Below are 72,089 nucleotides of genomic sequence, written 5' to 3'. Positions count from 1 at the left end.
AACTGATGTGAAAATGATGGGGAAAAAATCAGAACAGGAGAAAATGATAAAATTGGAATAGGAAGAGGATTAGAGAGGATAAGTTCAATTTTAAAATTTAGTTTTGGTAAAAGAAGCCTTTAAAGTTGAAAAACTTGAAGGAAAGACAATTTTGAACTTGGTAAATAATTGCTTGTTCAAACTTCTTGATACAGCTGATGTTGTTTCACTCTTTTCCTTCTCTTTTTTGCTTTCCAAATTGTCATTTTAGCTCTCCCTTGACTGTCATATTCCATCAGTCACCGAGTTTTAATGATGCCCCCACATGGGTGCCTTCCATTTCAGCCCTTACTCTTGCCATCACAGCCCAGGATCTCAGCATCACTTTAATCATCCTACATAACATGTGTGAGTTTCATTTCACCAGTCACTTCCATAAAATCAAGGACTTTGCTGTTATTTTATCAACTGTAGACCCACATGGTCTATGCACATAGCAAGCGCTGAGTAACTATTTATTGCATTGGAGAGAGAAGAGGTTCTGAAATTAATCAAACTAAATCTGAAAATAAAAATACTTAAACTGTAGACAATACTCTGTATGGTCACTAAGAGGACTACTCAGGTCTACATTTTACAACCTATGTTTCCATCACTTAATGCCTGAGATATGTTAAATTTCTAGGTATATCAGAAACTTGGTTAATTAAAGGAGACTCATAAATATTTGCAGTAGGCCAAGTTATTGAAGGTATCAGGCTATTAAAAATGTCATCTGGAAAATGAATAACATGGAAATTTTAGTCTTCATTGATCCAAACTGCCTTTCCCCAAACAATAAAACAATCATGTCATTAAAAATTAAGTACTTAAAAAAAATTAAGTACTTATGTTTCATCCAATTAATAACTGAGTAAATATTAATTACAATATTGACATAACAGAGTTCAAGAGCTAACTAAAACTAATATAAACAATTAGGTAGGCATTTGTTTATTTCAACTGCTTAAGTGACGGTTATTTATGAGCCCACCTCATTGGTTTTAGAGAAAATCTTTGATTCTAATGCCTGCCTCATCACTCAGTAGTTGTGCGATCTTTAAAAAGTATTCTTTTTTCAACCCCACAAAACTTCATTTGTTTCATCTAAGGACCAGTGATAAAACTGCATATAGCTGTTGAAAAGGTTTAAAAGTACTATGAATATAAATACTTAGCAGAGTGCTAGGACCAAAGAAGCTTTCAGTAAATGCTAAGAAATGATATTGAAACCTGTTTTTATTTATTTGGATGACTTTTTCACTTTAAATTTTACTTCTTCCTTTGGCTGCCATTTAGCCTTTTCTCAAATTGCCATTCTTAGAAATAAACTTCAAGATAACACACTGATCCTCATACTGCATCCTGACTCCTAACTACCCTTTTTCCACTCCTGAGACTTACTACTGCTTAGAGAAACTGACGCATTAACACAAAATTAAAATACAGAGTACTGTGAGGAAGAAAAAACAGTAGGTAGGGATCTGCTGCTTAGCAGGTAAGAGAAGTAGCTTGAGAAAGAAAAACCTTGAGGGAAAATTGTGTCAAATGAAGACACTTTATAGCATGAAAGGAGCTAATGGAGCAAGTAGGAGGGAAACAAGGGGCTGTCATGCAAGAGGAGACAGAATTTAAAATGGAAAAAATGACTGATAGAGTAAGTTCCCAGAAAAAATAGGAGTGAATGGAATCAAGAGTATAGATAAATGGATCAGTTCAACAAAACTCTTTTACATCTTCCAAGTAATCAGAATAAAGGAGCTAATGGATTAAGATATGGAAAGAAATTTAGTTGGAGAAAGCAGTTGGAACTAGAGGTTGTCGGATAAAATATGAGACACCTGGTTAATTATAAATTTCAGATGAACAACGAATATATTTTTACTATAAGTATCTTCCAAATGTTGCATGGGAAATACTTACATTAAAATATATTTCGTTTATTTGAAATTCAAATTTAACTGGGTTGCTATATTTTTACTTGCTTAATCTGACAATTCTATGTGTTAATACAATTTCTCTCTATTTTGACTATCATATTCAGTCACTTTTTTATATGTTTATATAAACTTTTTTATAGAGGTCATTTTTATGACCTATTTATACTCAGTAAAGCTATATAAGAACTTATTTAGAATAAAGATTTGGGGAAGGAATGCAGACACGATGAGACAGTCATAGTAAGAAAAGGTATAGTATGTACTCAGAATAGAACTGTAAACAGGTGAGAAATTCTGAGTGTCTAGGCCAAATGTTCGTCTTCTTGATTTTAGGAAATTAATCTAAATCTTAGAGGTTATTTGCATTTTATCTTCCAGTAGGTCAACGTCTAGCACTGCTCTTCATTCTCATTTTCCACAGTTAACTGTCCCCATTGTTGAAACAAGAATAAGTTTCCTCAGCATCCTTGGTCCCTAAGAAAATGCAGTTCTTTTGGTCCTAACCCCAGGTCCAAGCAGTTCTACTTAACCACTCTCCATAGTATCTCCAGTCCTGATTTTAAGGCCTCGGAAGATTCTTCTAAGAACCACTTTCTTCATTGCCTCTTAACGCATTGTTTTTCTCTGCCTGGAAAGGTTCCTTTTTAGCTGCTGGTCACTTTAAAATCTTTCTTAGCCACCTACTGTATTCCAGTCAATTAACAATTTCTAGTCTAGCAACTCCAAGGCAACTCTATAATCATGAGTATTACATCCCACATCCTCATCCATTGCATCATGTATTCTGAAGACCCCAAGCTTCTAAAACCATATCCCTTCACATCTCCACCCCCAGAATCACCACCTGGATATCTGGCACATAGAATAAATATATTCAACATTCACTGGTGACTGACTACACTGTCACCATAGTCAATGATGTCAAACCACATTATTATTCACCAGTTTTGCCATATTTTAAAGCTGTGTTTAACCTTAAAGCAGAAATACTCAAAAGACAGATTTCAGCAACTATAAGGCAGAATTAAAAGACACACTGAAACTTTCAAAACGCCTCATGGATTGTCACCCTATTGTATGTACTTGTCATATAACATCCCAATTGTAAGTGAAATATCTGGTAAATAGCCCTTGAGGGGTTAAATAAGATTTTTTTACTGTCCAATTTGATCTAAGACCACCTGATTGAGCTTACTGAAGAGTTCATTTTTATCTTCATGCTTCTGATAATTTTCTATTAATGTTTATGACACTCAACTTCACAACATATAATTGAACTATTTGTGATGCATTCATCTTCTTTTTAGATTAGCACAAAGTGCTGATTTATCAAAAAGAAAAATTAGACTTGTATTAGCACAGGCTTAAAAAATCATAAGACATTTTCAGATCACTTGAATACTGTTATCTGAATCTTTACACTTTTCCATTGAAGACCAAACTCAGAGACACTAAAGAACACATTTTTAGAATGCATTTTAGATCTCTTACCAGAGATCAGAATTTAATTTCCTCAAGTTTTCTGAGAGAGTAAGAAAATTGTTTTTCAATTACATGAAATAAATGCCAATTTTAAATATATAAAACATTAGCTATAATTTTGTTTAATCACAGCCTTAGAAGTTATGGGTAGAAAATGGCATAAAATGGGATAAGGTTCTCAAATTCTGCATCTGCCTTCAGAGAATAGTGGTATTTCTCCAGTTACACTTAGGTACTCTGCCACTAACAGCATTTTCCCAACTTGCAGGAAACAAGCATGTGGGAAAAAAAATTGATGTTTTAAATTTCAAATCATTTTTTCTGTGTGTGTATGTGTGTTTCTGACATCAGCTTAAGTTCATATATTCTAGCATGTAACGTAGATTATTTGACTGACATGAAATTTTATTTGCATTTAAGCAAAGCAAGTTATCAGGGCATTTTATGTTTCTTTTTAAATAACTTCAAGAGTTCTTTGATCTCTACAGTCTGAGCACTTGCAAGAAAACTGCAAAGGCCATAGTCAGGATGCAGGGACCTAGGTGTTATTCCCAGATTAATCATTATTTTATTATGTAATCTTAAGCAAGTTCATTTATTTTTCTGGACCATAATCTCCTCAAATATAAAGTAAGGACTTGCATTAGATCAGTGTATTTTAAACATTTTTTAAACTTTAAAACAGGCATTGCAAAACAAAGTATTACCAAGAAATATAAACAAATAAGATAAAAACAAATCATCTTTAGTTTTGGTTAAATAGTAGGGGTAGAAGGGGAGAATCCCAAATCACCCCCTAACTTTGTCTAACAATGCTCAACATCTACCCCCAGAAAACGCCATATAACATTTATTATTAATATTTTTATTCTTATTTTAACCACAGGGGTAAATAAGCTCTAAAATCTTCTCCAGATTTACCAGGAAATTATTTCACTAACTGCAAATATACTACAATAAAGTTACTACATGACAGTCTATTAAGTTCATGCAAACTTAATAATATTGGCTTCAAGACTCAAAGTTAGAGGTAACATAAAGCCCTGGAGATCATCTACAAGCACAAAACTTGATCACCACTATAGGAAAGGAAAATATCTGAGTTGGTCAAATATGATCCTTAGGGGATACAGAGTAAATGAATCAAAGTTTCCACAAAGGAAAGGCTCTGTCAAGGAAACATCATAACAAAAGCCAGGCTCGCCCCTAGTACTTACAGGGACCAGGCAAGAATAGAAATGCAAGCCCATATATTACATGTCTGAATATTTAAGAGTTAGAAATTAACATTTTATGTCAAAATTATTAAATATAGCTATTTTTTTCCTTACTAGTGGGAATTTTCTCTGCAAGTGCTGAAAACGGTAGTCATTTTTAATATCACCCATATCAACGGTGGTCAGTGACTATGATCTTCTACCTACAGCCTCTCCAACCCTCATTCCTCCAAATTCTTCTACATTTATGAAGGCCCTACTCATATTAAACCCTTTCATTCCCATATTCCTGATGAAACAAACTGATATGCTTCTTGGTATGGAAAGTTTCTAGGGATAATAGTCTCAACAATAAGAATCTGGAATTGGTTCTCTGATTGATTAAATTTAAAGACAGTAATGACTAGCCGGGCATGGTGACTCATGCCTGTAATCACAGCACTTTGGGAGGCCAAAGCAGGTGGATCACCTGAGGTTAGGTGTTCAAGACTAGTCTGACCAACACAGTGAAACCCCATCTCTATGAAAATTCAAAATAATTAGTCGGGCATGATGGCAGGTTCCTGTAATGCCAGATACTCAGGAGGCTGAGGCCAGAGAATCACTTGAACCTGGGAGGCGGAAGTTGCAGTGAGCCAAGATGGCACAATGCACTCCAGCCTGGGCAACAGAGTGAGGCTCCATCTCAAAAATAAAAAATAAAAGAGAGAGAGAGAGTGATGACCTTACAGTGATTACATAAGGTCAAAAAATTAAAAGGCCTCACAAAATCCCTCAGAATACATTCACATAAATGCATATAAAAGTAAAGTAAATGGCAGATGAGAAGAAAGTCAGTACAGGACAATTCAGAGGTCCCAGAGACTTCCAGGCACACAGCTCCCCAGGTTCCTTCCTCAATTACACAGGAGGGGCTTATAAGGCATCAAGATGTTGTGTGAGGATTCTTAGCTTCAGGAGAGCTCAGGCAAAGGCTTCCAGTGAGGTCTTCTGTGCTCCACTCACCACATAGCCAAAACCAGCCTGTGTAACTGGTTAAATCAGGAGTAACTAATATACACACCCTTAACAATGTAACAAAGTTGGCTCTCGCTTCCATCAAGGAAATTTTGAACTTTTAACAGCACTTTCAACATTACTACCCTGGCTATCATTATCTTGCTTAGGTATCAATACAAGACTTCCAGATTTCCCAGAGATAAGAATAGATGTGTCCCAGTACAGCTTAAAATAACTCTATCCTATAAAGACCACACTCGCACTCACAGTCCATGACAAGGAGTGGCAAAACCAAAAGGAAAACTGCATTGCCAGAGGGACCATAGAGATTATGGCCACCCACAAGGATTTGCAAGACAGGGCAATGATTTCTTTCACATACCCATTCAACTCACCTATTCAGACAATGCAGAAGCCAGATGAATCTTGGAGAATTACAGGAAAATGCCATAAATTGAAGGGTGACTCCAATAACAGCTGCTACTTCAGAAAATCAACAAAACCTCCAGTACCTGATATGCAGCTGCTGATCTGTGAATTATCTTCCTCCGTCTTCTCCCTCTTGCTTTCCATCTCTATCTCTATATTTCTCTTTTTCTTTTTTTAACAAAAGAAGGGGCAGCAATACACCTCTTCTCCCTTCTTTCAGGAATATATTAACTTTCCAGACTACTGTTTTAATCTAGGGTATAAGGATAGTAATAATCTGGCCACTCCACTGACCATGACAACAGCCCACTACATTAAACGTTGATTGCCTTGGTGAGCAGAAAGCAACAAATACTCTAGATCAGTATTAGGCATATCTGCATACTGGTGGGAATTTAAAAGTTATCTGTGACTAATTTACAATGAATTAACTACTGAAATTCAGACCAAGCATTTAGAAATTTTTTAGCAATTTGACAGCATAATTTTATGTCTGTTAAATTTTTGTTAATATTTTAAAATTTAAACATATTTTGTATATCTTCATAATTTTATTTTTTACTCATTTTTACTGTTTTACAAAAGTGGCAGTCGGAATGGATTGAAAATGTTTAGTTTTGAAAAACTACCACAGATAATTTGAAAAATATTGCCCCAAAGTAAAGCTCTACAAACTACCCCAATTTTGCAGAGCTCATTAGCTAAGAATGATTTTTACATTTTTTAAGAGTTGGAAGAAGGAGGGGAGGAAAAGGAAAAGGAGAAAAAGGGGGAACAAGAAGAGGAGAAAGGTGAAAAAGAGGAGATGAAGGTTGTTATGTGATCTATAAAGCCTAAAATATTTACTAACTGGCCCTTTACAGAAAAATTTATCCAATCCCTTCCCTAGACAATTTGATTATACGCATGGATGACAAAGCATGTAAAAGAAACCCCTCAATAATTCAGGATACTGTAGAGCTTCGGTAAAGTTTCCATACTTTTAGTGGTCTAGGCATGACAACGTATCAGCTCAGAGGTGAAGAGACAGCTAGTACATCTGCTACCCACCACCACCAAGAGGGAAACACAATGCCTATGGGACCTCTTTCAATTTTGAAGCCAACATATGTCAGAGTTGGGCATGAAGGCTTCTGGGATACATTTATCAAGTCACTTGTAAGATTTCTAGTCTTTTTATGCAGAGTAAGGAAAGAAAAGACTCTGTGACAGGTCCACATTGCTCTGCAAGCTGCTCGGCCATTTGTGCCATATGACACAGTGCTCCAGTACAAGAGGTATCTGATAGAGATGTGTATGAGCCTTTGGCAAGACCCTAAAGATAAATCACCATGCAGACCCCTGGGTTTCTAGAGTAAATCATACGCTTTTCTGCAGAAACCCATTCTCCTTTTGAATTATAGCTTCTGCTATACACTGGGCCCTGAACACATGGCATAAGCCTCAGAGTTACTGTGTAACCTGAACTTCTCATCATAAGTTGAGCACTCTCTGAACTACCTAGCCATAAAGATTGATGTGGGTGACAGCAATCAATTAGCAAGCAGAAGTGCTGTATTTGAGACTGCATCCTGAAGATACCTCAGTTGCATGAGCAAGTGATTTAAACTCCTGTGTTGCCTACTCCTACTGCAATATCTCTTCTTCCTCAACTCACATGATGGCCTCAGGGAATCTTCCCTTCACTGGAAGGAAAAAAAACAGTTGTGCATAGTTTATAAGAGGTTCTAGAAGGTAATGTAAAACCACTCAAATTGATGGTGGCGAGAGTCCTGAACGGGAACTGTTTAAGGGATATCCTTCTTGTAGGTAGACCTTTGAGCAGTTATCTGCTTTGTCAGAAAGAAGAGGGAAGATGAGTGATGAATCTACACTTATTTGTGAGCAGTTGCTAACAACTTAGCTGAATGGCTAGGGATTTTTGAAAAGCGACATTCAAAAATTGGAAAAAATGGTCAAGAGAAAAGATGTGGATGAATCAGAATGAGCACAAAATGTGAGAGACATTTGTGTCTTATGTAACTATAGCAGGGTAAACACAGCAGAGCAGGCTCTCCTCAATGAAGGGACAAAATATTCTATTCTATGTGTATCAACCATGGCCAGAGTGTGGTGAGTAACTGTAGACTCAGAAACCTGCATTTTCATTCACCATGGCTGATAGGGCTACAACCACTGCTGAGAGTGCAACTTGTTAGCAACATAGGTACCAATTCTGAGTTCCCAGTAGGCAAACTATGACTACCTGATATACTCGAAAAGGGCAGGGTCCCCATTTCCCAACCACAGACCAGTATTGGGTCACTGGTCTGCATAGCAGGAGGTAAGTGACAACTGGGCAATTTTTACCACCTGAGCTCTGCCTGCTGTCAAATCAGCTACAGCATTAGATTCTCACAGAAGCAGGAACTGTATTGTGAACTGCGCATGTGAGGGAACTAGACTGTGTGCTTCTAATGAGAATCTTATGTCTGAGCAGTTCCATCCAGAAACCATCCCTTACCTTGCCCCACAAGTCCAAGGAAAAACTGTTTTCCACAAAACCCATCCTTGGTGTCAAAGAGGTTGAGGACCACTGGCTTAGGGCAAAAAGATTATGCACTGGTAATGGAAGAGGGCATCCATAATCTTTTGGCTCTAAGCCTGTGGTCCCCAACCTTTCTGGTACCAAGGACCAGTTTCATGGAAGACAATTTGGTATTTTAATACTATAAATACCAACTATGGCCATGTGACAAATTGCTAGTTAAAAAAAAAAAGCCAGTAATTTTCTTTATTCTTTGATATGTGCATATTTGCATAAATTAATCTGCACCTCCATCCTCATACCACCAAGTACAAAATATGCTCAAAATAGTCAAACTCTGTGTTTTCATATTTAAATCATGAACTGAGCTGAATAAAGTGACATATGAGCTTTGGCACCTTCCCTTTTGGGAAAAAGAATGTGTATACTTTAATTAAGGTTAATTGCATAATATTAGTTGGAAACAAGGTGTTGTCTTTGTCTTTATTCCGAAATTAAATATAGGGAGAAGTGCTTGCATGGCTGCTGAGTTGACAAAGGGGTGCACTGTGTTCAGTTCTCTGCTGTCAACTCACCATCACCCCTTCTCTCTTCCTCCTCTTGCAGAGTAGTCAGGAACTACATTTTTCAGGATCCCCAATTTTGAATGGTTCTGAGTTAGAGTTTTTCAATTAGAAAAATTCCTGCAGTACTTTGCAGGCAGAATGGAGGAGAGATCATTATTCTTAGGAGTTCATGGTGTCCAGATTTATGGGCAGATGAGGATGCACTGTGGCTTCTCAGGCAATTCAGATGCACTCACGTTTCTGTGGTAGCCTGATAACTGGTAGAAGTTTCCCAGAGATACTGAAGTTTCCTAACAACCTTTTAGAAATCACCTGCTTTAATGCTTCAGGGTAACTATTAGTGACCATTTCCCGGACCCTCCAGTTGAAGATTTTCCAATGTTCACTCTCTTAGTTCTTCTCCATATTGTGTTAACCCTAATTCCTTTAATAAATGTCCTTTATTCGTAATGCCCAAAGTGGTCCTAACCTAACCTAGATACAAATTATCTGCCTTTTTTTTTAAAGTCTATGTGCTTTTGCCACTCAGATCCTCTCTCATTTTAAAGCACTATCCATTTGTGACATTGGCAACAGCACACCTCACAAACTTTTATGGCATTTGGATATTATTGCCTTTTGTTTTGATAATATAGGGCAAGATGTAGAGAAGTGCTTTCTCTGAGGTCTGAGTAGTGTTAGTCATGAGAATTAACGTTCGTGGTTTCAGATTATACTGTGCCAGTGCTAAGTTCTGGATCCCAAGTGACAGAAGTAAACATATGTTCTTTAAAAACATGAGAAATAAAAGTTGCATATATGTATCATGTCCAACACGTTTTGAAACTTACATAGTGGAATAGTGAAGTAAAGCTAATTAATGGACGAATTACTTCGCATACTTATCTTTTGTAGTGAGAACACAAAATCTACTCTTAGTCATTCTCAGGAATACAACACGTTGTTATTAGGTATAGTCACCATGCTGTATAATAGATATCTTGAAATTCTTCCTCCTATCTAACTGAAATTTTTGTATCTTTTGACAAATATCTCTTCAAGCTTCCCAGCCCACAGTTCCTGGTAACCACCATTCTATTCTCTACTTCTATGAGATCAACCTTTTTAGACTTCAAGATAAGTGAGATCATACAGTAGTTGTCTTTCTGTGCCTGGCTTATTTCACTTAACGTGATGTTTTTCCAGGTTTATCCACACTGTTGAAAATAACAGGATTTCCTTCTTTTTTAAGGCTGGATAGTATTCCATTGTGTATGTATATCATGTTTTCTTTATCCATTCATTCATTAATGGGCTCTTAGACTGAGTCCATATCTTGGTGATTGTGAATAATGCTGCAATGAACACAGGAGTACACATATACCTTTGACATACTTATGTCATATTGTTTGGATATATATACCCAATAGTGGAATTCCCAGATCACATGGTAGTTCTATTTTTAATATTTTTAGGAATCTCAATACCATTTTCCATAATGACTCTACTAATTTGCATTTCTACCAACAGTATCCAAGTGTTCTCTTCTCCACATTCTCTCCAACAGTTTATCTTTCATCATTATTGCAATAGTCAGTCTAACAGGCACAAGGTAATATAATATCACATTGTTTAACAAATGTAATCTCTGTGCTTTTGTGTGATACATGAGGCCCCATAAAGTGCAGGACCTAGAACAGGGGTCTGTCTTGCCCTAGTCTAAAGGCAATTCTAAAAGTAAGAATCACCTGGCCAGGAAGACTATGAAGGGAACTTTTAGAGTTGCTCTATCTTCCAGTCTGTATGTTATCATCATTTTAGAAGCTGTCACAGTCAGAAACTGAAATGTATTGTTTACATAGTTATGTAAAGCCATGAAATGGATGTGGTGATTCATTTACGTTGTACCATAAACAAAAGTAACCAACGTGAAATTAGTCACAAGAGCAGTAAGTCACAATCTCCCTATGTTACTCACATCAAAGGTTCCAGAGGAAACAGCCATGGGCCCTCAGGATGATTCACTGGAGGTAAAAAGGCCCACAAATTGTTTTAAGCCTTTTAGAACTGCACATCAAAAATGCTTCAATAAATATAATTAAAGTAGCCAATGAGAAACCAACCAAACTACTCATATGTGGCACTGTATTTGTTGGACACTTTCTACTGTACCAGTATTATCTAAACCCATACAGAAGATATCAATGTCTATCCCAGCAGTAAAGAAGATTTTGGATTCCTTTTAATCCTAAAATTAAAGGGATAGAAAAAAACATGTTGAGAGATTTTCAAGTGCATCAAGATTAGTCTTAAATTGCTCCAAGGAGAACAGAATCCAAACTCTTTAGATTCTAGAGAAGGGATATCCCTTCCTTCTCTGCTACCATTCTACTGTTGAGTACCATTTGAATTCTTAGATGTGACTCTAACCTAAATCATTTCTGTTGCTATTTTCTGTCCTTTGTGCCACAGTAGACAAGGACAGTTTGCATCCTCTTTGTCAATGAATACTTTGAAATTGACTTATTTATATATACAGTTGTCCCTTTGTATCCCCTGGGAATTGATTCCAGGACCCCTAAGGATACCAAAACTCACAGATGCTAGATCCCTGTATAAAATGGCATAGCATTTGCATAGAACCTACATACATTTTCCTGTACTCTTTAAATCACCTCTAAATTACTTATAACACCTAATACAATATAAATGTTATATAAGTAGTCATTATACTTTATTGTTCTATCATTATATTTTACCGTTCATTTTTTTTCCAAGTATTTTCAATCTTGATCAAATCTACAGATGCAGAATCCACAGAGACAGAAGGGCAGACTGCATGTATAACATATATGTGACCTTGAAGCCTAGATTCTCTCATTCAATAATTTATAAGTTCTTCCTGTGGCATTGTTACGGAGATAGGTATTGTAAAAATAAACAAAAGAGCTCAAATCTAAATTTTAAGCCTAAATAATGTCATTTTTTACTTCGTTAGTCTTTGAGTATAGAGAAATTGCAAAGTAACATTGTGCCCTGGCTTTCTACTTTCTGACTGAATTCCTTATGGAAATAAAGTGCCAATGTTATCTTTTACCTCTTGGACAATAAGAGGTAATGAGGAAATAAAATATGAGGTAATAATGAAATAATGTCATCTTTTACCTCTTTAGTCTTTTACAGTTTACAAACTGGTTTCATATTTTTAAAATAATATTCAGACTTTATAAAAACCTTCTAATATTCTTTAGGATTACTCTATCAGTAACATAACCTGAGATGCAACAAAGAGGTGATGGATCATGGATGTTAGCCCACATCTTTTAATTCCTCATCAAAGGTTCTTTCTATACTGGTTTTATGAAAAAAATATTATCAGCGAAACCCTTTTGTTAAATGAAAACTGAACCAATAGCCTAAGATATTTGAAACCGAACTCCAGGCCCCATTGCTACATTTAGTCAAATAAGGCATCAACCTCACCACCCAACTTATTTGTCCTGCACGTTATTTTTAAAATATAAGATATTCCAAAATGTAGTAAGTATTGTAAGTTTTCCAAATATTTAATGGGAAAAGGAAAGCGAGGGTACAGATTGTATATCATGACTGAGTAAAATGTTATTAGACAATTACTCCAAGTGTTTTGATGGCAACTCAGCCAATCAGTGGTCCTTTCTCTCACGGGTCTACCATTCCAACTCACTTTCCATCAGTTTCCTCTGTGTAGATGCAGTAGTATGCATATGGCATGCTCTAAAATCTACACTGCCCACAGGTGTTCCTTGCTATTCCATGCAACTCTCTTGACAGGTATAGTCCAGTTCCAATTTTGACCCAGGTGCCTTAATTTGATTATTTGGTTGTGACAAAAAATAGTTTCAAATTCCCTTAAACAAAAATAGGAGTTACGACCACTGTATTCCCATAAGAGACTCTATCAAAAGTAGAAAGCCAGGTCATAATGTTACTTTGCAATTTCTCCACACTTAACATTCAGTAACTGCTGCATTGCTATCACCCTCTGCAGAACAGTTTTCTCTGCTTTTCCCAGCAGAATTCAGATGTCCTGTGGGAGCTAAAGTACAACTTTCATTTTAAGCACCCACCAGAGACTAACAACAATTTCTATATCCTGTGAGAGAAAATGTGGTTGACTCAGCATGTGCCAGCCAGGTCAGATGTCCAGTATATCATGGCCAAAGCCACGTAACCCATTTCCTACCTAGCAGAGGTGATATGAATACAATATCAAGACAGGGCTTTGAATGCAGTGGCAAATTGGCTGAACATACACATGTCTCCACTTAAAGCCTATACTTCTGAATTCAATGAAAGATCAGTATTTATCTGTTAAGTTATTTAGCCCTCCAGTCCTCAATATAACATTCCACTCTGCATAGGAATCCATGGAGAAGAAACAGAGACCCCAAAATGTAATCTTTCCAAAGACAATCTGTCTTGTAGAGAATAAAGCACATAAGCAAGTATGATAGACTATAGTGTTTCTGTAATAAGGATCTGTTACTATATTCCTGTGACTACATAAAGTTGTTTATGACAGTTTTTAAATATTGTCTCTGTGTTTTGTTGAGAATCTAAAAATAAAATTCTATTCTGGATTATCTAGGTAAATACTTCACAACCTTGTTTTGCCACCAAGTTTTATTGCTTAAGTCTGATTAGTGTTTATGGTTGTAACATATGAAATGATCATCTACAGTAACCACTTTTACCTTGAGCTATTTAATGAAGTACTTCTTACACTGGAATCCACAGATACCTTTTAGGTGTGAGTACGTTGAGGGTTTTCAAGTTTGAGAAGCACTGATATGAGGAGAAAATTGATAACATGCTGTTATTTATTGAACTGCTTCAATCAGCTATATGTTTTTATAAAGCTTTTTTAAAGTCTCACACTTAATTCTAAAAACAATCATGTGAAGTTGGTATTATTATCCTCACTGTGTAGATGAAGAAACTGAAGGCTAAACTAAATCATTTGTTCTAAAGTCACAAAGCTGGCCAAGTTGGAGCCATGACAATAATCCAAGTACATCTCATGCTATCTCATCTATATCCTTTTCTCTATGTTACGTCAACTTTGCAAAAAAAGGTATTAATGCACTATGCCCTATACTTTTATTTATGTCATCGAGGTAGTTAGGGGGTAATTCCAGCCAAATCAGAACAGCTGAAAAGCATAAGATGCATATAGAGAACAGGAAAACAAAGTTTTGTTTTGTTTTTTGTTTTGTTTTGTTTTGTTTTTTTTGAGGTTGAAGTCTTGCTCTGTCATCCAGGCTGGAAGGCAATGGCATGATCTCTGCTCACTGCACCCTCCGCCTCCCAGGCTCAAGCAATTCTTCTGCCTCAGCCTCCTGAATAGCTAGGATTACAGATGTGCACCACCATGCCAAGATAATTTTTTGTATTTTTAGTAGAGAAGAGGTTTCACCTTGTTGGCCAGGCTGGTCTTGAACTCCTGACCTCAAGTGATTCACCTGCCTCAGCCTCCCAAAGTGTTAGGATTATAGATGTGAGCCAAAGTGCCCAGCTGAGAACAAAGATTATTTTAAATCTGGTAAACATAGTGGACATGAAAGTAGGGTTGTCAGATTTAGCAAATAAATATACAGGACACCCAGTTAAATTTAAATTTCAGATAAATAATGAATACTTTTTTCCTCTGAATATTTCCCACATAATATTTGAGATACATTTATACTAAAAAGTTACCCATTTATTATATAAAATTCAAATTAACTGGATTTTCTATATTTTACCTGGCAACCTTCCATGAAAGGAAGTGCAGGAACATTTCCTTTTATTGTGCTTTACTTTACTGCACTTTTAATACTGGTTTTTTGTTTTGTTTTACAAATTAAGGGTTTGTGCCAACCTTGTATTGAGAAAGTCTTTCTGCACCATTTTTCCAGCAGCATATGTTCACTTTGCATCTCTGCATCACATTTTGCTCATTCTTGAAATATTTTTAACTTTTTCATTGTTTTATATCCTTTATGCCACTCTGTGATCAATGATTTTTAATGTTGCTATTATAATTGGTTTGGGGTGATACAAACCATGCCCAAATAAGATGGTAAACGTAATAAATGTTGTGTGTATTCTGACTGCTCCACCAACCAGCTACTCTACCACTTCTCCTTCTCTCCTTGGAACTCCCTATTCCCTGAGTCATAAAAATATTTAAATTAGGCCAATTAATAAATCTACAATGGTCCCTAAGTTCTAAAGCAAAAAGAAGACTCACATGTCTCTCACTTTAAATCAAAAGCTAGAAATAATTAATCTTAGTGAGGAAGGCATTTCCAAATCTCAGAAGGCCCAAAGGTTGGCCTTTTGTGCCAAACAGCCAAGTTGTGAATGTAAAGGAAAAGTTCTTGAAGGAAATTAAAAGTGCTATTCCAATGAATATACAAATGATAAGAAAGTAAAACAGACTTATTGCTGATATGAAAGAAGTTTTAGTGGTCTGTGAGGATTAAAGTCTGATGTTTTTATAGTGCCCAAATTCCTTTCTGAGGTTTTATTTAACCTTATATATCATGACTTACTTTCCAACCTGACTCCGGCATAACATCACAAGACAGGGATGAAAATCAAAATATTTCACCCCAATACATGTTTATTTGCCTTAATTTGAAATGGCCCTGCAAAGCTGTTTTTTGTGGGGTAAAATTTGCATCTGTAAAGAATCTCTATTAATATAGCTAGATCTTTTTCTTCCAGACTCTCCCAATCCTAAAGAGAGTAAAACCTGAATAGGAAACATTTATCATCTATTGTCTCTAAGGGCAGCCATTATAAGACTTCAAAAGAACTTTGGTCTCTAAATCTTTTATCTTAACCTGAGCATTCCCTTTCTATGGATCCCAGGTCTTTAGACAAACTCAACCAACTGTCAACGAGAAAATGTTTAAATTTACCTATAACCTGGAAGCCATTCCCCACCCCGCCCCACTTTAAGTTGTCCTGCCTTTCTGGACCAAACCAATGTTTTTCTTAAATGTATTTGATTGCTGTATCATGTCTCTCTAAAATTTAGAAAACCAAGCTGCACCCTGATCACCTTGGGCACATGTTCTCAGGACCTCCTGAGGTCTGTGTCATAGGCCATGGTCACTCACCATCTGGATAGAAGTTCAAACCATCCACAACATTCCCTTAAGCCAAAGCCTAATCAATAGCAAAATCCTAACTCTTCAGTTCTCTGAAGACTAAGAGAGGTGAGAAAGCTGCAAAAGAAAAGTCTGACAGTAGCAGAGGTTGGTTTGTGAGGTTTATGAAAAGAAGCCCTGTTCATAGCATAAAAATGCAAGATGAGGCAGGCAGGTGCAGATGTAGAAGCTACGGCAAGTTAGCCAACTCTAGCTAAGATCACTGGGGAAGAAGGCTACACTAAACAACCGATTTTTCATGCAGCGTAAACCACCTTAAAATGGAAGAATGTGCCATCTATGACTTTGATAGCTAGAGAGGAAAACTCAATGCCTGGCTTCAAACTTCAAAGGGCAGGCTGACTCTATCTTCTTAGCAAGGATTAATGCAGCTAGCAACTTTAAGTTGAAGCAGCAGGGTTTGAGAGAATTGACTCCAATTATCAAAGAAGTTCTTCTGTGGGTAAAATGCTATCACACAGTGTCATATACTACAGTGAAATCTTTTGTGAAAGGAAAAGCCAATTGATGTGGGAAATTTAATTGTTTTATTTTAAGAAATTGCCACAGCCACTCCAACCCTCAGCAACCATTTTCTCTGACTAGATCAGCAGCCATCAAAGTTTACACTTTGCTGAAGTTTCAAATGATTGTTAGCACTTTTTAGTAATATACTATTTTTTATTGAATTGAGGTATATAGATTTTTTTAGACATAAATCAATTGTACCCTAATAAGCTACAATGTACACCTAACTTTTATATGCACTGAGAAACCAAAACAATTGTGTGACTTGCATTATTGAGATATTCACTTTATTGTGGTGGTCAGGAACTGAACCCGTCATGTCTCTGAGGTATGCCAGTAATTGGTTATAAGCAGGAGAGGTAATGAATGGTGGAGATAAATGGAGCCTGAGCTGAGTCAACTGGCTAAGATTATACTTTATTCTCCAGGCAAAGGGATATTATTTCGTTTCTGAGAAAAATATTGATATGATTGGATTTGTGCTTCAGGAAGATTAATCTAGCTGAGAAAGGTAAAACAAATTAGAGACATGAAGAGTTGAAGGTAACAGTTTGGGGGAAAGGGTCTGAATTATACTAGTAGCAGTAGGACAGAGGTGCGGGGGCAGATTTGAGACAAAACAGAGGTAACATCATCAAGTTAGTGATCTGAAGTTTGCTAATGAAATTCACCTATCTGGATTTATGGAACTAACAAACATCTTTGGAAAAAATAAAAAACAAACATGTACCACCATCAATATTTCTATTTGAAAACAAATACTTGAAGTGCCTCTTGGATTGTTTCCCCCGCATTTGGGTGACATTTTCCCCAGAAGCTATGTAAACAGCTCAGACCCAATCCCGAGTTCCTCCACTAAGTTCATGAAGCAGTTTTTCATCATGACACTAAACCCACAGCACATACTCAAGAGGCATATGATGGATTAAGGACATCTTTGAACTGCCAGTGGGAATGGAAAACAGAAGAAGACTAAAGACTGCAGCACACCAGAAGAAAACCTTACCTTTTGGTTGTTTTTTATCAAGCCATGAAGTTTATCTTCTGCCCCAGGACTGCAATGTTTTCCACATGGGTACAGTGGTTTATGATCACAAAGTAGCTACCCTCCAGAGGTTTCCTAAGTCATTCATCATGCCCAGTCTCCAGTTGTCACATGCATCTCATCTAGATACCACAAACACTGAAAAAAGAAGAAAATGAGCAGGTAATTTTAAAATCTAAAAACAATCCATTTGTTCCACTTGTTCAGCAAATATTTATTACATACCTACTCTGCTCTAAATCTAGCCTGCAGCCAGTTTTTGTAAATAAAGTTTTATTGAAACACATCCATGCCCATTTGTTTAGCTTCTTCAATTGCAAAGAGGGAAAAGAGGGAGATCTGATGTTCTCCAGGGTTGGAAACTTCACTCAAGAAACCAAGAGTAAATATTTGAGACTTTGGGGGTAATGCGGTCCCTGTCGCAACTACTCTATTCTACACTGTGAAGCAAAAGCAGGTATAAACAATATGTAAATTGTCTTTAGAGTGCTATTTACAAAACAGGAGGTCAACCTGTTGCCATAATTTCTGACCTCTGGTCTACATCATAGAATGTCCCTGGGCTATGTCTCTAGAAAAAACAATAATAATTTCTCCAACAACTAACCAATATTTTTATTTCTCTTCACTAGAGTAGACATAGAAGATTGACAAAACATATTTTATTTTTGTTTGATTTCTTCATTTGGTGATTTACCTATCTTACATCACATAATTTCAGAAAATCACAGTTGAATCTCAAGTTCATTTTATTCTATCTGGCTCTTATTCAAATATTTATTTCTTTAATATGCTTGTTGTAAAAGAGAACAAGATTTTATACATTTTTTTAATTCATTTCACTAGAGGAGTTTTATGGTGTTTTGTTTTTATTTCAGCATATACTTGGGTAACTTGGGTTCTTGGACTAAGTTTAGATATAGATTATGATGCATGATGATCAATTGCTAATGCTTAGAAAAGAAAACATACCAATATGTAGAAGGCACACTCTGAATTTACCCAATGCTACATCTGTGTGATATCTATTATATGTAGAACAACAATATGTCGGTGAGACAGAGACAGAAACCACACCAGTAATTTAATCAGGGAAACTTTAATAGAAGAAATTACTAACTAGTACAAAAGGAAGTAGCATTTTAGTAGTTAAAAAGGAAAAGAACAGAAAAGGAGAACAGAAAAGTGTCTCTAACACCTCTCTGATGCTGCCACATACAATCAGTTGCCAAGACCCACATGTATTTGGTCTATTATGAGTATTTCCTAACTGAGCTCTATACTTTTGGTCTCTTTGTGAGGCAATATTAATGTTTCTCAACTAGTCACAACTTTCCTCAAAATCCTTTAAAATAATACTTCAATCCAGTATCTTCTTTAAATGTCTTTTAAATTAAATACTTTCTTAGTATTTAAGAACTCCTTGGTCTTTTACTTTAAAACCTCCATAAAACTCTAATTTCTTTTTCTTGATTACTTTTGTACTTTCTTACATATGTAATTTTAGCTGATTCCTTCCTTTCTTCTAGAATGCCCTCCAGCCCATCTCTACCTGTTAACATTCTCTCATTTCTTGAGAACTGATCTCAAACACTATTTTTCCCATGAAGGCATTCCTGTTGCTCCATTAAATAAATACACTCATTTCCTACCCTGTTCTCCTCCAACACTATTTTATATTTCCTGAATGTTAATTACCACACCCACAAATGTTAATTTTTCTACAATCATGAGAAAACACCAGCAGATAAGACTATATTTTAGAGAGTCAGACTAGGACTATATCTTAGACTAGGAATATATTTTAGAGAGTCAGTATATAACAAGAGATGATGTATTAAATCTGATTGTTGAGTTTGAGGCCCGGCTGCTATACTTGCCAGGCCTTAACCCATTTATGCCTGCAGTTGCAATTTTTTGAATTTTTGCAATCAGATCTTCCTGATGACTTTTGAGCAGTAGGATATAAATAGCTCCCTAGTGCTTAGTGTTCCTATAATGGAACACTAGGCATAAAGGGGTTTCAGTGTCTGATTTAGTGAAATACAGATAATATGATAAGCTTTACACACAAAGTGACTAACACAGTGTTAAGTTCAGGGTAGGTGCAAAATAAGTCAGTTTTTCTTTTTCATCTTTAGATTCCTCCTGGCCCCTAACACAAAGAATGTTCAATTTCTTAAATACATTTTTATGAAGATGTAGGCCAATATGAAGTTTGCCATTTTAGAAACTCAGCATTATCAGCTGAGCAATCCTATCTGAATCCCTAGTGTAGCAAAACCTTCGAAGAACTTAAAATTTCCATATCTCAGTTTTTCCCATGTAGGAAACAAAATATAAATGAACCTATTGCTCCCAATTGTAAATGTGTGGTGCGCAGGAGAGAGAAAACGAGGGCCACAATGAGCAAGGGGATGCCTTTTTTAATCCTTAAATTCCAAAATCAGGCCACTATTTTGACTTTGTATTAATTTTTTCTTGGTCTATTCAGCTTCCAAGTTTTAGATGGAAACAGTAGTTCTTTTCTTGCTTCATATTAACCTTTCTAATTTTTTAACTTTTATTTGTCCCCTCATTTTATATTATTTCCAAGTTGAATGCAATTACAACTCTCAACTATATATATATTTAAGACAAGGTTTTGCTCTGTCACCTATGCTGGAGTACAGCACAGCCATAGCTCACTGCAACCTTGATCTCCTGGGCTGAAGCAATTCTCTCACCTCATCAAAAGGAAATTTTACTTGTAGTTTCATTTAAAAAATCAAAAGTTGCTTAACTAAGCTGAGTTTAAGAAATAAATAAAATCCCAAAAATTGTGTATAAATTGAATTTCTTTTCAATATAAATGAATGAATATTGGGTTAAATGGTCTATAATAATATGATTCTTGAGGAATAAATTCATATTTATAAATAAGTATTTGGGCAAAAATGAATAATTTAGGTTTTCATACATCAGATTTGTTTCATGTGGGCTAAATCTATAATCTCATTCCTTATTCCTATTTGAAACTCATTTCTATGATGACAAAATATATATTGTTTTCTGAGAAAATAAAAACCATGCTTAATGAAACAAATGAAGGGAATAAGTCATGAGCTACATTTTAATAGTTTTAGCCCTCAGTTGAAAAGATACTGCCAAATCAAGTGCCCCATATCTTATATTCATTTAGAAAATCTCTGAACACAGAAAAGAAATGTAACTCTATAAAAACCCCAGGCACAAGCTGCTAACCAGTTGAATATAATTTTATAGATTTTTTTATACTTGAATATAGAAAGTCTTTTGATTGTTATGTATCTTGCAAGATTTGTATAAATAAGGGATGACTGGTTGCATCATGATGTACACAGGTATTGCTCAATCTGCTACTTCACATTTTTTGCTATGATGATGAAAAATTCACAATGACATTTCCCTTGACATAAATGTAGATCTATAAAACAGAGATTTTTATCTTCAGAATCACAGAATGTTTGAACTCTCAAGACCCCAGAGATGACTTAGTTTAGCCTTTTCCTTTTATATTTCAAGTTGTTGAAACTCAGAAAGATAATGGCATGCCCAAGATCATCCAGGTTATTGGTGGCCACACCATGAAAATTTAGGACCCTGTTTCTTTCCCTATTGCACAGTTTCAAACAGAAAATGGAAATTACAGTGTTTCAAATCCAAAATTTAAGCCATTTTCCCCCATGCTAGTTAGCCAAGCTACTTTGAGGTCATTTTTGTTTGCTCACTTTTGTTTGTTAAGTAAAGCATCCTATTCTCTACAAAAAATAAAAAGCTAAGGTATTGACTCTGGGAAAGTTTTTAAAGCAAATTAAAATAAATGATGAAAAACAAAGTTAATATTAGAAATAATTAAACACATCATTTATTCCTGGGAAGTAAACTTCCTAGAGCTCTCATAAGTACTTTTGATTATGACAGTTGAAGAGGCACTAATTGCCAATATTCTCCAGTCACTTGCCAACACCTAAAACTGAAGGATAAATATCCAGGACTAAAATCTGTCAATTATGTTTTCTTATATCCCAACAACTTTAGTTACAACCTATCTGAGTTCTACACAAAGGAGGCAGAGCAAGATAGCTGAATAGAAGCCTCCACTGACTGCCTTCCCGGCAGGAATGCCAACTGAACAACTATCCACACATAAAAGCACCTTCCTAAGAGGCAAAAACCAGGTGAGTGATCACAGTACCTGGTTTTAGTTTCATGTCAAGGAAAGAGGCACTAAAAAGGTAAGAAAGACAGTCTTGAATTTTTGATGCCACCCTTCTGCCATCCCCCACCCTCTGCTGTCATGCAGCAGTGGCTGCATGGTGCCGAGACAGAATCTGTGCCCTTGGGGCAGGAAGACTGCCATGACTGTGAGACTTTGCACTGGAATTCAGTGTTGCCCTGTCACAGTCGAAAGCAATGCAGGGCAGAACTCAGCCAGTACACACAGAGAAAGCATTTAGACAGGCCCTAGTCAGAGAGAAACTGTGCATCCCAGTGGTTGAAATCTGAGTTCCAGCAAGCCTTGCCACTGTGGACCAAAGTGCTCTGGGGTCCTAAATAAACTTGAAAATCAGTCTAGGCCACAAGGACTGAAATTCCTGGGCAAGTCTTGGTGTTATGCTTGGCTCAGAGCAGTGGACTTGGGGAGCACGTGACCTAGGAAGATACCAGCTAGGGTGGCCAAGGGAGTGCTAAGGCCACCACTCCCCCAACCTCAAGCAGGAAAGCTCACAGCTCTAGGAAAGACTCCTTCCCTCTGCTTAAAGAGAGGAGGGGAAGTCCTCATTAAGCAGACTCCTTTCCTCTGCTTAAAGAGGACTTTGTCTTGCAATTTGGATATCAGCTCATTTCCAGTAGGATAGGGCACCAAGCAGACTTTCGAGGCTCCCATTCCAGATCCTTGTTTCCAGATGAAATTTCTAGATACAACCTCGGCCAGAAGGGAACCACTGCCTTGAGGAGAAGGACCAAATTCCAGCAGGATTCATCACTTGCTAACTGAAGAGCCCTTGGGCCTGGAATAATCAGCCGTAGTACCCAGGCAATACTTGCTGAGGACCTTGGGTGAGATTCACAGACATGCTTGCATCAGCAGTGACCCCACCATTCTGAGCTGTGTTGGCTAAGATCAGGGACTTTTTCTGCTTGAGAAAAAGAGAGGGAAGAGTAAGGGGACTTTGTCTTGCAGTTTAGGTACCAACTCAGCCATAGTAAAGAAGAGCATCAAGCAGGCTCTTGAGTTCCCAGTTCCAGGCCTTGGCTCTTAGATGGCATTTCTTGACATATTCTAGGCTGGAGGGGAGCCCACTACCCTGAAGCGTGAGTCCCAGGCCTGGCAGCGTTTACCACAAGCTAACTGAAGAGCCCTTGGGCCATAAATAAATATCATTGGTAGCCAGGCAGTACTTATGTCAGGCCTGGGCTAATTGTGGGCACAGGGAAAGATTTTGTTTGAGGAAGGAAGAGGGAAGAGTGGAAAGGACTTTGTCTTCTGCCTGGGATGCCAAAGCACCTGCAGTAGAATAGAGCACCAGGTAGATTCCCAAGGGTTCTGACTCCAGGCCCTTCCTATGGATGGCAACTTTAGACACTCCAGGACTGTGGAGATCTTACCACCCTAAAGGGAAGGATATAAGCCTCGATGGCTTCACCACCTGATTAAAGAGCCCAAGGGCCTTGAGCAAACATAAGCAGTAGCCAGGCAGTGGTTACCACAGGCCATGGGTAAGACCACAGTGCTGTGCTGGCTTCAGGTCTGATCTAGCACAGTCCTAAGGGTGGTAGTCACAGGGGTGCTTGTGTCACTCCTCCCCAAGCTCCAGGCAGCTCAGCACAGACAGAGACTCTGGTTCATTGGGGAAAAGTAAGAGAAGAGAACAAGAGTCTCTGACTGGTAATCCAGGGAATTCTTCCGAATCTTTCTCAAGACCACCAAGGTGGTACCTTCATGATTCTGCAAAAGCCACAGCATTACTGAGCTTGAGGTACCTCCTAATACAGATAAGGCTATAGTGACCAAAGACAGATCACAACACCTGAGTCTCTTCTAAAAGCTGGAAATCCCACCCAAGAAGGATGTGTACAAACAAACTCAACTGTGAAGACTACAATAAGTACCTTGCGCTTCAGTGCCCAGAAACCAACAAACATCCTCAAGCATCAAGAGAATCCAGGAAAACATGGTCTTGCCATGCAAACTAAATAAGTCACCTTGAACCAATCCTGCAGAAACTAAGACATGTGACCTTTCAGACAAAGAATTCAAAATAGCTGTTTTGAGGAAGCACAACAAAATCCAAGATAGCACAGGGAAAAAATTCAGATAAATTTTAAAAATTGATTGAAGTAGTTAAAAACAATCAAGCAGAAATTCTGGAGTTGAAAAACACAAGTGACATACTGAAAAATGCTTTGGAGTCTCTCTCTTTTTTTTTTTTTTTTTTGAGATGGAGTTTTACTCTTGTTACCCAGGCTAGAGTGCAATGGCGCGATCTCGGCCCACCGCAACCTCCGCCTCCTGGGTTCAGGCAATTCTCCTGCCTCAGCCTCCTGAGTAGCTGGGATTACAGGCACGCACCACCATGCCCAGCTAATTTTTTGTATTTTTAGTAGAGACGGGGTTTCACCATGTTGACCAGGATGGTCTCGATCTCTTGACCTCGTGATCCACCCGCCTCAGCCTCCCAAAATGCTGGGATTACAGGCTTGAGCCACCGCGCCTGGCCTGGAGTCTCTTAATAGCAGAACTGATTAAACAGAAGAAAGAATTAGTGAGCTTGAAGAGAGGTATTTGAAAACACACAGTCCGAGGGGACAAAAGAAAAAAGAATTAAAAATAATTAAAGCATACCTACAAGACCTAGAAAATAGCCTCAAATAGGCAAATCTAAGGAGGCTCTAAAGAGGAAGTAGAGAGAGAGAGATCTGTGAGAAAAATGTTAATTCAAAGAATAATGACAGATAGCTTCTCAAGCCTAGAGAAAGATGTCAATATTCAAGTACAAGGTTGTAGAACGGCAAGCAGATTTAACCCAAATAAGTCTACTTCAATCTATTTAATAATCAAACTCTCAAATGTTAAGGATGAAGAAAGAATCCTAAAAGAAGCAAAAGAAGGACCAGGCGCAGTGGCTGACGCATGTAATCCCAACACTTTGGGAGGCCAAGGCAGGCAGATCACAAGGTCAGGAGTTTGAAACCAGCCTGGCCAACATAGTGAAACCTCGTCTCTACTAAAAATACAAAAATAAGCCAGGCATGGTGGTGCATGCCTGTAGTCCCAGCTACTTGGGAGGCTGTGGCATGAGAATTGCTTGAACCTGGGAGGCAGAGGTTGCAGTGAGCCGAAATCATACTACTGCGCTTCCGCTTGGACAACAGAGTAAGATTTTTGTCTCACACAAAAAGAAAAAAAAAAAAAGAAGAGGCAAGAGAAAAGAAACAAATAACAACATATAAAGGAGCTCCAATATGTCTGGCAGCAGACTTTTCAGTGGAAACCTTACAAGTCAGGAGACAGTGGCGTGACATATTTAAAGGCTGAAGGAAAAAAAAATGTACCCTAGTTTATTTGGCAAAAAAAATCCTTTAAATATGGAGGAGAAATAAAGACTTTCTCAGACAAACAAAATCTGAGGAATTTCATCAACACCAGACCTGTCCTACATGAAACACTAAAGGGATTTCTTCAATCTGAAAGGAAAGGATGTTAATGACCAATAAAAAATTATCTAACGACACAAAACTCACTGGTAGTAGTAAATACACAGAAAAACACGGAATGTTGTAATTGTGGTGTGTAAACTATTCATAACTTGAGTAGAAAGATTAAATAATGGCCCAATCCAAAATAATGACATAATAATGACAACTTTTCAAGTGATAGACAGTACAATAAAATATAATTGAAAAAAACAAAATGAGGAAAAGGTAAAAGTGTAGAGTTTGTATTCATTTTATCTTTGCTTGTTTGTTTATGCAATCACTGTTAAGTTGTCATCAGTTTATAATGTGGGCTATAACACAATATTTACAAGACTAATGGTAACCTCAAATCAAAAATCATACAATGGATACACACAAAAATATAAAAAGCAAAAAATTAAAACAGACTACCAGAGAAAATCACCTTCACTAAAAAGAAGACAAGGAAGACAAGGAAGACAGGAAGGAAGGGAGGAAGGGAGGGAAGGGGGAAGGAAGGGAGGGAGGGAGGACCAAAAGACAACAAGGAAATAAATAACAAAACAGCAAAACTAAGTCCTTGCTTATCAATAATAATATTGAATACAAATAGACTACACTCTCTGATCAAAATACACAGAGTATGGCTGAATACATTAAAAAACAAGACCCAGTGAACTACTACCTACAAGAAACACACTTCCCCTATACAGACAACAGATTTGCAGACAAAACTACTGAAAAAAGACAAAGAAGGTCATTATATAATGATAAAGGGGTCAACTCAGCAAGAGGACATAACAAATGTAAATATATATTCACCTCAAACTGGAGCACCCAGATATATAAAACAAATATTATTAAAGAGAGACACAGACACCAATACAATAATAGATGGAGACTTCAACACCCCACTTTCATCACTGGATAGATCTTCCAGGCAGAAAACAAGGAAACATTGAACTTTGCACCATATACTAAATGTACATAGTAGATATTTACAGAACATTTCATCCAGTAACTGAAAAATGCATTTTACTACTCAGCAATGGATTATTCTCAAGGATAGACTGTATGTTAGGCCACAAAATAAGTATTAAAATATTCAAAAACTTGAAATAATATCAAGCATTTTTTCTGACCATAATGGAATAAAACTAAAATTCAATAACAAGAAATTTAGAAACTATACAAACACATGGAAATCAAAAAATATGCTCCCGTATTATCTGTGGATCAATGAAGAAATTAAGAAGGAAATTGAAAAATTCCTTGAAACAGATAGAAACACAAAATACCCAAGCCTGTAGGATACAGTGAAAGCAATACAAAGAGGAAAGTTTATAGCTATAAGTGCCTACATCAAAAAAGTTAAAAAGAACTTCAAATAAACAACATAGAGATGCATCTTAAGGAACTAGAAAAGCAAGAGCAAACCAAACCCAAAATTAGTAGAGGAAAAAAATAGTAAAGATCAGAGCAAAAATAAATGAAATTGAAACAAGGCAAACAATACAAAAGATAAATGAAAATAAAAGATGATTTTTTGAAAAGATTAAAAAAGCTGACAAACGTCTAGCCAGACTAAGAAAAAGAAGGGGGTTCTATACAAGACATTGAGACTCTACCCATTCATCACAACTTGAATTCAGTCATGAAGCCTGAGCATCGCTTTTTTAATGCTTCCCTCTTTATACCTATATCCATTTTATCTCTGGAATCATTAAATTCTTTTATTTTATTGTCTTAGTAAAATATATACACATGAATATACATAATTTATTCTTTATTCATCTTCCATGAAAATTGTATAACTATCTTTTCCTGCTCTGTCCATCAGGCACAATTTCCCTTTACCATCAGTCTACCATTCAACTTGTGCCCATTAATTACCTGCCCAACACAGGATTAAAGGCTAACAGTGTAGGAGGATGGACCAAAGATATAAAAAATATGTGGAATCTATATTTGCTAAGGGAAAAATTGATATTCAATGAATTCTCCTGTAAACAAAAATAATATTAAACTCTTACTATATCCTTTATATTATTATAACTATTATGTGGTGGCAGTTCTTAACCAGAGGCAATTTTGCCACCTGTGGTACATTTGGCAATGTATGAAGACATTTTTGATTGTCACAACTTGGGGAGTTGGCAGCTGCTACTGGCATCTAGTAGGCAGATGCCATGGGTCCTAGGACAGCCCCCTAAAACAAAGAATTAACTAGCTGAAAATGTCAGCATGTCAAAGTTGAAAAACCCTCTTCAAAGGCATTATTATAAACATTCTATGTACATTAGATAATTTAATCCTAGGTTACTCTCATTTAACTGGGAATTTATAAGAGTCACAGAGAAGTTAAGTAACTTGCAAAGAGGTCAAGAAACAGCTAGCAAGAGATAGATATAAGATTCAAAATTGAGACATCTGGGTCCTAACAGCTCTGTGTCTCTGACTGCTGAAATTATATTCTTTTTTTTAAGGCCAAAATCACTAAAATTTTTCTAGTCCAGTTGACCCTTCAACAATGTGGAGGTTAAGGACTCTGGCCCTCTGTGCAGTTTAAACTTTATGTATAACTTTTGACTCTCCCAAAACTTAACAACAAATAGACTACTGTTGACCAGAAGCCTTACCAGTAAATAAACAGTCTATTAACACATATTTTACATGATGTATGTATTATATACTGTATTATTTAAAATAAGCTTGAGAAAAGAAAATATTAACAAAATCACATAGAAGACAAAATATATTTACTATTCATTAAGTGAAAGTGGATCATGATAAAAATCTTCATCCTTGTTGTCTTCATGTTGGGTAGGCTGAAGAGGAGGGGTAGGGGAGTTGGTCTTGCTCTCTGAAGGGTGGCAGAGGTGAAAGAAAATTGGCATATAAATGGACCTATGCAGTTCAAATTCATGCTGTTCAAAGATCAGCTATACTTTGTAGGGCCCTCTCATATAATTACTATAGCAGCTCTATGCTCTGAGATTCACAGTATTTTCATATTTCATTAGCTGTCACCATGACATGAAGATTTTTTTGATTCCCTTCCCACCTACACAGTTAAAAATAATTGTTCTGGCCTTCAAACTCCCAGAGCTGTTGTATCTTACCGAGAGCATGACACCGGGATTTCCCAAAGCACTTCCTAAGGGACACTGGCTCTGCCAAGGATTAAAAGGTATTGTGTGGGCTGAGACAGGAGAATCACTTGAACCAGGGAGTCAAAGGTTGCAGTGAGCCAAGATCATGCTACTGCACTCCAGCCTGGTGACAGAGTAAGACTCCATCTCAAAAAGAAAAGGGATTGTGTGATAAGAATAATTCTGTACTCAAATAATACATGAAAACATAAGATAAACAAAATGAAACTTTCCATTTAAACTTCCCAGAGACTGATATGCAGTGTGAATGTCAGAGAGGGAGATATACTTTATTTTGCACACCTCAAATTAATTTGAGCAAAAAAGCTCTTCTTTATCTATCAGTTTGAGAAATATTAGTATCATATGACCAAAAATAATAAAAGAATAATAATCATGTTGTTAGGTTATAATGATCTTTTCTTACCTCTTGACCTTTTAAGTGACCCACTCAATACCCTTCTTTCAAGCAAAAGGGATAACATTTATAAAGCATTATAATATAATAAACACTATGCAAAGACACTGCAGAAAATATACACAAACAAATCATTATTTTAATGACTCTTCTTATGGGGCTTAAAAAGAAATGGCCGGGCTTGGTGGCTCACGCCTATAATCCTAGCACTTTGGGAGGCTGAGGCAGACAGATCACAAGTTCAGGAGATGGAGACACCTGGAATGTTCTTGACAAACTAGAAAACCCTGGCAGGTCAGCATACTCTGAGAAGCATCACACTAGAAAGCACTAGTCTGGCAGAAGGATACTGAGCTTTCGGGTCAGAGAAATTAGGATCTAGTGTTAGCTTTGCTATGATTTGGGGGTAAGTTAACATTTCCAAGCCCCAGTTTTCTCATCTGTTAAACAGACATAATATGCACCTTGCATGTACTTGAGAAAAAGAGGTGAAACATTATATGTACATTGCTTTATATGTAGCCTATAGCTTTTTTTGAGTTGTGACTCACAAATGTTATTTCCATTTTATTCCCTTGAAACCAGATCCAGAGCTTTGCTACTCAAAGGGTGGCCCATGGACCAGCATCATCTGCATCGCCCATGTTTTTGTACAAAATACAGAACTTTCACCCCAACCCCAAACCTAATGAATCAAAATCTGATTTTTTTCAAGGCCTTGAAGGTATTTGTATACCTATTTTTATGCATATTAAAGTCTGAGAAACTCTGATATAGAAGCCCATGTTTATTAACTGATAGTTGTTGGCATGGGATGGAATTGGAAGTGACAGGGATGTCTATTAATGAGACTCCAGAACATCCTGGGGAAGATTCAAAGGGCCTGGTCGGAAAATTGTAGAAAGTCTCTTTATCATGTAAAAGCATAATCTCCTTCCAGTTTTTGCTCTCTCCCATTAATAAGTATATTTAGAGATGGTAGAGCATGCTGTGGCATCTTGGGACAGATGTTGAATAGATACAGCTCCCACACTTCGCTGCCATGTAGATGATGGAGATCACTCCATGTTAGGTGAGTGACCAGCCTAATATTGTCTCTCAAGAAGAACTTTCCATTGGTACCTTTATAATGAATTTTTAGACCTGCAAGCAGACCATGAGTGTAACACTTCATGCCTGAGTCCAATATACAGATACAGAAGCCCTGGTTTCCTCTGTCTCCTGATGGTATTTAGAAAATGCATCATTCAGCCTCTGTGTTACAGCCAGAAATTATCTCTAAAGCTGCTCCTTCAATTTCTGGGTCTTGTATTGATATATTCCTACTAGCTCAAGCATGTTGAAGACCATTAGAAATATCCCATGTGGTTCAGTCAAGAAATAACATTAGAGAAAATAACCATAAACTGTGTGTAAGAGAGGGTCCCACAACTCACCTTGTAAGAAATTCCTCAAGTTTAAGTACTTAAGCCTGTTTATTCCATTTTTTAAATGAACTAGAGAAACAATTAATAGGTATCTTATGGTACACTTAATTTATACCAACAGATTTTCATTTAATGTTTAGAGTCTGTGAATTCATTACTAGAAATATTTATGAAATGTCAGTGCCATCCTTTCTCCAACTATCCTTTAACCCAACCCCAAACAGGATAGTATCTTAAGGACAGACTTAGGTAGCAAGAAAAAAAAAATCAGGAAATGGATTGTTATCTTTTAAGCTAGACAGAGCTTTATAATTGCAAAACTACTTTAGATGAATTCTTTTCTTTAAATCACTTCACTCAGGAACTCAATAAATGTCTATTAGAGGACTGAATAAACCAGCATTTGGTGACAGTGTTCCACCAGCATGTCCAGAAAAGCCTCTACTGTTAGAACTTTGTTTGGCTAACCACCCATCTAGTAGACCTTTCCAGATCTCATCAGTAATTGCAAATGTTATCTCTTGGATAAAAGGAAAAGTGTGTTAGTTGTATGTTGACAAGCATATCCATAGAGATGTTTTGCTGCCAAGAAAAGAGGCTGAATGTGAGGAAATTTCATTATGCACACATATCCATTAAAAAAAATTAAATGATCGGAAACATCTCTCTGATGCACAGTCTTCAGCATCAACCTGGAATTGATTCAGTTGTTGTTGTTTTATGGAATTGCTTTTTTTCCTCCAACAAAGCCTCAGTGAAATTTGTTAGCAGAAATTTTAGTTAATGGCATTCAGCCAAAGTATTTGTCAATGGGGTTTTACTTCTTAGATGTGTCTGGTAGCTTTGAAAAAGTTTTTTATTTTTTATTTTTATTTAGAAGTCATCAGAGAATGTCTGGAATCATAAGTACTAGACAGTCTCTATTCCAAAACTTATTTTATATTAAACTTGAAATTCCCAGGATTCCTTTGGGTACTAGAATATGCAAATGTATGAGTATGACACTGCACGAATACACAGTTGAAGATTTCATGACTGAAAGAAAACACCAGTTTAAATAAAAGAAAGATTGTTATTTTTCTTAGGGAAAGAATAAAGAATATCAGAAACATGAAAGTTTATTGAGTCTGACTATGATAATAAATAGTATAATTTATTGAATTAAAATTCCAATCTTGGCCTATTTCTTTTGTTAACTCACTACCTCAACTGCTGCAGTGTAGAAGAGCATCCAGTTCTTTTTAGTGAGAGAGTGAATACATTTGGCCTGACAGAGAAGTCAAATTTTCCTCAAGGAAGAAGTCTATGGTCCACAGCAATGCATTGACACAAATTGCTACTCTCTGGCTGCATAATCTTGGTTATTTAAACTTGCAAAGCATCACATTCCTCATTTTGAAAATGCAGAAAATGGTCAACACTGTCACAGAATTGCTGCACTGACAAGTAAACCCCTGTACAGCATATGTACCAAACAGACAATAAGTGTTCATTGCATTTCTTTGCCTTCCCTCTACGACCTCAAGTTATGAATAGATTATGCTTATATTGCACAGAGACTTTCTGAGCTTCGCTGAACCTTTTACCTTTTCTTTTTTCTTTTTTTCTTTTGAGATGGAGTCTCACTTTGTCACCCAGACTGGAGCGTAGTGGTGCGATCTCAGCTGACTGCAACCTCTGCCTCCCAGGTTCAAGTGATTCTCCTGCCTCAGCCTCTCGAGTAGCTGTGACTGCAGGTGCGTGCCACCACACCCAGCTAATTTTTTTTATTTTTAGTAGAGACGAGGTTTCATCATGTTGGCCAGGATGGTCTCGATCTCTTGACCTCGTGATTTGTCTGCCTCGGCCTCCCAAAGTGCTGGGATTACAAGCATGAGCCACTGCACCCGGCCTCTACTTTTTCAGTGGCAATCACTATCAGCTTTACCAGCAGAAACATTCACAGGTCAGGTAGATCAGGTTCATATCATGTATTGACTTGGTTTATAGGCTCAGGACTCTGGCTACTTATGTGGAAACAAACTTTGAATTTACAGATAAGAAAATATGAAAAACTGTGATACTTTAGGGAAATGTTCTAAAACAAAAATTAGATCCTTTCTCCAGTCTTGCTTTTATTACCAACTGGCTTCATCACTTTTTCTGTCACTTTATCTTTTGAGATTCAATTTCCTACCTAAACAATGTGATTGAAACTCTTAATTCACAGAGTGTTATAAAAATCCAATGAAATATGGAAATCTGGAACTGTTTACAACTATAAGGTAGTGAGAGTAGCAGGACCAGGGAAATCTGCTACTCTGTGCAATTGTTTTTATCAGCAAACACGTAAAAAAAAAAAAAAAGAGAGAGAAAGAGAGAAGATTTTCCAGGCATATCATTTGTGACTCTGAGGTTTTTCTCATGAGAATGAAGATGTCAAAAGTGGAAAAGCAGATAAATTCTGAGTGAGACCAATGAAGAAGTCAGAGGGCAGGAGTTATACCTCAGTACAACAGGTACAAGAGAGTGTTTAAGAAAAAGGGTGAAGGTCAGTATACTAGTACACATTTTATGATATAGCAGGTCATGCCATGAAATTATATAAACAGCTAGCATATTTGTGAATATACAGAAGGAGCTTAGAGAACAAGGAAATTCATTGAGGTTGAACTTTTTCCTGATTGAGATCAGGGATTTATTAGCTCATATAAACCAACTGGAATGCATCCCTTTTTCTGTGAAGTTGTATAATGACTTCTGCATAACCAAGACATGACCAATTTTGGGAATGCGGTCTGGAAAGAAAGAATGTGAGAGCAACTGAGTGAAGGTATGGAGACCATGAGCTATTCTGTTGTGATCATCCCCAGCAAACCAGCAGGAGCCAATCTCTGAACTTTCATCAGCTTAGAGAAAGGATTTTATGCAAACCCCTCATTCCAGACTCAACTTTTGAAGGCTTTCAAATCACCACCAACATGTAAGTATTGCTGCTCCCTGGCAATGGTCCACCGATCTTGTGCCTCAGATTTCTAATGGACTTCCATCATCGACAGTGAACGTCATGGTTATTATTCAGCCACAATTTAGTTTTTTAAAGTAGGATTATTTGAGGGGTTAGGAATCAACATAATTTTCATGCTGCTTCTGCTTAAACATCTGTATAACTTTCCCTATACACATGCATGCATCTCTCATTTCATTGTAGATGCCTGAGAGAATGAACTATATCTAGAGAAAGAAGCAACCATCAAGGGAGTAGGGCTTTTTCTTAAACAATTTCTTTTTTGGGTATAGAAAATTTTCACCTCTATTCCAATGATCATCTTTCCTTTTCTTTTTGGTATTATTTATCAAACATGTATTTTCTGGGCACTGGTTCTCTTCCCAGCTTTATTGAGGCATAATTGACAAATAAAAATTATATGTATTTAAGCTATACAATGTGATCATTTGAAATACATGTATATTATAAATTGATTACCACAATCAATTTAATAAAGATATCCATCACCTCACATAGTTACCTGTTGTTTCGGGTGTGGTTAGAACACTTAAGCCTATTGTCTTAGCAAATTTCAAGTATGTAATACGGTATAATTAACTATAGTCACGGTGCTGGGCATGACTTTTTTTTGAGACAGAGCCTCACTGTTTCACCAGGCTGAAGTGCAGTGGCATGATCTCGGCTCCCTCCAACCTCTGCCTCCCGTGTTCAAGCGATTATCCTGCCTCATCCTCCCTAGTAGATGGGACTACAGGTGCATGCCACCTCACCCAGCTAACTTTTGTATTTTTAGTACAGATGGGGTTTCACCATGTTGGCCAGGATAGTCTTGATCTGACCTCGTGATCCGCCCAACTCAGCCTTCCAAAGTGCTGGGATTACAGATGTGAGCCACCGTACCTGGCCAACTTTCTTATTCTTAAAGGAATAAAGCCAAGGTCCATCCAGAGCAACCCTTCCTGAAATGTGGTCATGTTCTGTGAAACAATAGATTATTATGCCTCAGTACACTGGAAGAAAAGATGGCAGAAAATTCAGGAATGGATGCGAATAGACCCAGAATCGTTGTTTAGTACTAGCGAAGAGTTTGTTTTCCAAAGAAGGATAAATCCTTTGACAACCACCTGTGAAACGAGGTTCTGATATTCTACCAAATTATGTTAGAACACAAGATAGGGAGGCAGGAGAACACAGAATTAAGAATCAAGATGGTTTGTTCTGTTTCTAGCTATTAGTACATCATGAGGCAAGTCACTTTCTTTACTCAGTCTCTGTTATGCTAACTGTTAAATGAAAAGAATGTGTTATAGTCTCTAATGTTCCATCCAACTCTAAGTTTTTATGGTGTCCATGAACCTCTGTTCAATAGTAATGAGATCAGCATAAAGGCCATGCAGGGAGGAATCAGCTTCACCTAAGTTGGAGCAATCCTCAGAAATGCCAGCTGCTTCTTTTATGTATAGAAATATTATTTATTTATTGTATATATTAATCAGCACCAGTGACTTTACCATCCAACTTGAATTTGAGGACCCTGACCACAACCTAAAATAGATATTTTGCATTTCCCATCAAGGGCCATCAGAGACTTCACAAAGCTTAAGGAGCTTCATCGGTCTTGCTAAAATGCACCTGTCAGTTCCTAATGTTCTCTTTTAACAAACATTAGCCTAACACTCAGCAATCTTGAGTTGGACCCAGCTATTAATAATTTGCTTTGTGATCCTGAGTATATCACTTAATCTGCTCAGACTCAGTTTTCTCTATCCTACATGGAGAAGAATGGAATAGATTTCATGCAGCCCAAACATTCTATGATTCGACATTTAAACAACCAAGGGAGAGGGGTGATTTTAATTTGCAGTCAAGAGATATTGAATCTATGTCTTCATGCTATCCTTATTTGTCTTTGTTTCTAATCCAGCTTGCAATTATGGTTGATTTGCTAAATTGCAAACATTTTCACTTAGTGAGTAATTCTCACACCACCCAGAACAGTATCTGACACTTATTAGTCCCTCGGTATGTACTGATTGAATATATGAATGCAAGAAAACTGCAGCTTAACGATGAGAACCAAAAACTATTCTAATAGCTCCAACTACATTCTGTAAAATCTGAATGGAAACTTCTGAATTGGAAGTTACAAGTACTAACCAGCATTCTGAGATACACAGTTACTTATATATGTGTTGCTTCAGGATAATCTACAGCCAAGGCACAATTTCAACTAAATGGATTTGATTCAAATGTAAATTAATTTGTCCCTTCAAATCAAAGCAGCTTAGTAGAAATTTTACATATATTGGGTAATTAGGTGAATTTCTAGTCAGTACCTCATTATTGGTTAATTATTAAAGGCAGGTCACAGCTCTAATTTAAGGATTCTATTTATGTCTGGAAATCTACACTATGGTCTACTTTGAAGTGCTATTGCAAGGGAGGGAGAGAGAAATAGCCGTGAGTCAATGGCAGTAAGTTCAAATCCCAATTTCTCATCTAGAGCAATTTAACCCATTTCTGTTCTCAGTTTCCAAGTATAAATGGTGCAATTACATTTTCTTTTGCATACCACCTTCACAAATATTAATGTGTTACTGTTGATTTTTAACAGAGAACTATTAGAAGGTATGCATAGTCCAGAAATAGGAAAAATAAAAAATAAGAGAGGAAGTAGAACATCAAGGAAGAAAAGATGGCCCTGATCCTATTGGCCTCATCTTTGCTTTTTCTAAGAGATTCCAAGCTAGCACAATAAACACACAAACAAATGGGTGTTGGGGAAGAACCATGAAGGACTGCTTGGCAAAAGGGGAATTGACACTCCATCTGTGGAATCTCCAACGATCAGAATTATTAGTGACAGTAATATTTTGACTGTTATCCACTGTGTACACACATATACTATGCATAGCTCTATTTAGAAGCAGTCATAGTTAATTCACTCAGAAAAAAAAACCCAGGGATACATTTGCTGTGATTTAAATACTATATCTGAGAGAAATATACAGATCTTTAAGAAATGAACAATGTAACTTCTAGAGTAGGTGGGGAAATTAAATTGTTGAAAGGGATTTGTAGCAAATAGCCTTTAAAGTGGACTTAAAATGCACTGGAAAAGAGGGAAGAAAGATAAGGAAGGAGGTTGTACTAAAAAAAATAATAAATGATGACTGTGCAGGGTATGGTCATGCATTGCAGAATTGTACCTTAGCCAGAGGCAGCAATTATATATGCAACAAATTAGGCAGCCCCTAATTTAAAGAGGACTAACTTGAGGGATTTAAAGAGTCATAGCATGGGCAAGTACAGCTTGAAGCTTACTGCAGTGGAGAAGAGAGACAACACCACTTCATCATGTAGAACATGCACGGAAAGAAAAGCCAAGAAGAGTCTAATCACCCAGGAAAGAGTGAAATGGGAGGAATCAAGGAATCAGACTACATTTAATTTCTACCTAGAATAAGAATAATTACTTATTAATTTTACTTAAATATTGACTATGAGAAAAAACACTCTTAATTTTAAATGTAAATTGTTTTCATTTAACATAGATAAACGTTACAAACGTAACACAGATTTGAATGTCAATGTTATAGGACTTTCAAAAATAAAGATATTAAAGAAATACCTTGCTTACGATACACTAAACAATCATATCATTTGTACCTTTTTCTTTAAGAACACTTAATTTAAAAAATTTAGAGTCAGGCAACACTTTTCTGCATTAAGTACAAAAACCTCAAGCTATTTGTTATCAGAAAATATTCAGATGCCAAGACTTCAGTAAGGACTGAGCATCCCCCGTCCCTGATAACCTCTTCATAAAGAATATTTGCCACCAAGAGCAAGAAGTCCCCCTAAGGAGTCCAAATGATGGAGAAGTGATAAAAGGTGTTTACAAAAGATAAATGTTAAGCTAACTCCCCTCTGGTCTCCCCTAATACACTCACTAAATGGAAGACAGCCCTCAACATCACTAGGCAAGTCATCTTAATTTTATAAATCACATCTTGTTTATAAGCTGTTACTTATGCATAATAAACTCTGGGACCTCTTGGTGAGCTCCCAAATCTGCTTGCCATTCATTAACTATTTTAAAAATAAAAATAAATTAATAAAATAAATAAATTTAAATTCAAACTCCCAGGCATTTGTGTTGGGAGGAGCTAAGTTTTCCAGCAAAATGCAGAGGGAGCTCATTTATCATTTATTTTCAGATAAATGATAGCTACAAGAGCAAAAATGAAGATGAATGCATACCTTCCAAAGAAGTTAAAGAACTTATTTCTCTCTTCTGAAAGGATTGTATGTGTCCCGCAATATCTCTAGTGTAGCAAAGATGTATAATCAGATGCAATTATATTTAGAAATTCAAGAAGGTCAAAATTAAATATTTTATTCTCACTCACATCTGCAGAGTAAACAAACAGGGAGAACTGTTTACCAGACTAAAGCTACAGGGAACATGGCAATGCAACAGGCTCAAGCCAACAGCAGAGTTCCAATGGATGGCCCCATAACGGAATTCCTAGTGAGACAATCAGAGAGGTGAAACCATCAGCCAAGCATGACTACGCATAACAAATCCATCAAGACCTATAATAGCCTTGGCCAGACAAATAGCAAGGGCACAAAGACTTAAATGGTATTTGAGAAAATTTACTATCCCCCAGCCTCCAGCAGGCTTGAGAAACAATGCCATTCAAATTCCCATCTATTCTAACAAACAATCAAAATACTCTTTTCCTTAGCCAGTTGAATTTACTGCCTAGTATTTCTTTTTAACTGCTTCCATGTATAGCTCAATAAAAATGTTTGTATATGTTTTTATACATCTATGTTACTGCCTCAAGCAAAATCAGCCTGACAGATTTTTATCAAATTTGGAGAGTATGTTTTGAGCAATGTGGTTTTAAGTATAGGCTCTGTGGCATATCTGAAATTTGCTTTGGGGTCCTCTGGGGGGAGCAAACAGGCAGTCATTTACTAGAGAAGTAGAATCGGAGGTAAAATAAGAGGCCCATAAGACTGCCAAAGGGAGTAATGAGCCATAAGTATGAGGATGCATTAACATGCCAAGGACAGAGAAAACAACTGGTAGTTTTAAATATGAGTCTCAAATTGATCATTAAAAACACAGGTATGGTTTGCAATCTAGCCACTCCTTACCTGGGTAACTCTAGGTAAAACTGTTCAGGTTAAGTAGCGTCAATGACTTATGTAGTTAATGGTAATCGATACTTTTTTTTTTAAATTCATCAGCTCTGGAGAGGCATCTTTGGAGAGACTCATTAACGTTCAGTGAGTCTCACTCCCAGTTCCAAGTCAGAGTAAGAAAATGCCAGCCCTCACCTTATACTAGTAAAAGAGGATTCAATAGAACACTCCAAGAGCTTTTCCCTCCTAGTTACAAAACTTGGAGCCTGGCGTCTTAACTACTACCTCTTGCAAATTTAATGATCCAGAGACAAGCTGACCAGCCACTACTGACAAGTCAAAGGAATGGTAGCTGAGTTGGGTTCACACTGTACTCCCAGGGTTTATTGGCATCTTTGCACAAAAGATGCATAAGCATTTCCCATGGACCAGATGTGGATTAGCCAGGAGAAAGAGAGTGCCATTGGACCTATCCATATTAAGAACAGACTTGAGAAGAGGTAAGTTGTAAGCAATACCTTATTTCTGGTGGCTGTGGAAGGACTAAGTTGCCAGACAGAATAGATAAATATTTTCTATTATCAATGGAGCTACAGGTTAGAGATCCCTCAAAACTTGGAGGTATGAGTGAGGTTTTCCTCCAAAGAATGCTTGAACGTCCCATGAGAGGAAAAGTCAGCCTTAAACACCTGCCGTGGCCAGAGGAAAAAGCCAGCTTTTGATATGCCAATTATGGGGAACTTACTAGAGTAGTTATAGACCACCCAGATTCTTGCCCAGAGGCAAGAGAACTAGTTCCAATGAATATTTTTAATGGACAGGAGAAAGAAAAATTAATGATTCTATTTCAAGTGGCATGCCTATTCAATATATCAAATATACAACATATATATAGAAGCAACAATGGAAAGGTTCACCCACACAAATAGGCAAATATAATTAAACATTGTGATTTCAAAGCAGAAGACAATTTAAGAAACACTTGGCATATGAGCTTTGTATTGGCTGGGGAGTAATGAGAGCTCCTTGAGGTCTAGTAAGCTAGGTTCCCAGCCCTTGGCCTTGTATTTGAGATTTTACTACATGACCTCTGTGTCCACATCTGTTCTGAGAAGTCTCATTTCCCATCGCTCTCATATGCACAGCCTTTGGCAGAGCCAAGCAAACTACTTGTTATCACTGTCATTACTTGTATTCAATTTTCCATTCTGCCACATCCAAAGAAATACTTCTCACTATTCAAATAATCCTCAGGACCAGGGAAGATACAGCTACTCACTGGCTGTGCCTTAGGGTTATGTTTTCATGGCTGACAACTTCCTAGCCCTATTGGGGTTCAGTGGTTCTCAAAACCAACTACGTATTATAATTATCCAAGGGGCTTTAAAAACAATAGCACTGGCTAGGGCTGCACCCCCGTAATAGCTGAACCAGAATCTCAGGGGTTTGGTGCTAGTTAAGTGTTTTCTTGGGGTTTGGGTTTTGGTTTTAAGCTCCCCAAGTAATTCCAAAGTTCAGTCAAGACTGAGTCTATACTGAGTAAGGTAAAGCAAAGGTAATCAATTTCTTAATATAGAAGAATGTATAGGTTTGCTAAGCTGGTCCTTCTGAGAAATTCTGATAAAAATTCAGCTGGTTTTGCAGGTTTTTAGTATTCTATGAAAGATAAGAGTGGAATTAAATATGACTATGAATCAAATTTGGGGTCTGGGAAAACAGAAAATAGATTGAAAGAGGAGAAAAGAGAAAACGGCTGTGCCAGAGCAGTGGTTCTAAACGCTGAATACATAGTGGTATCACTGGGCTCCTAAAACATATCTATGCCAGGGCCTCAGCTCCCACAGATTATGAGTTAATTGGTTTGGGTAGAACTCAGGCATCAAAGAGTTTTAAAAAGCTCCCTGGCTGACCCTAACACACAGCCAGATTGAGAATCACTGCCCTTGAGAATAAATAAGGTTAGTGTTGCCTGACAGTGGGTTGTCAAATGAAGCAGTTTCTTCCATGAAGGCTAGTTTCTTAAAAAAAAAACAGAGAATGAGGAGGTTGTATCCATGAGAATGTTGTTAGTTAAAGGGAGTTAGTGTTCAAGTCAGGGCCCCATATCTCAATCAATTTGCTCACAGGTTCTCTAGGCTGCCCACAAAAACATTCTGTTCATAATTAGGTGCATACATAAAAAAGAAAAAAACAAGGAGACTTTGTTTTAGGGTTCTCCAGAGAAAAGGGCGGGGGGAGGAGAGGAGGAGGAGATGAAGGAGACAGAGGATATGGAGATGATGATGAACATGGGAATTGGCTCACACAATTACAGAGGCATAGAAGTCTTAGGATATGGTGTCGGCAAGCTGAAGAACCAGAAAAGCTGGCGGTGTAATTCAGTCTAATTCTGAGGGCCTGACAACCAGCAGGGCTGAAGGGGTTTTTTTTTTTTTTGTCCTTTATAATATGTTTAATAATCAAATAATATATAACATATATTATTTGATATAACATAACATAATAATATGTTTAATAATCAAAATTTTAGGAAATACAGAGCATTTTTTTAAAATACAAATTTTCCATAACCCTAATACTCAGACATACTGAGCATTAGCATTGTAGCCGACTTCTTCCCAGTCTTTTTTCTGAAAGAGAGAATACTGTGCTAAATGTTTTACATGCACCATGTCATTTACCCTTAACAGAGCAACCCAAGAGGTAGGCATACTGTCCTCATTTGGTAACATTTTAAAAAACGATAGTATAACATCACAGCCAGGAATTCACACTGACATCATCCACCGTCTTCACATTTTGCTTCGTGTATTTTAAATTTTATGCAACTTTATTGCCTATGTAGATTCTGACACAGTTCAAATACTGAACAGCCCCAACATCACAAAGATCACTTATGTTACCTTTTTGCAAAGTTTTTTCAGTATATTTTTAAGGAGAGTAATTTTTTTAGGTCTAAAATACTTTTCATAGAAAGCCACAAGTTCATTCGGGGCTAAAGGTTTAATGCCTACTCAGAGGCCAAAGGCCTGCAAGCCAGGGGATCACGGAGCTGGAAACTGTTATAAATCCAGTTCTAAGGCCCAGAAACCAGGAGTTCCAATATCCAAGGGCAGAAGAAGATGAATGTTCCATCTCAAGGAGAGAGAAAGAAAGTCACCCTTCCTCTTCCTTTATGTTCTACACAGGCCCTCAATGGATAGGATGATGCTTATGTACATTGGTAAGGGCAGATATTCTCGACTCAGTCTAACGATTCCAATGGTAATCTCTTCCAGAAATGCACTCACAGACACACCAGAAATAATATTTTATCAACTATCTGGGTGTCCCTTAACTCAGTCAAGGTGACGCATAAAATTAACCATCCCAGACCTAAAGAGGTTCTTTACCTATTTCTACAAGGTAGGGGTTCCTTAATAAAGATGGAGTATTATAGGATATTCTGTGATTTTTCTGTGGTAGATTCTTAGGAGATAGCCACTCTTTCTCTCCAGCACCTCCACAGCCTGAGTTTACCTCTCTTCCTCTTGACTTCAAGATTAGCTATGTATTTTACTTTGACCAATGAAATATCATCAGACAAGACATGACAAAGGGCTTGACAAGTTCTTAAGAGACTGAATCGGTTCTGCCATGGATATAAGTTCATGTCTTGATTTTTTGCTGGTCTGAGGAGGATGCATGACACTTTGAGCAGTCGCCTCAGCCAACTACCAGACCTGAAGTGAGAAACAGAGCCTCTCACCTCCTGCAACCTAAGGCAGAGCTGCCTGGGGAAGCCCGACCTAGGGCAGATGAGTCTGGCCAATCTGCAGATGAATAAGCTAAATAATTTTTTATGCTGCTGTAATTTTTCGGTTGGTTGTCATTTGGCCATATTATGGCCAAGGATAATACATTTGCTTTTCACATAAGGGTGTGTGCTTTCATCCTTGACATGTTTTTCCAAACTGAATCAAAATCTACTGTTTTAAGAAGACTTGTAACATGTGGGAGGTGAATGTATTATCTCATTTCCTCACTGTCCCTTCAAACTAATAGAGTTACTAATCCAGTATTGACTTTTATCTTTTAAAGAGTGTTCTATGAACACTTGTATCAATAAAAAGGACTGAAGTCTACTTGAGGAAGGCTACTGTAATTTTTTTTTTTTTTTTTGAGATGGAGTCTCACAGTCACCAGGCTAGAGTGCAATGCCATGATCTCAGCTCACTGCAACCTCCACCTCCCGGCCTCAAGTGATTCTCCTGCCTCAGCCTCCCAAGTAGCTGGGACTATAGGTGCCCACCACGACCAGCTAATTTCTGTATTTTTAGTAGTGATGGGGTTTCATCATGTTGGCCAGGATGATCTGGATCTCTAGACCTCATGATCCACCCGCCTCAGCCTTCCAAAGTGCTGGAATTATACATGTGAGCCACAGCACCTGGCCTATTGCATTCTTTCAGTGCCTTATCTACTAATTGCTGGTGTTCATCACAGCATTAAGTAGCTTAGGCTTAGAACCAACCTATGTGACAAATATTAGGGAATAACTAAGTAACATTTGGAATTTTCATAAACTGTTTTCCCACATTTTAAAAAATGCTTATTAAACTTAGTATGAGGTGATATCTATATAAACAAAGTAAATATAAAATTGCCTGTAAACCATGGCTCAAACTAAAGTATACCAAGATGTCAGTGGAAGTTGTCTCTGAATAAGGGCATTAAGAATGATTTCCTTTTTTAAAACCTTCCATGTACTTCCTAAATTTTCTTCAATGAGCATATTTTGGTCTTACATTCTTAAAAAAAAAAAAAAAAAAAACTTAAAAAGGTAAGAAAGAAAACAGTTCCTGAGGGAGTTGGAACATATCCAGAAGTAACTTGGTACACTGTTTTTGGGAAAAAAAAAGTTTTTTTTAAGTAAATCAGAACTTAAAAGTGCTTATACTATTACAGCCTTGAGAAGTGTAGGAACATGGCATTTTCTTATGGCTAGACATGACTCAAAAGGGGCAAATGTCTTTCCTTTTTATAATGTATTCAGCTGGCAAAGTAAGATGATAATTGGCCTCTTCCTAGTTGGTGAAAGTTCTCTAATTCTAAGGCGTTCTCATTCTTCTTCGGGATCCCTATCTGCCCACCCTCCCTTAGGAGTAGTTCTGAATTTTAGTCTCAAATCCTGCACAATTCTTCTATATGTTGACTTACTTTATCCCTATAATTAGAAACAGTTCCTACTAACAAATGGAGTTATTTAAATTTTACTTTTCCAGTATCACGAAATTATAGGAAGCCAAAGGTGTACAGGTAGCCAATGTATAATTTAAAGTCTCAATAAATGTCGAATTTGGCACTAAGGTTTGAATTTTGAAGGCCACTATTTATTTATACTGTGATAGTCACGTTTTTGAATGACTGATCTTGGGCCAATGGATAAGTTTCTTATATGGAAAAACTCTATCACATTCATCTTTATTACCTTCACCACCTAGTAAAACAGGCAGCACACTGCAGGCGTGGTTGAAACACTGATACCTGGATTTACTCAGTATCTGAGACCTAAGACAGATCCTCCTTCTCAAAGACCGTGCAGTTAGGTGAGCCAAATGATTAGTTCAAGCCAGTAAACTATGCTGGGACGTGATATCTATCACCTTAGAGCTGAAACAGTGAAAAGTCTATAAACAACCCTCTCAATTCTGTTTTCTAGCTGCAGCAAACCAGGAGTCCTGTGTGGAAAGGAGGAGGGGTTACAAGACGGAAGCAACCGGGAGCCCTGAATCGCCACTTGGAAGGGAGGTATATGTGAGAACCACTGAGCCTGCAGAAGATTTTGCTTGAACAAGGAATACATTTTTATATGTTAAGCCACTGAAATATCAAGATTTGTTTGTTCCTGTTGCATTCTTTAAAGCTGACTTGAATTTAATTGGAAGCTTTTAATATTACACTTTTAAAATATGTTTGCTGGCCTAACCAAAAGCACCTGAGCTTTTATTTTTATACTGAATGTTTCAGTATTTGTTAAATGTAACAAGGGGAGAAGATAGCCTCTTTTGTGCTGGCCACTTAATATCATAGCCTAGCTGCTGCAGAAAAGATGTATAACCTGCTGTGCTTATGCTCTGGGCTTCATGTCTTCTTCCTGGGCTGCAGAGGAATTTCCCAACCAAATTTCCAACCTATATTTAGATCTCTGGTGGTGGCCTCCAGGCACTTTGTGGCACTGCATTAGGTCCCAAACATGGGCTGTTACATAGATCATTCTCCACATATCCAGAAGTAACTTGGTACATTGTTTTCGGGAAAAAAAAAATTAAGTAAATTAGAACTTTAAAAGTGCTTATACTATTACAGACTTGAGAAGTATAGGAACATGGCATTTCCTTAGGGCTAGACATAACAGTTCTTCCTTTTCACGTAGTCTTTTCTATAAAAGCTGGCTTTTAGTTACTCAATCCGTTTGTCCCAATATGGATCAAGATATAAAAAAATTCATACACTTGACTTAAGCATGTGACAAATATGTGTTTAAATACTCTTTTCTCTGGGACACTGAGTTTCCAAGCCTTTATGTAGACATTTGACCCATTTTACTGGAGTGGTAGATTTGAAACCAATTAGTGACTAGGTTATTGACTGAATTTAATGGTTGCTAATTGATTCATTACCAATTAATCTAGACAAAATGATCAAATCACTTGTTTATTTCAGGCTTAGTAGCAATAAAAAGTCTATTACTTCTTTAAAAACATGGTGCATGGAAGCACCCCATGTTTAGTAACTAAATTGATTACAATTATGTATTTCAGGGTCTGTCTCCAGCTGCCTTGGCATCTGTTCCCATCTCTCTGCCTTCTCCTTTCCCTCAAATCTTTGAGTTCTTTGGGTAGAGGTAAGTCTCAGCGATGCCAAATCTTGTATTCACTTTTAGAAACTATAACAGCAGGAGCCTGCTGAATTTCACCTTCAGGGTGTCATAGATGTTTGCAGCTTCCCAGGTCTGTTCAGCATCTCCTCTGCAGTGTCCTCACTTAGACTGCCTGCTAAGGCTTGAGAAAGTCAGCGTTTAATCTTAGCATACTACCAAAGGGATGAAAGCTACTCCCTATCATTTTTTAAACAGCTAAATGATTCAAATTAGAACCACGAATGGTCCAGCCATATTAACAGGTGCTACAGTATATTAATTTCAAAAAGGACAAAAAGGATTTTAAAGAAACAACCTTCTGTAAATCAAGTCTGAAACAAGGTGCAATATAAAATAGCCTAATGCAGTGGGTTTTTTTGTGTTTTGAAGACTTTACATATTTGTGGGCAAGAGTTCAAAATTCAGCTCAGAAGGAATCAAGGCAGAAATGTCATGCTAAATGAAAAGAGAAAAAGAGAGAAAGAAAAAGAAAGCATTTGTATAAACTCTGGGGACGTGTGTCCTCCCCTCCTTCATGTAGATGTGTTCATTGTAAGGGCAACTGCGTGACTGTTCAAAGGACCACAGCCCTGTTAAATGCCTCACCTTTGAAATTCTGTATTATTGTCCTAAAAATTCTACTTCCAAACTCACTAATTTGTCAGATGCAGAAACTTGCTGGTTTATTATTCTCCATAAATAAGATAGAAATTATTTATACAAAGGAATGATACTGCCAGAACTACTACAATGTATCCCAGACTGTACAATATTGATAAACAAGTCTAGGTGTATAAATAATTGTCAAGCTATAATAATCTAAGGATGGACTGGTAGAGTAAGATTATCTAGCCAAAATAATCATGTTCACAGATTTTTTTAAAGAAAATCCAATGCTTAGGGTAACTTTATGGAGTTTGTATTACTGTTAAGTTCAAATATGTAAGTGTTCTACTTTTCCAGGTCAAAAATATTTAATCTGCTATGAAGTGTGAAAGCAAAATTAATATATAACTGTTTAATTGTTAAATTACCCCCAAAGAGGGTATCCTTAAATTGGCTGTTTTTTGTATACCACATAATTAGTCCTTCCATATTTTCTTGTTAAGACCTCTAATTTCCATTCTAAGGTATTTCCATTAGAAGTATGAGGGTATCTGATGATCAATGATAGACTAGATAAAGAAAATGTGGCACATATACACCATAGGATACTATGCAGCCATAAAAAAGGATGAGTTCATGTCCTTTGCAGGAACATGGATGAAGCTAAAAACCATCATTCTCAGCAAACTGACACAAGAACAGAAAACCAAACACTGCATGTTCTCACTCATAAGTGGGTGTTGAACAATGGGAACAAATGGACACAGGCAGGACAGCATCATACACCAGGGCCTGTCAGGGGTAAGGGTCTACAGAAGGGATAGCAAAGGGGTAGGGGGTTAGGGGAGGGATAGCAGGAGGGTGGGGGATTGGGGAGGGATAGCATTAGAAGAAGTATTTAAAGTAGATAATGGGGTGATGGATGCAGCAAACCACCATGACACATGAATACCTATGTAACAAACCTGCACCTTCTGCACATGGACCCCATACATGTGGAGTATAAATATGTAAAGTATAATAATAAAGAAGTATGAGAATATATGGATGGAGCTCTTGAGGGATGACCTTATTCCCATTCCCATACCTACTGACCTATTTAGAACAAACAATTTACAGACGGAAATACTGTGACTCCAGGAAGCTGGCTCTAAAAAAAGCCAACACACCATGTTGATGGTGGAGATGGAGGCTACACTCAATTACCCCACCTGTAATGTTAGTTGCTTTTCCAGAATATATATGTGCAGATATTACCTCCATTTTTTTTTTTTTCTGAGATGTAATTTTACTCTTGTTGCCCTGGCTGGAGTGCAATGGTGCAATCTTGGCTCACTGCAACCTCTGCCTCTCAGGTTCAACCAATTCTCCTGCCTCAGTCTCCCAAATAGCTGGGATTACAGGCATGTGCCACCATGCCTGGCTAATTTTGTATTTTTAATAGAGACAGGGTTTCTCCACGGTGATCATGCTGGTCTCAAACTCCTGACCTCAGATGATCTGCCTCCACCTCAGACTCTCAGAGTATTGGGATTACAGGCATGAGTCACCACACCCGGCCAATATTACCTACTCTTTCATGCTATATATCATCATGCTTCTCAGTACAAACTCAAGCTCCCTCTAAGACCCTTGTACAATCCCTTTGCTTTCATGATCACATGACTGAACACAAGGATGGGCAGTGAACATAGAGCCAATCCAGGACTTACTGAGTTGAAACCCACTCAAACACAACACAATATAATCCATGGAAGGATAGCCAAGTACCCAAACTCAAAAGTCATGAAGACTAACTGACAAAAATGAATTACATGCAAACGGTACTGATTAACAAATACACAAATATTGATTGACATTTTCTTCTTGGTGATTGGTACTATGTACAAAAGGATTGATTTGAATTTCAGTTGTAAAAGCACTTGAACAGAAGGAAGCTTATTTCACAAAACATTATGAATGCAGTTAATATCTTCTTTCTATGGCAGAATGCCACCAAAAATGGTGGATCGGGGACCCCCAAGGAGATGGAACCCCCATGCCAGGATATCGTACTGTCATTACTGGGATCAGAGTTTGGCAAGAGGACTCTAATGAGTCACTTAAATGTGCTGTGATGTTCCATGTCTAGGTGGATAAGTACTGCCTTGCTCCATGCAAGATCTCGTGGGCCTAGGGCCTGAATGGAGCCCGGTCACACCCACAGTCAGTCCCTGACCTGGGGCAGAGAGCAACAATTCTGTAGATTGGAAGTCCAGGCAGGATTAACTGCGTTTTCTGCTGAGAAAAATCAAAGTATCATCAGGTTGGGCTTTTTCTTATCTGAAGCCAGAAGGAAAAATCCACATCCAAGTTCACCCAGGTTGTCCAATCTTAGGTTTCTGCTTCTTGGCTTTCTCTATATTTAATTCAGCAACAGAGCATCAAATCTTTCCTATGCTTCAAATTTCTCTGATTTTCCTATCTGCTACCAACTAGAGAAAACTTTGTTTTTAAAGTACTCACATGATTTGATACCCAGATAATCTCCCTATCTTAAAGCCAATGACTAATCTTTGCCATGTAATTTAACATATTACCATAGCAACACCCAGGGCAAAAGTCATGGGCCATCCTAAAAATCTACTTATAGTAGTTAGAAATGTATAGTTGGCATTTGAAAGTAACTTTCTTGAACTTAAGAAGATGTTAGGACTAGAAATTTACATTTGGATTCCATCACATTTTTAGGTGATAGACTAACAAAATACAAACTCATGAGCGAATATACTACTACTGATTCTGCGATATCTTTTACCATGGAATCACAACACACAAATGGCTAGGGCAATGTCTTTCATGTTAGATATTGTTGACATAATCTCTAAAAGTAATATGGGGTCTTTTTTTTTTTTTTGGTTCTTTAATGGATGCAAAAGTAATAGTGGGTCACTTTGACCTCTCATTTAGAAGGCTCAATTTCAATTTCTTTAACTTATTCTAGAAGGTACAAAATGGCTAGATTAGGCTTCCTAGATTCCAATCGTTTCACACAAAAAATAAATTACCTTTTAGATAATAGAAAAAGAGAGAGAGAGAGAAAGAGAGAGAATGTGTGTAAGTGTGTGTAAGGACTAAAATGTTTTCTGGCCTCAAAGAAATCAATCGCACACAAATGGGAAAACAGAAGTTAAAAGGTGTTGAACAATGAGAACACATGGACACAGGGAGGGGAGCACTACACACTGGGGTCAGTTGGGGGGAAATAGGGGAGGGACGGTGGGGGGTGGGAAGCTGGGGAGAGATAGCAAGGGGAGAAATGCCAGATGTAGGTGATGGGGAGGAAGGCAGCAAATCACACTGCCACGTGTGTTCCTATGCAACAATTTTGCATGTTCTTCACATGTACCCCAAAACCTAAAATGCAATAAAATAAATGGGAAAAAAAAAAGATAAGCATGAAATTACTTTATTTTTTACTATTTTTATTTCAATAAATGAGTGGGTTACACAGCATCAAATATATACATTCATTTTCAGCCATTATGTCTTTTTTAAAACCAGGATTCAAGTAGTTATCTATACAGGAAGACAGAAAAGAATTTGCTACATGTTTTTATTAGTTTAGAAAGCTCATATTTTTAAGTTTAAAAAAAATAATACTTTTCCAACTAAATTTTCTGTGTTTGTGAATTAAATGAAAGAAAACATATTTATGTTATTTAGTCCCTTTTCTTCTTCTCTTCCCTAAATTTTCTTTTTGAGAAATTTATCTCTGTATCCATTTGTGGTTCATCCTCCCTTTGCAGGTGGCCTTCTCAAGTCACTAACAGACAAGGAACAAAATTAAAGACTTAGGCCAGGGACCATGGCTCATGCCTGTAATCTCAGCACTTTGAGAGGCTAAAGCAGGGGGATTGCTTGAGCCCAGGAGTTCAAGACCAGCCTGGGCAACACAGTGAGAGCGTCTCTAACAAAACATAAATAAGGGCTTAGGGAACTAAAGAAAGTCAAAAGTACCCCCATTGTTAAAGACTGGGAATGTGAGAACTGAGGAGTCAACCAAACTCTCTTGATACTTCTCCCAAAGAACACGTAGCTTTTGTTGTCACACCATCACTCCACCACTCTGTCTCAGGCATATAGAGCATCTGATTCAACTCAGCAAACCTATATTGAGTGCTCACTACATGTAGTGAGTACACTATCCTTCCTACTCTTCCCTCCAACAGTAAAAATCTGCTTAAAATAATGAATAGTCGTTTTCAATATATTATGTGCACAAACACACACACAAAAGTACATGCTAAAAAAGTTCACACTGCTACCGTTCAAAATGTTCTATGTTGTATTTTTGTGTGTGTCAGCCCGTTTAGCAGCAAATGAAGGTATGTGCAGGAAGGAATTACACTGGGTTTCACAAGGACCTTTTTTAATTGAGTAGAAATGTACATTGTCATAGGGTGCTCATTTTGCTTCAGATTTCTGCATGCTGTGGTTGGCTAAGATTTTAAATCAACAATGATAACTATAAGGAGGCCCTGATAATAACGGTAGCATACGTTACAGGTCATCTCACTCCATGCACAAAAGCAATCTTGTAAAAGATGAAACACAATATTGTAATTAGAAATAGATGGATTCAATAAATATTAAGCAGTAAAAAATATCATTCTCTTAGCCATTTCCTTCTCAGCAGAACCTGCAATTCTGTCTCATCCTAATATCTGACCCATGAAATTAACATAAGAAGTTATTGAATAGCAAGAGAAGATGGAAAGAATTTAATGGCATGGCTTTTTGGAATTCCAGTATGTGTTTTGCAATTGCAAGTTGATGCTTCCTCCCTGCTCACCATGACTGACCACCTCAATGTAAATGAGAAATCGTAACCGGCAGAAGGACAAAGGACACAAATGCATGCGGATTCATGAGTTCTGCTCCTAATTTCTATGAATTACATTTTGTTATTTTGATAGAATTAGGCTTCAAGATCAGTTGCTTCAGATAACCACAGGAAACACAAATTTTAAACTATTGTGCATATATTTCCTGATTATTTAAAGCCTGTTTGATCTATTTGAATATTTATTTCAATTGAATCGCCCAAACTGGTCAAGTTAGTTCAGGCCCTACTGCCTTTCTTTAGAGAAGGCTTCCTTTCCCCCTTCCCAACCAAAGAAACGTCAATAAACTCTACATTTAATCAAGCCCATCTAGTCTTCTCCCAGTCTCACTTTGCCTCCATGCAGCCCTGAGCAGCAGGAAGTAGGCCAAACTAGCTCTCTGCTAGCTAGTCTGATAAACTAATCTGACAGAGATGAATGCTTTTTAGGGAAGTTGCTGCTTTGTATTTTGGAAAATGGATACTAAAGGCAACCCAGGGATAAAATAAGGTCAGTTTTGAATATTCAAATTACTTGGTTCCTCTTTCTTTGAAATGTTGGTCTTACAGAACTCAAAACTATTCTTCAAACATTTTTCAATGAATAATAATAATAATAACATACAGCTCTTTTTTTCATTTAACCAAAAATAGTCATTGTACCTATTCCCTAAACTAGTAGTCAAAGTCTCATCCAGCTTTTCAGAATTTTGCTGATAGACACAAGCTGGTATTAAGCTTATAAATCATCAGAATTTTTCTCAGGGTTTGGTTTAGAGAATTGCTTCCATCTGTGTGTGGCAAACTTATTGCCTTCTAGAAAACTCTTTCTATTCTAAAATACTAAAAGCATCCCTGGAGTACTTTAAGAACAGAAAACTGGCCTCAAGCCCTCTAATGCTTTTTTAAGTTGTAACTCTCCACAGGAAGCCTCAGGGCCTGGTGCCCCCCTGAGCCTTGCAGTCTTACTGACCACTATTCCACCTGCTCAACCCCGGGCAGGTGCAAGGCACTTCTGACCTCGCTCAGCAGCCCTTCTGATTCTTTGTTTTTTAAGGCCTCACAATGTGCGTGTTCTAAAATAACAGCTTTTGGGTATAAGCAAGTCCCCAGTGTCACACTAAACTCAGGGCATAGCAGAGGAAAAAAATAGCCAAAAATCAGATCAGGTGAAGCAAGGTAAAGGCCAGGTTCAAAGGAAAAGAGTGAGTCAGAGAAAGTCAGGGATTTTACCCTGGGCCAAATGTAAGTCATGAATCAAAGCTACATGTGTGACCAGGGATCATAAAGAAACTGGAAGTCAGGACATGGGAAAAGAAGACTGAGATGAGAAATAAACCCGGGTTTTAACTTCCCTCCACTCTGGGTCCCAATTTTCTTATCTGTAAAATGAAGTTTTAATATGAAATTATCTTAATCACCTAAATATTGTAAGTCTAGGAAGATCATGGGAATATTGTATTAGTGAGTACTCTCCAGAGAAATAAGATCAATAGGAGAAGAGAAAAAAGGAGAGGAGAGGAGAGAGGGAGAGGAGAGAGAGAGAGAGAAAGAGACAGAGAAAGAGATTTACCATACAAATAGGCTCACATAATTATGAAGGATGAGAGTTCTACAATCTTCTATCTGTGAGCTGGAGAGCGGGGAAAGCCAGTATTGTCATTCAGTAGAAGTCCAAAGGCCAGAGAAAGGATGGGACAGGGCAGGACAATGGTGTAAGTCCAGGTTTGAGTCCAAAGGCCTGAAATGTTTGAATGGGGTGGTCATACAGGCCATGTTCTACATTGCACAGAATAAATAATTCTGAAGAGAAAAAGAAAATGGTAGACACAGAGCTGAGATGTGATGCAGAATGCAAGAGAAGAGAAATCAGCATTGACTAAGTTCCTGACTTTTAGCTCATGTTACACTCTCATTGCAGGTCCCCTGGGAAGCTGTGTTCATTTCACTGCATTCTTTCAGGGACTCAGGCTAATGGGAGATTTATCTTGACACATGCTTTCTAGATCACTGAAATAGGAAAAGGTAGAAAACTGTACACCGGCTCTAGTTTCCACCCCGAAGTGATAATGTCACATCTGCTTACATTTCATTAGCAATACCAAGTTACATAGCTCTAACTTTGAAGGGTGTGAGAAAATGAAATCTTCTCTGCTATGTGCCTAGAGGGTAGAAAAATTAAGTATGAAATCCACACCAGCCTTAGGTTCTTTACCTTCCAAATATAAATATATACAAGTTTTGGCCTGGCGTGGTGGCTCACACCTATTAAATCCAGCACTTTGGGAGGCCGAGGCAGGCAGATCACCTGAGGTCAGGAGCTCGAGAGTAGTCTGGCCAACATGGTGAAACCCATTTCTACTACTAATAAAAAATTAGCTGGACGTGGTAGTGCACGCCTGTAATCCCAGCTACTTAGGAGGCTGAGGCAAGAGAATCGCTTGAATTCAGAAGGCAGAGGTTGCATTGAGCTAAGATCGTGTCACTGCACTCGAGCCTGGGCAACAGAGACAGACTCTGTCTTATTGAAAAAAAAAAAAAAAAAATAGGCCAGGCTCAGTGGCTCATGCCTGTAACCCCAGCACTTTGGGAGGTCAAGACAGGCGTATCATGAGGTCAGGATATCAAGACCATCCTGGCCATGGTAAAACCCCATCTCTACTAAAATACAAAAAGTTAGCTGGGTGTGGTAGTGCACACCTGTAGTCCCAGCTACTCAGGAGACTGAGGCAGGGGAATTGCTTGAATCAGGGAGACAGAAGTTGCATCGAGCCAAGACTATGCCACCGCACTCCAGCCTGGCGAAAGAGCAAGGCTCCGTCTCAAAAAAAAATAAATAAATACACACACACACACACACACACACACACACACCCCTTTTTTCCATCTTTAAAACCTATGCATGTGCATACAAAGACAAACAAATATACAAAGAGCCCCCAAAAAACTCCTTCAAAGCTCTGTTCCTCTTTTCTATCAACCCTCTCTCCTTTTCACATGCAGGCTTCTTAAAAGAATTGTCTTCATTTGCTGCCATTACTTTCTCCTTCATATAACCATCTTTTCTTGGTTTCTAGCTCTTGTTTGAAACCATTCTTACCATGGTCGCTAGTGACCTATGTGTGGTTAAATTCAATTAACACTTTTCAGTCATTATTTTTCCTGCTTTGTCTCTCTCGACAACATTTGCTGCTATAAATTATTCCCTACCCTCATCATTTTCTCCAATTGTAATTTCAGTGACACCGCTGCTTCCCTCCAAAATCCTGATCCATTCTTTCTCCTCTCCCTCCTTCTCACTATATGCACCCATGACAGCGCTCCTTCAGTTATGTCATCCTTTCCCTTGGCTTCACTAATTATTTATACCTCAATGACCCCCAAATCTACATCCCTACCTTTGATTCCTTTTCCAACCTGAAAAACTGCCTGCTAGAAATATCTAATAGAGAGCCCTTAAAGTTCTTCACATGTAATATCTCCAAAACAGCATTTATCACATTTTTCATTAAAATCTGCTTCTTGTATTCTTAGTTCAGTGAATCATACCACCATTTCCTAGTCACCCAAGTCAAATATCTAGGAATCATCTGCAGCTTCTTTTCTTTCTTCAATCCTTTATTTTTGGTTACAAGGTCATTGTTATGATTTCTCATTTGATTTACTACACCAGCTCTTGAAGTTTCCTCTGCCACTACCACTAACCCTTGAGTCTTAGTCACAGATGATCAGAGTCATCTTTGCAAACATAACACGTCACCCCCTTGCTTAAAACCCTTAATGTTTCTCAATGCCTTTAAGGCTATAGTCCAACATCATTCCTGTGGATTATAAGGTCTTCAAGATTGGCCCATCATTGCTTCACCAGTTATATTTCTTGCTTTGGCCCTCTCCCTCTGTAAATTTCAGCTATATTGCATTACCTATAAGTTTCAGAATGGGCTCTGATCATTCAAATCTCCATACCTTTGAGCATGCAGCACTTAATAACTTTCTTTTCTATTATCTGCCTGGTTAACTCCTTTGAGACTTAATTCACTTATTTTTTTTTTCAAGAAGTCTCTTCTGATCCTCCTAGTCCTGATCAAGTATGTGTTCTAAGAGTAACTTAAACTTATCTCAATCTCAATAGTACTTATCACAGTTATGCTTTTCTAGTCAGAATTTCATTTTTCTTCCCTGCTATGAGTTTCATAAGGAAATACTTAGTGTTCACTCATTATTGTAGACTCAGGGTCTAAAACAGTGCCTGATACATATGAGGAACTCAATAAATACCCATTAGGTAAATTAATTAAGCCCAATTTTCTTATGAAAACAAAATTGTGGAACTGTGCTCAAGGAGACAGACAGCATGGAGGAAAAATATGGCGCATATATATATATATATATGTATATATATATATATTGATCCTTAGACTAATATATGTATAATTGGGTTATATAATTAACTCCTCCAGAACTGGTCCAAGTCACTCTGCAGTAGTGCCCTTTATCAGATCCCTGGATATGTCACGCTACACTTGCCCTCCTGTGATACCTCTTTCTTTTACATTTAAGATTCAGTTTGAGGTACAAGTGACTTAATCATATACCTTTCATGTGTTAACTTGTTAAAAAATAAACACATGTCAGCCAGGTGTGGTGGCTCACACCTGTAATCCCAGTACTTTGGGATGCTGAGGCAGGTGGATCACAAGGTCAAGAGATAGAGACCATCCTGGACAGCATGGTGAAACACTGTCTCTACTAAAAATACAAAAATTGGCTGGGCATGGTGGTGCACACCTGTAGTCTCAGCTACTCGAGAGGCACAGGTTAACAGTGAGCCAAGATGGTGCCACTGCACTCCAGCCTAGCAACAGAACAAGACTCCGTCTCAACAAAAAATAAATAAAATAAAATAAACACATATCTATCAAAGACCTAAAGTGTTGGTTTCCCTGGAGAAGTCAAGTTCCTGTCCTCAAGGAGTTACAGCCTAAGGCAAAGAGCTAAGTTTTCAGCAAATGGAGGGATCACTTTCATTGTGTAAATATGTAAATAAACACTGTGTAAAGAAATAGCATTACAAAAGAGAAAAGAGCTTGAAAGATGAAACCCGCTCATCTCAATTTTAGTTTCAGCTCTTGCCTAATATTACTAAGCAAATGGCCCTTCCTTCTGTTACTTCATTTCCTCATCTGTGAAATGTGTAAAAGAATAAGATTAAAATATAGGTTACAGCAGTAATGATAATAATTATACAAAGTTTAATTGATAGGATATCACTTTATAACAGCTATTATCTACTGCACAATTCCTTGGTAGTATTAATTTTACATTCTAGATATTATTTCATTCTTACAACAACCCAATGTAGCATTATAATCTCCATGATACCAATAGCGAAACAGTAGTTCATAGAGGTTAAGTAACTAACTCACTATCACACAGCTGATGAGTAGCAGAGCCAGAATTCAAATCAAGATTTGTATTACCCAAAGACCAGGGCTGCTAACTACTATGCTACATTGTCCACTTTTAAACTGTCATACAAATGTAGCTGAGATACTTAATCATTCATATTTAAGCACTATGACAAAGTAGAGTCCACACTATAAGCAAAAGTTACCAATAAACAAAGTGGCCAGATTTTTCCGTCTGTAAAATGAGCTAGTTGGATCACATTAAATGAGACACTGCATATCAAGCACTCCGCATAGTCCATGACACAAAGTATTCAAAAATGCTACCTATCATTATTATTTAATTGTTGCTAAGTCTCTTTCTACATCAACTTTCTCTAATTCTGTGACATTTCATCCACATACATTTTGTTAAAGAGCTAGGGTAACACATAATAAGATTTATATCAAAAGATACAAGTAAGTTGGGTGATTATTTGTGGAGGCCATGAAGGCAGAGGTAGCTCTTTAGGACCCTACAAAACACAAGTTCAGATAAAGTACCACAATTATCTGAGAACTTTGTTATTGTTTTTCAGGTCTTGAGGATCTGCTCCCAACTCTTCTAAATAGTCTAGGCTCAGTATTCATTCTCCAGCTAATTGGGAGCACAATCTGTTCATGAAGTTCCCAGTGGATTCAATGCTACTAGAAGGATAATCTCCACATTCTGTTTATCTAGTGGGAGAGGGCCATGGAATTGGCCTGGTGAGGCCACTCTTTTCCACGATCACCACAATACTTAGAAAAATACCAGACTCAAAATTCTCATTTGCTACAGGCTGGTAGCCACCACTATCCTTCTTGTTTAACAAGCTCAGCCTATTGATTGTAATAAACGGGGCAGAAATAAACAAGTATTGTTTTCCACCTGGAAAGCCAGGTAGACAAGTCAAGAATCCAGGGAGCAAGATAAGATTTTAGGGCCTGATCTATATCAAAATCTAGGGCATAAAGGATGAATCATCAAGACAGTTAAAACTATGCAGAAGTCAGAAAAGGAAGGAGTTAAAAGATCACAAGGGATCTTTCCAAACTCAAGCTTAGTTACTCTCATAACCTTCCAAAATCCCAGTTTATAGATGAGGAAACAATTTCAGAGAATTCAGGTGATTTTCCAGAGGTCATAAAATTAGTAACATATTCAGGAGAATGGATATTAAATAACCAAAAGTAAACAAATATTTTCAGATTTAAACAAGGTGATATTAATAAGTAATTGAGATGAGAGTAATATTAGCTAGATGCAGTGTTTATTAGTTATATATTAGTGCATAACAAATTATCACAAACTTAGCAGCTTAAAACAACACACATTATCTCATGTTTTCTGCAGGCCAAGAGTCTAGGCACAGCTTAGCTGGGTCCTCTTTTCAGGGTCTTAAGAGATAGCAATCAAGGTGTCAACTACATTGTATTTTCATCTGTAGGCTTGAATGGGGAAGAATCTACTTCCAAACTCACTCAAGTTACTGGCAGAATTATTTATTTATTTGCAGCGGTAAAAATGAGGGTTGGGCTTCCTGTTCACCATTGGTGAGAGGTGAGCCTGAGCTCCCAGTAGCTGTCCATAGTTCCTAAACAAAGGGGCTTTCCCAACATAGCTGATTACTTCATTGAGTCAGCAAAGAAATTCTCTAGCAAGACAGTCTTACATAATGTAACATGATCACAGGCATCGTATCTCATTGCCTTTACCATATTCTTTTGATTAGAAACAAGTCACGTATCCATTGACACTCAAAGAAGGGGATTATCCAAAGGCATGAACACTGCAGGCAGGGATCATGGAGGTCACCATAGAATCTGCACCCCAGAGTGTGTCACAGAGGACTTTATAAAGGAGGTGAGGCCAGTGGCTTAAAGGGGCCAGACATGGAAATACTCAACAGAGGGCATGATAGATGGAGGGAACTGCACATACAAAGCCCCTGAGGTAAGAAAAAGCTCAGACAGGTGGGGCAATGGAGAGGAGGCCTGGATGGCTGGAATATAGGAGAGAGGTGGAAAACAGTGCTGGTTCATCACGAAAAGATTAGATAATTGAGCAGGACCCAGATCACACAAAAGAAAGCACCACAACTTCCCAATCAATAGTTGAGATTTTATTCTAAGCTTATTTTGATTTTTTCATTCAGCCAACATGTATTATGTTGCCCACTATGGCCAGGCACTGTGCTTCATGTTGAATGAAAATCTAACATTTTTTTTATTCGTTTCTGGCCACTAACTTTACTAGAACAAATTCAGATAAACACCTTCTGTTGCTTCTATGTTGACCCTAGGCAAGAATGATGTGCCCAAGTGGTAATACCAGGAGAGCCATAATCAACATCCATGTAAAACATTAAAGCCCAATGAAAATGAAGATTGTACAATTTAATTCTACTTTGCTACCTGCCTGGTATATGTGAGGCCTTAAAAACAACAACAAAGCTATATTTATCAGGGTTTCAGATGGCTCCAGTATCTCAAGAAAGAACAGAGACAAGAATCTTCCCCAATATCATTTTCTCACTTCATTAGTTTCTCTCCATCTAGTCTATCTCTCAATCACCACCTGATGCACATCCAAGATGCTTTTAAATGGACTGCAATATGAACATTCCAGTAATATCTTTATCATTCAGATTAAAAACACTTCAGCATTTTGCTACAGTATTAATAATATAAAGGAAGGCTCACTCCAAGACTTTTCTTAGTCATTCTTTGTGCCTATGTCCTGCAAAAGGTATAAGGTGGCTCACGCCTGTAATCTCAGCACTTTGGGAGGCCGAGGCAGGTGGATCACAAGGTCAAGAGATCGAGACCATCCTGGTCAACATGGTGAAACTCCGTCTCTACTAAAAATACAAAAAATCAGCTGGGCATGGTGGCACGTGCCTGTAATCCCAGCTACTCAGGAGGCCGAGGCAGGAGAATTGCCTGAACCCAGGAGGTGGAGGCTGCGGTGAGCCGAGATCGCACCATTGCACTCCAGCCTGGGTAACGAGAGCGAAACTCCGTCTCAAAAAAAAAAAAAAGAGTTTGTGAGTTAGTCATTGACAATAGGAGAAATTATCCACATTCAGCCCAAAGAGCTGTGTGACCTTCTCCCCAGAATGTGGGCATGTGGGAATAATAACAAGCCTATATGAAACACAGCTGGTATCCATTGTGAATTGCGAAGTTTGGAAATAAAAACCTGACCTCAAAGATACTCTGATCTACATAGAATTTACAGCTTATACACGCGTTAGTTACACATGAATTTAGTTTCCACTAAACCAGAGGCCCCCAACCCACAGCCCAATCTAGTACTTGTCTGTGGCCTGCTAGGAACTGGGTCACACAGCAAAAGGGGAGCAGCTGCAACCCAGTGAAGCTTTATCTGTATTGATAGCCACTCCCCATCACTCATATTATTGTCTGAGCTCCGCCTCCTGTTAGATCAGTGGCAGCATTAGATTCTCATAGAAGTACAAACCTTGTTGTGAATTGCACATGCAAGGGATCTAGGTTGCTCATTATTTATAAAAATCTTTTTAAATTTCAACAGTTTTGGGGGAACAGGTGATGTTTTGTTACATGGATAAGTTTTTTAGTGGTGATTTACAGTATTTTGATGCACCCATCACCTGAACCGTGTACACTGTACCCAATGTGCAGTCTTTTATCCTTCACTCCTATCCCACTGTCCATTTATCATTCCTATGCCTTTGCATGCTCATAGCTTAGCTCCCACTTATAAGTGAGAACTTACGATGTTTGGTTTTCCATTCCTGAGTTACTTCACTTAGAATAATATCTTCAACTTTATCCATATATATATATATATATGGATATATATGAGTTTATCCACTCATTGATTAATGGGCATTTGGGCTGGTTCCATATTTTTGCAACTGCAGATTGTACTGCTATAAACATGCACGTGCAAGTGTCTTTTTCATATAATGACTTCTTTTCCTCTGGTAGATACCCAGTAGTGGGATTATTGGATCAAAAGGTAGATTTACTTTTACTTCTTTAAGGAATCACCATACTGTTTTCCACAGTAGTACTAGTTTACATTCCCACTGGCAATGTAAAACTGTTCCCTTTTCACCACATCCAACATCTATTAACTTTTGATTTTTTAATCATGGTCATTATGGCAGGGTAAGATGGTATCACATTATGGTTTTGATTTGCATTTCCCTGATAATTAGTGATATCAAGCATTTTTTAATATGTTTGCTGGCCATTTGTATATCTTCTTTTGAGAACTGCCTATTCATGTCCTTTGCCAATTTTTTGATGCGATTATTTGTTTTTCCTTGCTGATTCATTTGGGATATTAGTCCTTTGTTGAGTGCAGAGTTTGTGAGTATTTTTTTCCATTCTATGGGTTGTCTATTAACTCTGCTGATTATTTCTTTTGCTGTGTAGAATCTTTTTAGTTTAATTAGGTCCTATCTATTTAACTTCGTTTTTGTTGCATTTGTTTTGGGGTTCTTGGTCATGAACTCTTTGCCTAAGCCAATGTCTAGAAGTTTTTTTCCAATGTTGTCTTCTAGAATTTTTATGGTTTCAGGCCTTAGATTTAAGTCTTTAATCCCTATTTAGTTGATTTTTATATAAGGTGAGAGATGAGGATCCAGCTTCATTCTTCTACATGTGGCTTGCCAATTATCCCAGCACCATTTGTTGAAAAGGGTGTCTTTTCCCCACTTCACGTTTTTATTTACTTTGTTGAAGGTCAGTTGGCTGTAAATATTTGGCTTTATTTCTAGATTCTTTATGCTGTTCCATTGGTCTACATGCCTATTTTTATACCAGTACCATGCTGTTTTTGTAACTACAGTTTTGTAGTATAGTTTGAAGTCAGGCAATATGACACCTCCTGATTTGTTCTTGTTGCTTAGTCTTGCTTTGGCTATGTGGCCTCTTTTAGGGTTCCATATGAATTTTATGATTCTTTTTTCTAGTTCTGTGAAGAATGATGATGGTATTTTGATGGCAATTACATTAAATTCATAGACTGCTTTTGGCAGTATGGTGATTTTCACAATATTGGTTCTACCTATCCATGGGCTTGGGATATGTTTTCATTTGTTTGTGTCATCTATGATTTCATTCAGCAGTGTTCTGTAGTTTTCCTTGTGGAGGTCTTCTACCTTCTTGGTTCAGTATATTCCTAAGTAATTTTTTTGAAACTATTGCAAAAGGGGTTGAGTTCTTGATTATCAGCTTGGTCACTGTTGGTTTATAGCAAAGCTAATTTGTGTACATTGATTTTGTATCCTGAAACTTTACTGAATTCATTTGTCAGATCTAGGAGCTTTTTGGATGAATCTTTAAGGTTCTCTAGTTATACAATCTTATCATTAGCAAACAGTGACAGTTTGACTTCCTCTCTACTAATTTGGATGCCCTATATTTATTTCTCTTGTTTGACTGCTCTGGCTAGGACTTCTAGTACTATGTTGAATAGAAGTGATGAAAATGGGCATCCTTGTCTTGTTCCAGTTCTCAAGGGAAATGCTTTCAACTTTTTACCATTCAGTATAATGTTGGTTATGGATTTGTCATAGATGGCTTTTAATACCTTAAGGTATGTCCCTTATAATGCCTGATGATCTGTCACTGTCTCCCACCATCCCCAGAAGGGACCATCTACTTGCAGGGAAACAAGCTCAGGGCTTCTGCTGATTCTACATTATGTTGAGTTATGTAATTATTTCATTATATATTATAATGTAATAATAGAAATAAAGTACACAATAAATGTAACGCACTCCAATCATCCTGAAACCACACCTCAATCCACCCTGGTCCATGGAAAAATTGCCTTCCACAAAACTAGTCCCTGGTGCCAAAAAAGGTTGGGTACTACTACAGTAAACGATCCTGAGAGTCAAGAATTCTAATTATTCCACTGTAGAAATAAAAAAGCAGAAGTTGTGTGGCTCTCCAAAAGTCACATGGTTAATAAATGGTACACTAGAATTTGGATTTGCTGATTCTTCATCTGATGCCTCTTCAATTTTATCAGTTGATATTGTCATTGTTACAAAGCAAAAATTGATGTACTTTTCCTACAACAGTATAGTTTTGTTCTAAAATATTAGGTGATAGCAGCCTGCTAAAGAGTTTTGGTAGGCAAGGTACAAAGGTGAACAGGACACATTAAACTCACGTGCTCATACACACAGAGACATACATACAGATATGCAAAGCATTTGCCTAACTTAACATTTTTAAATTAACAGAATGGACCCAAGGATTAGGCTTGAAGATTTCATCCATTAATTTTACATAGCCTTAATCTAAGCAAAATGTACCAATCTAAGCAGAGTTCTACAATGTATGCCTAAAAGTGCCATAACCGGGTTACTTAAGGGAAAATTCTCTTGTTAGTTTTCCCATATACAATTAAACCATTTAAAAAGTAGTTGTTGGCTGGGTGCAGTGGCCCATGCCTGTAATCCTAGCACTTTGGGAGGCCAAGGGGGGGCGGATCACCTGAGGTCAGGAGTTCAAGACCAGCCTGGCCAACATGGTGAAACCTTGCCTCTACTAAAAATACAAAAACTTAGCCGAGCATGGTGGTGCGTGCCTGTAATGCCAGCTACTCAAGGAGGCTGAGGCAGGAGAATCACTTGAACCTGAGAGGCAGAGGTTGCAGTGAGCCGAGAACACGCCATTGCACTCCAGCCTGGGCGGGTGGCTGGGAGCAAGACTTCATCTCAAAAAAAAAAAAAGTAGTTGTTTCACAAATTCTTTTTATTTATATATTTTTCTTTTCCTAAAGACTATGTTGGGATTTGGCAGAGCATCCTAATGTGTGGTCTACGGCTACCCCAGCACCAAAATCACTTTTGACTTTTAACCTTTTCAAGTTTTGCTGAATTCAGTATTTCAATCAAACCCTGAGAAATTCAGGGTTCCACAAATGCAGGCCCTTCCTCTAGAATTATAGTGGAAAATAAACTTTTAAGTTTTAATTTTTAAACTGTTTTAAAATTTGTATATACCAACCAATATATTAATATGCAATTTCATTAACGCTTTGATCACGTATAAATGGCTGTTTCAATTTTTCATCTCAGCTTAATATGTCATGTTTATATGCTAACACGCATCAGCTTCTAAAATGAGGTGAGAATTCTATGAGTAATTGAAGCTCTCGGGGTCATGTACATCTCTGCAACTGAGACTATTAGGGATGCCCTAGTCTTATACCTCTACTATTCTCAAATTACCCTCAGATAATAATCAAATTATTTAAATTGTACATCAGAGAACTCAGAAGCTCCAAGGAAAAGATTTTCATTCCAATAAATGAATTCTAAAGAATACTGAATACACGAAAATAGATTTAGAAAGAGACTTTGGGCTTTTGAAATATCACTGGATTGATTTTCTTCACATTTTCTAGTTAAAAAATATCTTTAGGTAGAAGAAAATTGTCAAGGTGTTGAGAAATTGAGGGAGAATTTGGGATATGAGACTGGATTCAACCTGAGATCTAACCCCAAATGTTCTGACTTTACTCAGTTTCTTTCTATGTAACATTTGGATAAATATCCACCATAGGATTTTTATGAGAATTTGTGAGATTCTTACTAGAATGTATGAAAATTAAACAACAAATACAAATACAGACATACTAAACATAATAGCAATAAATATAAAATTTATAACATCCTAAGTGGCACCATGAAGGATTTTGAAAAGCCATAAATGTGGCACTTGATAGCCTGAAGCTGGATAGGGACAGGCAGATAGCCTTGTATCTGCAAATGGGGTTTTTGTCTATTCAACTGGTTGTTATCTTCAGCTGTAATCTTGTCAATTTCTCCAAGCCTCTTATACTTGGCCTAGCTACACCCATGACTTGATCTCTCTTTCTCCTTCCTTCCATGACTCCTGATAACCTTTCCTGTCACAGCACACCCTTCTCCCCACCCCTACTTCCAATATAGCCAAGGGATGCTTCTGTCACTTGGCCTTGTGCAAGCTCACTTGGAAAGCCCTCTGCTGCCCCCATCAGTCATTGTGAGGCAGTGCCCACAGACTCCTTTCTCTCCTGTCAAATAAACAATGAAAATTTGGTTTCCATTGAGTTGTATTAAAAGGAAAGTTAATTTGAACTTTACAATAGAAGAAATAAAGAAAACATATTGTGATATGTGAATTTTTATGGGTTGCTTGTGCTATATTATGCTGAAGAATGGTTCTAAGGTATTACAGGGAGTGACAGAGAACCTCCTAATTAATCCAAATCCTTTACAAAGCTGGCAAGCCCGTTTGATGAATTCCAACAAGAGATTCTAGGATGGTCTTATGACTAAGATAATAGTAAGGTGGGACACTGAGAAGCCTGGTGAATTTGCAGCTCAGTCCTCTAAAAACAAAAAAGAAAGAGAAAACGTGAAAGAGGGAGAAATAAGGGCAAAACAGTGATTAAGAATTTTCAAGTCAGACAGACCTGACTTTGATCTCTGTGATAACTGCAACTTTGGACAAGATACTCAAACTCTCTAAACTGGAGTTTCTTCTAGAAAATGGTAATAATAACTACCTCATAGCATTATTGTATTTTTACTATTATTATACTTTAAGTTCTCGGATACATGTGCAGAATGTGCAGGTTTGTTACATAGGTATACGGGTGTCATGGTGGTTTGCTGTATCCATCCCCCATCATCTACATTAGGTATTAGATTATGCATTGCATGATCTTCAGCATAGTGCCAGAACATAGCACTATCATTATTTTAAATGGTTTTCAGATGTTTTTATCTGGCTTTTATGGAATGTGATGGACGGTAGAAATAATACAAATTTATAATTATATTGAGTAAGGTCTATCAGATGCTACTATATTTAGAAGTTATATCTGAACAAAGAGCAAATCAACATGAAATATGTTTTGAGAAATTACAACCTTATGTATTCTGTTTGAATTTAAAACTTATTATTCATTTAAAACACTTGCTAAGGTAATTAAAAGTCCAAAGTATAACAAACAGCATGATCTTTTTACTGTGATCATATCAAAATTTCTGGCTTCTTTACAAAGAAACAACCAATTTGAGACAGATGTTTCGTGTAGTGTTTGTTATGTTTACATATATCTTAGTTATAAAGCAACAAAGCCAGGAAACCACTGTGAATAAGCAGGATGGCGAAGTTTATAGACCTAATGTAGTAATTAGAGGCACAGTAACAGATTTGAGAGAGGAATTTGTTGTAGTTATGTGCTGTAAATGATTTTCCATCACAGTTCTATCTCTTTATGTCACATTCACTCATCCTTTCACCATATCCATGCTAGATGACTTTTTTTTAAGTTTCAAGCAGAGGGGCCATCCACACCCAGTACATCTCTCAGGATACTCACAGTATTGCTTTTCTCTGCTCTCTCCTTGTTCTCGGCTTCCACACTTGGTTTCCTACCGAGATTTGAATCCCAGTCACTGAACTCTCCTGTATATCATTGTAATGACTTTCCTTTTACCATTTGGGCTTTAACTTTTCTAGCTGGTTATTGACTTAGTTTAAACCCCAGGGTTCCAGGCCCTAGGACTCCCACTTCCACTCAAAGTCAGACTGGTCCAGCCCTTCTTCTCATATTAGAGGAAAGTAGATAAAAATATGGTAAACCCAAGAGAACAGTATTAAACATCATATGATAGACACACATTTTTTAATAGCAAGTTGCTCCTATGCTGTCACTATTCCCTATACCAGGACATTTCTAAATTTACAGAAAATACAGTGTTACAGGGAACACGCAAAGATTTAAGATGAATCCACCTCCTGAGAGGAGATTAGATATAAACAAAGAAGTTGAAAAATGTATACAATACTGCAATCTGACTTCATTTTAACTGAGGACTCCTACTTCTGGCCAAATTTATGCTCTAGCCTCAAACAACAAAAAAGGGCAAAATATTCTTTAAAAATTATTTTCACAATGTTGGATGTCAGGAAATGAAAGAAAGTGATCCCCGGGGGGGTGGGGGGAATGAGAAAAATGAGGTGATCCCTATAATTACTATAGCTTACATCCTTAAAAGGTTTTATCTTTTATTTTTATTATGTTTTAAATTATGGTGCAGGTAGGAGAAAGCTGAGCAAAGCACAATGAACCATCTGACTTGAGGAGACAGAGCTCAAAGTCTGTGAAGGTGACTATTGTTCTTAAGGCAATGTACTAGAAAAGAGAAAACTGGGCAGAGGAAGAACTCCTAACATATAGACAGAGACCTCCTCAGTGTTCAGCTGAGTAATGATCAGCAAATGTATTGAGGTTAAGGAAGGAATCCCCCAAAAGGATTAATGGTAACTGTGCCCAACACTCACCAAGACAGGCATAGAATAGTGCCTGTTCCTATTGGGCAAAATAGAAATCCTTGTGACTCACTTAGCATTGGGTAGATTATATAGAAGGTTCTTACCTCAGTAGGAAGAAGTAATTTTCCTTAAACTAAGCACTGCTATACTTCCACTTAGCAAATCTTAAAGGTAAAATCTAAAGAATGCAAATTTTTCTGAATAACTTAAGTACATTCCAGAACAAAGGCCAATAATAGTTATATAAATCAAAAGATATACAAAAGCAAACAAGTGAAAACTCACAATGCTTTAAATCCAATAACAAATTACTAGACAAACAGATGAGAAGGAAAATACAAGCTATAATAAAAAAAGAATGCAATCAATCAAAATTGACTCAGAATAAATGCAGATGTCAGAAACAGAAGACAAGGACATTAAAATAGTTGTTGCCACTATATAATCAGACCTTCCAAAATTAAAGTATAGAAAGGAGGATACATTTTTGAGAGATCCAAATCAAACTTTTAGAGATGAAAGTACAATGTGTGAGTTCAAAATAGACCTGATAAGATAAAGAAAGTTTAGACATTGCTGAAGAAAAAAAATTAATGAACTTGAATACATAGCAATAGAACTTTCCAAAATGAAGAAAAATATTTAAAAAATGAGTCTTTAAAAAAATGAACAGAGCATCCATGAAGTGTGGAACAATATCAAGCAGCCTAATTATGTGTAACTGCAATCACTGAGTTTGGAGAGAATGGAGGTGGCATAAAAGAATATCTGAAGAAATAATAGTCAAAACTTTTCAAAATTTGATAAAAACTAAACTTGTATATGCAAGAAGCCAAACAAACCCCAAGCACTAGAAACTGAAGAAAACAGGCCAAGGCACATCTTTTCAAACAGCTCAAAATCAATGATAAAGAGAAAGTATTAAAAGTAGCCAGAGGAAAAAAGTCATATCACATACAAAGAAACAAAAATGAGGACTACAGCTGATTTCTTGTCAGAAACAATGCAAACCAAAAGACAGTAAAACAATATCTATCAATCTAAAATCTGTGCCCAGGGAAAATATCTTCGAAAATGAAGATGACCCAGGCAATGCTGGCTGCACCTGTAATTGCAGCTACTTGAGAGACTTGAGGCAGGATGTTCACTTGAGAGACTTGAGGCAGGATGAGACTTGAGCCAGGAGCTTGAGCCCAGCCTGAGAAACATAGCAAGACCTATGTCTAAAAATACGAATAAACAAATATGAAGATGAAACAAAGACAGGTAGATATACAAAAACTGAAAGAATTTATCATCAGATCTTATGACAATAAATGTCATGAAAGTCCTTCAGGCAGACAGAAAACAACAGGAAATGGAAATAAAGATCTATTATTTCCATAATAAAGATCTATGGAAAATATAAAGAGCACCAAAAATGTTAACAAAATGGGAAAATATATATCTTATTATCAAAGTGGCTTTTAAAAGATAATTAAATATCTAAGCAAAAATAAGAGCACATGGTTTATAACACATGTCAAAGTAAAATGCATGATAACAATGCTAAAAAGGTAAGGGGGAGAAAAGAATATACTGTTGAAAATGTCTTATAATTCTCATGAAGTGATGTAATTTTATCTGAAGGTAGAATGTGATAAGTTAAATATGTATAATATAAAGCCTAAAACAGTGACTAAAATTGTTAAAACTTATAAACCAACAACATAGACAAAAGGCAATCAGAAAAAATATTAATCTAAAAGAAGTACAATAAAGAAGAAAAACTGAAGCAAAAAGAATAAGACAAATAGAAAGCAAATAGCAAGATGATCAATTGAAATGCAACCCTATCAATAATCACATTAAATGTAAATGTTTTAAACATGTCAATGAAAAGGCAGAGATTGTCAAATAAACTTTATGTTTTTGAGGCATGGTCTTATTCTGTTGCCCAGGCTGAAGCATAGTGGCATGATCATGGCTTACTGCAGGCTCAACCTCCTGTGCTCAAGCAATTCTTCCACCTCAAACTCCAAAGTTACTGGGACCATAGGTGTGTGCCACTACATCTGGCTAACTTTTTTTTTTTTAATTTTGTAGAGATGGGTCTCACTATGTTGCCTACCCTGGTCTCAAACTCCTAGGCTTAAGTGATCCTCCTGCCTTAGCCTCCCAAAGTGCTAGGATTACACCCATGAGCCAGTATATCCAGCTCTGTCAGACAGATTTTTATTTTAAAGCATGACCATATGCTACAAGAAATATGCACTAAATATAAAGAAACAAATTAGTTAAAAGAAAAAGTACTGAAAAATATATGCCATGCTAAGATTAATGAAGATAAAGTTGGGGTGATAGCATTAATATCATACAAAGTATATTTCAGAATAAAGATGATTAATAGGAATGAAGAAGATCATTTTATAATTGTAAGGGGTCAATTGAACAATAATCATAGTATTAGTAAATATTCATGCTCCTAATGACAGAGCTTCAAAATACATGGTACAGAAACTGATATAACTGTCAAGAGAAACAGAAAAATCCACAACTACAGTTAGAAAATTTAACACCTCTCTTCCAATTGTTTCTAGAAAAAGTAGACACAAAATTGGTAAGTATTTAAGAGATCTGAATAACGCCATCAGCCAACTTGACCTAACTGAGATTAGTAGAACACTCCAAAGTATGGAAAAACAAAACTCCACCAAAGGCAGAATACATATTCAAATGCACATGAGACATTTACCTATGTAGATTATATTCTAGGCCACAAACAAGTCTCAGTAAATGTAAAAAGATTCCAGTCAGATACAGTATGTTCATTAATCACAACGGAGTTAAATTAGAAATAAATAACAGAAATATCTCTAGCAAATCCACGAGTATCTGGAAATGAACACATTTCTAAATTTCTTATACATGTACAATGGAATAAAATGAAATGGAATAAATGGAATTCAGCCTTTTTAAAAAAGGAAAATTCTGTCATTTGCAACATCATGAATGAACCTAGAGGTTCAGAAATAAGAGAAGCCAGACATTGATGGACAAATACTACATAATTCCATTTACATGAGGAATCTAAAATAGTCAAACCCACAGAAGTAGAGAGTACCATGGTGGCTGTCAAGTGCTAGAAGAAGAAACTGAGGAGGTACTCCTTGAAGGATACAAAGTTTCAGTTATACAAAGTTTGTTATATAAGATGAGTAAGTCCAAGAGATTTACTATACAGCATAGTGCCTAAAGGTAACAATACTGTACTGTATACTTTAAAATCTGCTAAGATGATAGATCTTATGTTAAATATTCCTAACAAACAAACAAATAAATAGAGGATGGGTGGGAACTTTCAAAGGTGATAAGATACATCTACGGCATTAATTGTGGTGATGATTTCACAGGTATATATTTATCTTCAAACTCATCAAGTTGTATACATTTATATGTACAGCTTTTTGTACTTTTTGTCAATCACACTTAAATAATGTAGTTTAAAAAAAAGAAAAAGCACAAGGTACTATGCTAATTAGTAACAGTAATAAGAATAATAATGATAAACATTTTACTGTTTCTCTCTCTCCTGCCTCAGCAAAGTATTTTTACAGAAATAAATTTTCTCTTGTCTTTCAAAATTAGACATTGTGTGATTAAAAGTAATCTGACTGAGATCAGGACACCCAGGTTTTAGACCTCGCTATGTCAATCCTCTATTAATTTGGGAAAATCCCTGAAATCACTCTGTATCTCTCTCCTGATCTATAAATTATGGTGGTTGGATTAAAGGATCTGTATGGTGTCTTCTAGCTCTCAAATTATAGTATTCAATGAAATACTGTAAGCTCCCCTCTGGCAGTAAAGTTCACGCATTACACACACACACACACACACACACACACACACACACACACACACACTTCATGGGAATATACTGGTATTTCTCTTCTGAGTTTCAGGAGAGAAATAACCCCACATCCTAGGCCCAGGAACAAAGGGAGAGATACTGTTGAGATGAAAGTGTTGCTTCTTATATAGAATGGCAGCTCCTACACATACCACCTGAGTACGTCCCCATGCCCACTGATAACCATAACCAGATTGAAAGCAGTTAACCCCTGTTGAGGTTCCATCAGTCCATCATTAATTGCTAGAACTGGAAGTGTTTAGGAGGAGGAAGGGTACCCCCCTAAGACCTGCACAAAGAATTTAAGCAGAGCCACACAAAGACACCCAAAGAAAGAACTGGATGCATCAGGTCATCCCACAGAGAGGCCCCGTCTCTGATTCTTCTGGTTTTACATCAATTGCTAACCTCAACAAGACTGTATGGCTATGAAAGACATGGGTATCTGTGGAGTTCCACACAGGTATCGTAGCAGTTGGGCTCTTACTTGCAGTTGACACAGGTGCACTGCCATAAGGAGTATCTTTTGGCTAAAATTAACAAAGTCCCTTATATATAAGTAAGAGGGTTGTTACTTTTGCATTTATAAACCATAAACAGGAAAGCAGATGCCAAAGAAGTGAAAAGAGGATAAATCCTGTTCCAAAACCCTAGCAGTTGGATATGATGAAGAACTTGGGTTTGAATACAGATCCCCTTAAGGGCCCTGGGTGAGTAGATTGGAGTCTGGCTCTTTATATATGCTGAAGATTCGTTTTAGTACTGACCATAGGGCTGAGCTGTGGAACATAGATAAAAAAAGCTTATAGTGAGATACTTTAAAAATTTTAATCACTAAATACAATTGAATGGGGTCAACAAACTCCACCTTGCATCAAATTCTGTTTTATTGCTGTGTCCCACCTGTGGCTCCAGTATGGATGGATATAATGTCACCACTGAAAAATAAATTTCAGAGAGTGATCTCCACTCTATACTCAGTGTGATTACTAGTCCTCTATAAGAGACATCTCATGCATAAAGATGCCAGAGCATTAAAAGTTTCACAGATAATCTCTTAGAGCATATAGCAACTTATGCATTTAGGATGAGGGACCCGAGATCCCTCTATCATGCCTTGTTACAGAAAGCCAAAGTGACGTGCATGTTCTGTGAGATTTTCCTCCCAAATCTGTGTGGATGGGGCTGCCAGAATGCACACAAAGCAAACCACTGTGCCATTCCTAATTGGCACAACACAAAAATGAATGTGGATAAAGGCTTACTGGAAAAGGACAGGATTCTAATAATCTCCC

Source organism: Sapajus apella, unplaced genomic scaffold, assembly GCF_009761245.1.
Source record: "Sapajus apella isolate SASKATOON/1434 unplaced genomic scaffold, GSC_monkey_1.0 scaffold44, whole genome shotgun sequence".
Taxonomy (NCBI): domain Eukaryota; kingdom Metazoa; phylum Chordata; class Mammalia; order Primates; family Cebidae; genus Sapajus; species Sapajus apella.
Note: the sequence above shows the minus strand (reverse complement) of the source record.